At 43.9% G+C, this 71851-nt stretch overlaps 3 protein-coding genes across 3 annotated transcripts; 2 read left to right on the top strand and 1 right to left on the bottom strand.

Annotated features, from left to right (window-relative positions):
* Positions 1 to 4999: 4999 nt before the first annotated feature.
* LOC102264985 (zinc finger protein 154-like) lies at positions 5000 to 9250 on the top strand. Its single transcript, XM_070386937.1, has 3 exons — positions 5000 to 5267; positions 6560 to 6686; positions 7792 to 9250. The coding sequence occupies exons 1-3, from the start codon at positions 5235 to 5237 to the stop codon at positions 9114 to 9116; spliced, it is 1485 nt and encodes a 494-aa protein (XP_070243038.1). The 5' UTR covers positions 5000 to 5234; the 3' UTR covers positions 9117 to 9250.
* Positions 9251 to 32495: 23245 nt separating this feature from the next.
* LOC102265265 (zinc finger protein 154) lies at positions 32496 to 68282 on the bottom strand. Its single transcript, XM_070386939.1, has 5 exons — positions 66554 to 68282; positions 47978 to 48068; positions 41980 to 42307; positions 35888 to 36014; positions 32496 to 35405 (listed from the first exon to the last, which is right to left on the bottom strand). The coding sequence occupies exons 3-5, from the start codon at positions 42010 to 42012 to the stop codon at positions 34105 to 34107; spliced, it is 1461 nt and encodes a 486-aa protein (XP_070243040.1). The 5' UTR covers positions 42013 to 42307; positions 47978 to 48068; positions 66554 to 68282; the 3' UTR covers positions 32496 to 34104.
* On the top strand, positions 58806 to 60455 carry LOC102265544 (histone H3.3C). Its single transcript, XM_070388004.1, has 2 exons — positions 58806 to 58833; positions 59126 to 60455. Exons 1-2 carry the CDS (start codon positions 58806 to 58808, stop codon positions 59530 to 59532), a joined length of 435 nt encoding a protein of 144 aa, XP_070244105.1. The 3' UTR covers positions 59533 to 60455.
* Positions 68283 to 71851: the final 3569 nt, after the last annotated feature.

The raw sequence follows: 71851 nt of genomic DNA, 5'->3' as shown, positions 1-71851 counted from the left end.
TTACAGGCTGGGTCACAAAAACCACGTCATTGGACTAAGAGATCTTCCATCAACTTGTTGTTTTCCTGTCTGAGCAGCAATGGCCTTAGGGTGTACAGCCCAGAGAAGCTATAGGAATCCCTAAGACCATTAGATATTTTCTGACGAGGCCCTCAGCTACACAAGACATACAATTCTGAGGGTTCTGAGAATTTGTGCAGCTGCTCATCCTTCACAGCCATGGCCCCTGGAGCACTGTGGATGCCCCTTTAAAAGACGAGCATTCCAACCAATCTGCTGTAGTCTCCCATGCTCTCTGAATGACTATAATTCCCCCTGTAATCTTTCAACCAGTGACACGCACTCCCAGATATACAGAATTGTGGCCATCAGGGCACATGGCTCCCCTCTAGGACCCAGGGAACAGACTTCCCTCACCAGTGCTGAGCAGTATCTCCTGTGGAGAAGACAGAATTTCATGCTTTTTCCAGAAGTACTTGAGGTTGTCACACTCTCCCTCCTTAGGATATACTCTGTCACAAAAAATTCTAGCATTCTGGCTCAAAGCAAGGCAAAGCAGGCCCAAACTGCCATGAGAACTGCTACCATTCCAGCTCCCACCACCCCCATGAGGTACACAAGGGTTAGCGTCCCATGAAATCTGCTTCTTGTATTTGGGCAGAATCTACTTGTTTTCAAACTACCCCATAAAGTGAATAGAACACTCGAGATTAAAGGTGACTGAAACCATAAGGCCTTTGTTATAACAGAAAACCAGAACATTGGCGGCAGGCTGCTCCTGGGTCAGTGCTTTGGAGGCTGGATATTCCAACATGAAAGCCATGTGAAACCAACAATATCCCCCCCGCCAAAAGGTACTCCATCTTTTCAGGTCACCAGCAGAACTCAGATGGAGTCCTTTGGATCACAGCTGTGTCAAGTCCCTGTCCAAACTAATCAGAAAAGAAAGTATTCCAGCCTCTCAGGAAGTCCCCAAGGGAATGGGGGAACACTGCAATTTCCTGTTCCCAACACACTGGGGTGGGTGAATGATGCCCAGTCTGGGCACCTGCTAGGTGGTAGAGATGATACCACAGAAACCTGGGTAGGTTAACTGGGACTTCCCTGGGGGTCCAGCAGTTAGACTCCACACTTCCACAGCAGGGAGAAGGTATTCGATCCCTGGTTGGGGAACTGAGATCCCTCTGGCCTCATGGTGTGGCCAAAAAAAAAAAAAGGGCTGGGTTGGTTAAGGTGTGCTATGCACCTCCCACATCCCTGAATTTTATGTTGATGTAAGAGGTTCAGTTCAGGCAGATGATGCCTTCAAGAGGCATGTCCTTGAGTGTTGTTTTACTGAAGGAGGAAATACAACATTTTCTGCACATCTGAGTTGATTCCCCTGTGTGAGTTTTGTAAGCAAGCAGGTAAGTCCTTTGGCTTATGGCTTCCTCACATTTAACACACTCATAAGGTCCAATCCAATGTGAACTCTCTGGTGTCAAGTGAGGTTAGAGCTTTGGCTGAAGGTTCTCACACTGGTCACACTTAAGTCTTTCTCCAATGTGAACTCTTACAGTCATTGATGCTTCCCCTAAAGGATTTTCCACATTCACTGCATTCATAAGGCCTGTCTCCAGTGCAAATCCTCTGGTGTTTCAGGAGGTTAGATCTTTGACTAAACAATTCTCTCATATGTAAAGCCTTTCTCCAGTATAGTTTTCAGATATAGAACAAGGCTGCTGTTTTGACTAAAAGATTTCCCACATTCACTGCACTTAAAAGGCTTTTTCTCCAGTGTGAACTCTGGTGTTTCATGAGGTTGGATCTTTATAAACAATTTCTCATATTCCCCACACTCATAAGGCCCTTCTCCAGTGTGAACTTTCCAGTGGTTACTGAGGCTGTAGATTTGGCTAAAAGGTCACCCACGCTGGTTGTACTCTTAACACTTTTTCACCAGTGTCTAATGAGGCTTGGCTAAATGATCTCCCACATTCACTGCACATGTGATATCTTTCTCTGGCGAGAACTCTCTGGTGATGAACAAGTGTGGAGGAAATCACACACATACACACACACACAGGGCCACATCGGAATTGCGCTCTCAGAAGAGTGAACAAGTAGTGTTTGTGAGATCAGCTTCTTTAATGTTGGTAGGGAGGGATATCTCCTGATTCCATGGGAGGGTGCTGTTGGCTTACCTGAATATCTCCAGGGCAGGCAGGGAATTGAAACTGCCTGAGAAGGGATGAGCAGGAACTCCACTTAATCCCTGTGAGAAAGAAGACTGTTGAGTTAGGAGACCTTGTGTGCAAGAGCAGAGTGAGGAGAACCAGCACTCAGGCCGTTGAGGTCCTCATGGTTTCACAACACAGCACTGTAATACCAGCCTTAATTTTAGGCCTTATATCACAACCTGGCAAAAACATCCTGAGTACGCTTTGCCAATTCAGACATGATTGAGTGGTTCCAGGGACTTCTCATGACTCCCTGAGCTGCAGCAGCCCCAAATCTTTCTATGGAGTCCTCACTACGCGGGGCAGTTCCTTGCCTTAGACTTTGCCATTCAGAACACATCTGGTCTCAGACACATGTGGCCCTCTCCACTCTTGGGCTGCACTCCCAGCCATCACAACTTTCTTCTACCCACATTGAAAATTGAATCCCATTTAATGGAACACACCAGGCCTCATGACTCTCATAAATAACCAGGTTCACCCTAGACTTTAGTCTCCAGGCTGAAAAAAGCACCCCAGATCCCAAGTCCTCACAGAATCCTGGTAAGTGTTTGAAATGGTGAATAAGCACCAGCCCCATTCTGAGTGATATCTTGCTTCAATAACCTTTTGTTTCTGCATTCACACATCCATCTAATGCCTATTCTCCCCTTGGAAGCTTGGCCACCTGCCACACTATCCTGTCCGCAACACATTCCTTTCAAGGCCACTTACCTGCCTCAGTGTGTTTGTAAAGCCCCAAACCAGGCACTCATACAGAAACACCTAGTGCACAGTCTCCACCATCCCCTGTCTGACCCCCTAACAGTTTTACCTCTGTAATCTGAACTTTGTTGCTGTTGTTTTTCAGTCACTAAGTCCTGCCTGACTCTTCGCGACCCCATGAATTGCAGCACGCCAGGCTTCCTTTTCCTTCACTATTTCCCAGCATTTGCTCAAACTCATGAGTTGGTGATGCCATCCAATCATCTCATCCTCTGTCGCCCACTTCTCTTCCCATGACAGAACAGAAGGTAGTCTGGAGTATTTTGTCCCTCACCAAATGTACATAGACTGGAAAACTGAAAACTGACTTTATGCTTTGGGGTCAATGTATTTGAATTGAAATAAGATAAAGGTTATTAGCTCCTGCTAACTGCAGATGGTGATTGCAGCCATGAAATTAAAAGACGATTACTCCTTGGAAGTAAAGTTATGACCAACCTAGATAGCATATTCAAAAGCAGAGACATTACTTTGCCAACAAAGGTCCGTCTAGTCAAGGCTATGGTTTTTCCAGTGGTCATGTATGGATGTGAGAGTTGGACTGTGAAGAAAGCTGAGCACCAAAGACTTGATGCTTTTGAACTGTGGTGTTACAGAAGACTCTTGAGAGTCCCTTGGACTGCGAGGAGATCCAACCAGTCCATTCTGAAGGAGATCAGCCCTGGGTGTTCTCTGGAAGGAATGATGCTAAAGCTGAAATTCCAGTACTTTGGCCACCTCATGCAAATAGTTGACTCATTGGAAAAGACTCTGATGCTGGGAGGGTTTGGGGGCAGGAGGAGAAGGGGACAACAGAGGATGAGATGGCTGGATGGCATCACCGACTAGATGGACATGAGTTTGAGTGAACTCCGGGAGTTGGTGATGGACAGGGAAGCCTGGTGTGCTGCGATTCATGGGGTCGCAAAAAGTCGGACAGGCCTGGGTGACTGAACTGAACTGAACTGAACAGTGGACATGTTTTATGTCTGAAAGACTCTACAAATAATCTTTTTATTTTTATCTGTAGCCTTGATGGGGGTTCAGTTCAGTTCAGTTGCTCAGTTATGTCCAACTCTTTGCGAGCCCATGAATCGCAGCACGCCAGGCCTTCCTGTCCATCACCAACTCCCAGAGTCCACCCAAACCCATGTCCATCTAGTCGATGATACCATCCAGCCATCTCATCCTCTGTCATCCCCTTCTCCTCCTGCCCTCAATCTTTCCCAGCATCAAGGTCTTTTCAAATGAGTCAGCTCCTCGCATCAGGTGGCCAAAGTATTGCAGTTTCAGCTTCAACATCAGTCCTTCCAATGAACACCCAGGACTGATCTCCTTTCGGGTGGACTGGTTAGATCTCCTTGCAGTCCAAGGGACTCTCAAGAGTCTTCTCCAACCCCACAGTTAAAAAACATCAATTCTTTGGTGCTCAGCTTTCTTTATAGTCCAACTGTCACATCCATACGTGACCACTGGAAAAACCATAGCCTTGACTAGACGGACCTTATTGGCAAAGTAATATCTCTGCTTTTTAATATGCTGTCTAGGTTGCTCATAACTTTCCTTCCACGGAGTAAGCGTCTTTTAATTTCATGGCTGCAATCACCATCTGCAGTGATGTTGGAGCCCAGAAAAATAAAGTCAGGCACTGTTTCCATTGTTTCCCCATCTATGACGGAGGGGAGGGGGTGGTGGTTGAGGCCAAAAAATAGTATTTGGCCTCTGGGAGCATGCTGAGCTTCACCGAGTCTGAAACACGTCTCCAAACACTGGTGTGACCAGCTGCAGAGAACACTTGGCAGAAATACGGTCATGATCCCTTTAAACAGGGGGCGAAGCTCACCTGGATGTGCCACTTTCCAAACTCCCCTCCTGGCCAACCTCGCAAGACGCCCAGACCCAGCTCTCTGTGGATCCATGGGGACTACATTACCCAGAATGTTCAGAGTCGAGCGGCAACTATGTTACCCAATGAGAGCTTAGAACGAGGAGGCCGCGTAACGTGAGGGAGGGACTTCCTGCTTCCTCCGCTCGGGGCCATGTTAGCTGTTCGCGGTTTTGTTTACCCGGTGTGAAAGGTTCGGGAATTCTGGGCCAATCCTGAGGTGACGGAATTTAGGAAGTCCGAGAAAGAGCTTCTGGCCCGGCTGCACAGAGGCAAGTCTCAGGCTCGACGCCGCCGCCCGGGGTGCCCCATCCCAGGCCTCGGATCGGGACCGCCTCGCCCGTGTGCTCTCTCCTCTCCTGGCCCCGCTCCGCCCCCAGAGTCCGATGGCAGCGGCAGCCCCGAAGAACCCGCTTCAGGTAAACGCTGGTTCTCCGAGCCCTGACCCCACCAGACACTAAAAACCCAGGGTTTAGGACGGTGAGGCGGTCGTGGGTGGGACCCTGTTTCTGATGGCGTGATGGCGCGTGGGCGAGGGTGACAGGCACCTGTTAAAGGGCGAACCGAGCACTGCGGCACCGAGATTGAATGGGTACCAGCGTCCCAGCCTTCAGGGCCAGGCACGGGTATCGGGAGGCCTGAGCCCATCGAACCCCGCCATAGACTCATCCCTCAAGAGTTGGCGTTTTCCACATTTCCTACGGCTACAGAGGCACTTTTTGGAACCAGCACGCCAAGTGCTGTTGGGAGGGTGTCCCATTTCTTCACTGGCCCTGACCACCAGCCACATGTTCTCTGGATTGTGGTTTCTTGAGATCTTTTGCTGCCTTGTTCCCAGTTTGGGATCTGGAAGCCCTGGAGAAACCCCACGGCCAGGGTTATATGGAGGGATTTTTGTTTTTGACAGCCATCATAAACAGGTGTGAAAGGTCTTCAGTCTTCATTGTGCGTGCAGGATTTTAGTTGTGGCATGAGGAATCTTTAGTCGCAGCACGAGGAATCTTTAGTCGCAGCATGCAAACTCTTACCCCAGGTCCACTGCTTTGGGAGCTTGGAGTCTTAGCCTCTGCACCACCAGGGAAGTCCCACGTTGTATTTTCTGATGTGAACCATGAGGGAGTAAAACAGGATTCAGGTATATTCCTCTTGTTTTGTTTTGAGCAGGTGTGGTAATGGGAGCTCTATTAACTGAGATGAGGAAGTTGGCAATAATAATATTCTCCAGAGATATTAGAAACTTCTGAGATGTTTCTGGCATTAATTGAGCAGCTAAATACCCAAGTCTAGAAGTCTGGAGTGTGGGACAGTGAGGAGGTGGTGATTGTAGGCATGTCGCTGTTTGATCCAGTCTCACAGATAATGCATACCTGAAAAGGGAATATCCTTGATGACACCAGGGTCCTGGAATTGAGACTTATGTGACCTTGGCCACATAAGTGGAATATCCTGGCACGAGTGTGTGGATCCCTCCATGCCAGGTCCACAACTTTGATACCCACCTACCCACCTCTTCCTATAGATGACTGGTTCCAGTGATAAGTGGGACCATTTGAAGACAGTGGCATTAGTAGTTTCTTCTGGTTTCTTCTCTGAGTTGGAGAGTTTGGGAAGAAGATGGGCATGTGGATGATGTGTGTGTGGGGGGGGGGCAGTGGATAGTTGTCGTTGAGAAGGGGGCTATTTATGATTTCCTCTGTCCCCATCTTGCCAGGGCAGTGTGACCTTTGAGGATGTGGCTGTGTACTTCTCCTGGGAGGAATGGAGTCTCCTTGATGATGCTCAGAGACGCCTGTACCACAATGTGATGCTGGAGAACTTGGCACTTATAATCTCCTTGGGTATGACTGTCAAACTCATCTCTGTTCCTTGAACTGCCTCTGCCCTTTTTTTTCCCAGGAGCATTCTATCCTCACGTCAGGACCCTGGACACTGCTCCTTTCCCCAGTTCCCTGAGTTGGTGCTAAGGTTGGGTGGGCTGAGATTTGCGCACTGTGCTCTCCTTCCTTTAGCATACCCAACACTAGCCTTCCTGTCGACTTGCACTCTTATTATTTTTTTAGTTCTTTTCATTATTCTTTTCCATCATGGTTTATCATGGATTTTTAATTTCTTTGGTTATTGTGTCATCAGAGTGCCGTGTATTTGATTGCTGAGAGAGTGGAATCAGGTTGGAGAGCCCACAGAATTTCACAGGATGTATATGAATCAAGCGAGATGGCTCAGATGGAGCCTGGCCCTGCATCGTAGCACATAAAGGACGTGATGACAGTGCTGTATTCAGACTGCAACAGAAACCCATTGTGTTGACTAAAATTTGATCCCAGTGGCCACACTTGATTTGTGTTTTCCTTCCTCCCCTTTCGTGACACTTCGCTGGTTCATTTGCTTTGTCGCTTGTACTCTTACTTCCAACCTGTGGTTAACCTCACATTTCTGGACTTTTCTCACCACTGCGTCTGCAGTGCTTTCCACAGTGGCCTCTGTGTATTGTTTCATGAGGTGTGCACACATTCTTAAATAGTCCTGCAACACCAGGTGTCCTGATACAGTTGTATTTTCTTGGGTCTTGACACAGCTTTTTAAAAATTATTTAATTTTTATTCTTTTGAATGTGTGTGTGACACAGCCTTTTTCTACAGTGTTCATGTGTCACCAGCAGACAAGTTCCTTTTGAAGGTTTGTTGTTGAGGAATGAATTGCAGACCCTGTGTCTCTGCTTTGTGTCCACCACATGGTTGTGCCCTTCACCTCATAAGGTCACTCCATTCTCTGATCTTGATAGCCCAGTAGTTCTAAGCAGCCCCATCCTCAACCAGAACCAACTCTTTGTTCCTGCAAACAATCGCATGGACAGGTTCTTGGGTTTATTACACTGAACTTGTGTAGCAGCTACCCCTTCCCACCTAAGTCAGTGCGCACTTCACCAGCATTACTTGCTTTCAGGTTGTTGGCATGGAGCAGAGGATGAAGAGGCATCTTCTGAACAGAACATTTCTGTACATGGAATGTCACAGGTCAGGATTCCCAAGGCAGGCATGTTCTCCCAGAAGGCCCATTTTTGTGACCTGGACTTGGGAGACGTTTTGCACTTGACTGAGCATCAGAGGCAGAAACTGTATGATATTGGGGCATGGGAGAAACACTTGTATTTCAGTGTAAAGTATCAGCACCGCAAGCAGCACACTGGAGAGAAATACCTCAGAAGCAAGATGGGCAAAGCCTCATTTATGACCAACTACAGACTTTTTATGTTGGGGAAGTCACTTTCTTGTGGGGAGTCCACACAGACCAGGGATAAGTCAAACAGGAGAACTGAGTGTGGAGCAGCCTTTCACAGGGGGAAAACTCATTACAGCCCTGGAGAATGCACTGAAGACTTCAGTTGCAGACATATACTTTCTCAGCATCAGAGAGTCCTCACTAGAGAAAAATGCTACACATGTAATGAATGTGGGAAATCTTTTAGCAAAAGCTACAGCCTCAATGACCATTGGAGAGTTCACACAGGAGAAAAGCCTTATGAGTGTGGGGAATGTGGGAAATCCTTTAGACAGAGCTCTAGCCTTATTCAGCATCGGAGAGTTCACACTGGAGCAAGACCTCATGAGTGTGATGAATGTGGAAAATTATTTAGCAACAAATCCAACCTTATTAAACATCGGAGAATTCATACTGGAGAAAGGCCGTATGAGTGTAGTGAATGTGGGAAGTCCTTTAGCGAAAGCTCTGCACTCCTTCAACACCGGAGTGTTCACACTGGAGAAAGGCCTTATGAGTGCAGTGAATGTGGAAAATTCTTTACGTACCACTCCAGTCTCATAAAACACCAGAGAGTTCACTCTGGATCAAGGCCCTATGAGTGCAATGAATGTGGAAAGTCCTTTACCCAAAACTCCAGCCTCATTGAACACCATAGAGTTCATAGTGGAGAAAGGCCTTACAAGTGCAGTGAATGTGGGAAATCTTTTAGCCAAAGCTCTGCACTTCTGCAGCATCGGAGAGTTCACACTGGAGAAAGGCCTTATGAGTGCAATGAATGTGGGAAATTCTTTACTTACAGCTCCAGTCTCTTAAAACACCAGAGAGTTCACACGGGATCAAGGCCTTATGAGTGTAGCGAATGTGGGAAATCTTTTACTCAAAACTCCAGCCTCATTAAACACAAGAGAATTCATACTGGAGAAAGGCCTTATGAGTGTAGTGAATGTGGGAAATCTTTTAGCCATAGCTCTAGCCTTATTAAACACCGAAGAGTTCACACTTGTTAAAGGCCTGATAAGTGCAGTGAATTGGGGCAATCATTTACCCATAGGTCCAGCTTCAGCGACCACTAGAATGTTTACATCGGAGACATGCTTTGTGTGTATTTGTATGTGGGAAATTAATCTTTAGGCTCCTAAAACAGCATAATGTCACATTGGATGAACGCCTTTTGAGTATGGCAGACATGGAAAATCGTGTAGCTGAAGCCTGGCTTCAGTACACTCCAGAGAATTCAGTGGAGAAAGGCCTTATAAGTTCAGCAAATGTGAGAAAGCCTTCAGCTGAAGAATGTATTTCACTGAATACCACAATTTCAAATGGGAGCACTATCTTCAATGTGCAGGTATATATGATTTCTTTGTTGAGTGCAACAACACTGGAGGAAATCCCTTATGAAGATGCCGTTTGCCTGTTTTAAACCTCATTCATCCAGACATCCACTTAACTTCAGGTATGTGGGAACTGTGTTGCGCTTTTTAACCTCTCCAGAACCCTTGCCAGATGGATGTCACTGCCAGTTCTGTAGCAGAAATCATATCACCCCTAACCACAGGCACATTTCTACTGTGTGCCACATTCACCCAGCCTAGTGTGTTCAGGGAAGGAAACCCCAGTTCTGACCCATTTATGGGATGATTCATGAGCAGCTTGAGCACTTAAGTCTTTCCCAGTTTTTTTCCCTCCTTCATGAATTAAAGCATGGACCTTACCCACTTTTGGCCTAAAGGACTCTGCTGGTGATTTGAAAAGATGGACTACACTTTTCAGGGATATTATTGGTCTCATGAGACTCTAGTGATGGGATTTTCTAGCTTCCAAGACATCAACCCAGGAAACAGTCAGTTTCCCCTTGCTCTTGTTTGTAGAATGGTAAAGGTCTTACTGTTTAAGCCACCATTTATCTTAGGAGTTCCTTCACTGTATGGGGTGGTTTGTTGTTAATTGGGTTTGCTAGCCTGAAGAGATGAAATACTCTGATGAGGATCCCAAATTGTGTGCCTCAATGGAGACAGTATGATGGCAGAATATGCCTCTCCAATTGTGGCCTAGGTTGCTGCTCAAAGCCTTCAAGGAAAAGGACCACCTTCAAGGACCACCTTCGTGGTCCTAATTTATAAGTTGTATGCCATGATATTTTTCAGGTTCAGAGTTCAAACTGAGGAGGGGGCCGTTGCTGATTGCTGTGACTACTCTCAGTGCTTCTGAGAGCGACATACACTTGTTCTCTTGTTCACAGGTGATATTGCACCTTGCTCAGCACTGTTGAGGGAAATCTGTTCCCCAGGTCCTGCAGTGGAGCCCCGTGCCTGATGTCCTGAATTCTGTAGAGTAACAGCAGTGATTTTAAGATTATATAAACACTGGATTAATAGTGGAGGAGACTGCAGCATACTGATTAGAATGTGCCCCTTTCAAAAGGTCACTCAAAATGTTTAACCACTATGGCTTTGGAGGATAAGCAGGTGTGGAAATTCTCAGAACTTTTGAAACTTTTTATCTGTACAACTTAGGGCCTTGTCAAGGAAAATAAAATAAAGGTTTTGTGGATTCCTCTGGCCTTTCTGGGCTGTTCATCTAAGGCCATTGTTGTGCAGACAGAACAAGGATAGAGAGGAGAGAGCTCCTTAGTCAGCTCTGTGAGATTTGTGACCCATCCAGTATCCATGTTGAATGAAGTTTCCACCTCAAAAATTGCTCACCTGTTTTTGCTGCCACTGAGGCAAGTCCTGAACCTGTCCATTGAGTCAGTATGGTTGCCAAACCTGATGTTCTAAATGAGGAAATCCTGTTCCTATTTAAACTATACAATTTGGTGATTTTTTACATTTATGTAAACCCATGAAACCATCAAACAATCATGATAGTTTCTGTCACCCCATACTTACCTTGAATCTCTTTGTCCTCCAAGCAGCCATTAATTTGCTTTTCATTATAACAGATGCGTTTGCATTTTCTAGAATTTTATATGATTGAAGTCATAAAGTGTTTAGTCTTTTTTCCTCCCCCCTTTGGGTACCTTTACATGACATGTTTATTTTGCAGTTCATCAGTGGTGCTTATATGAGTAGTTCTTTTTATATTATTGAGAATTATGTTCTATCACTATGCCTCAATTTATTTATTCATCTGTTTATGGGTATTTTAATTATTTCTGGTTTTGGCTGTTACAAATAAAAGCCGTATAGAAGTTGGATACAGTTCTTCATATTGAATCGTTTCCTTTTTCTCATGCTGATACCTCAAAATGCAATACCTGAACCAGAGTGTAGGTAAATATGTAACTTTTCCAGAAACACAAACTGTCTTTTAAAATGATTGCTCCCTTTTGTATTCCCACCTTTAGTGCGAGTTCCAATTCTCTCATATCCTTGCTAAAGTGAATATGATTTGCTTTTAAACATTTGACTCTTTGAGTAAATGTATATAGTATTAGAGCACTTTGATTTTAGTTTCATTTCCCTTATATTTCATGATGTTGAGCATAGTTGGTGTATAGGAGATACAGAAGAAGGGTCAACACGTTAAACAGTTCAAAAGACTCAATAAGCCAAATCTGGATCATGGCAAATTCTAACAACAAATGGCAAGTGAATAATATGATTAAAAGAAAATGGGAAGTGGGGGATTTCCCTGGCCATCCAGTGGCTAAGACTCGGCACTCCCACTGCCGGGGGTATGTGTTCAATCCTGGTTGGGGAACTAAGATTCCCGCAAGCTGCATGGCCTGGCCAAAAGAAAGCCTCTAAGGAAATTCCAGTAGATACTTCTACTCTAGGAGAACTTACCCTACCCACTGCCCACTAAGAGTAACTGAACTAATCAGTTTACCCTGAATACAACAGTTTACAGCCAAAGTTCTCGGCATTTTTTTTTCTGAAAGGTGAGTGGTACATAGAGGTTAAAAAACTTGGAAGACACACCTACTTGTTGCCTAAGATAAATTTTGTATCCAGACTGCAGTCTACATTAAGTAATGATGGCAGTATGGTAATTACACAATTTAGCACTTATAAATATTTTGATTTTATGCAACAAATTAATGGAATTATATAAGGATCTTTACGTTTTAGAAACACCTCCTAAAGAGGTTATGTGTGAAATGACATGGTGTCTGTGATTATAAATAAACCACTAACTGCATGGGGATAGATAAAATAAGAGCCATAAAAGGATAAATAGGGAATTCCCTGTCAATCCAGTGGTTAGGACTGCACGCTTCCACTGCATAGGGCTTGGGTTTGATCCCTGGTTGTGGAACTACGATCCTGCAAGCTGTGTAGTATAGGATAAATAATGACAGATGTTACTTCCCAGTAGTCTTCTGTTTTTGGGTATATTTGAAAGCAGCCATTACAAAGGGTAGAGTATGTGCTGTTAATTTTGTGTGGTGAGGATAAATGTAAAAGGCCAGGAAGAAACTGAGTTTTGAAACTATGAATGTAAACATCAAAATGGATATTTTAAGCAAACTCGTCACTTCCTAATCTTGTTTTTATTTTAATAGCTATCATTTTTCGTGTTTATGTGGCCATATTATTCCATTTTATTTTATCTGGTGTTCTTTGGAAGGAATGATGCTACAGCTGAAACTCCAGTACTTTGGCCACCTCATGCGAAGAGTTGACTCATTGGAAAAGACTCTGATGCTGGGAGGGATTGGGGGCAGGAGGAGAAGGGGACGACAGAGGATGAGATGGCTGGATGGCATCACCGACTTGATGGACGTGGGTTTGGGTGAACTCCGGGAGTTGGTGATGGACAGGGAGGCCTGGCGTGCTGCAATTCATGGGGTCGCAAAGAGTTGGACACGACTGAGCAACTGAACTGATACACAAAATCCTACACAGATTACGAGGTCATTTGTAACTTTAAAATAGAAAAAATAGCATTAACATAGAAAATTAGAACAGGAAGAGGCCTTGGATATCACCATTCCCACTTTCCTTCTTCAGCAGATAAGTAAATTAGGGCCCAGAAAGGGGAAGTGCGTGACTTGGAGAGCTAGTTAATAGCAGACTTGGAATTAAACCCAGGCTTAGTAACCCCTTGGTCCAATGTTTTGTGTTTTTTCATTTCACAGTTTTAACTGTTTTATTTAAAGTTTTTATTTTTTAGAGCAATTTTAGGTTCATAACAAAATTAAGAGGAAAGTGTCTGCCGCTGCACATGCATCACCTCCATTGTCAACATCCCCCGCCAGAGTGGGCCTTCTGTTACAACTGATGAGCCTACACTGATTCATTCCTGTCCCCCAGTGTTTGTATAGTTCGTATGAGGGTTTACTGTGTGTGATGTATATTCTGAGTTTCAATATATTTGAACAAATTTATAATTTGAGTTTGAATACATTTATAATTGGTGGCTCAGTAGTAAAGAATCTGCCTGCCAATACAGGAGACGTGGATTCATTCCATGGGTTGGGAAGATCCCCTAGAGGAGGAAATGGCAACCCACTCTAGTCAGTATTCTTGGCGGGGAAATCCCATGGACAGAGGCGCTTGGCGGGGTGTGGGGTTGCAAAGGACTGGACACAACTTCGTTTCTGAACAACAGCCAGTGCATCACTATAGGACCACATAGAGTGGTTTCACTGCCCTGAAATCCCTCTATTCTGTGTGTTCGTCCCTCCCCACATTGCCTGGGAACCGGTGATCTTATTTTACATCTCCATAGTTTAGCCTTTCCCAGAATGCCGTATAGTTGGAGTCACACAGTATACGGCTTTTTCAGATGACTGTTTTCACTTACTAACGTGCTTTTTAAGTTTCCTCCGTAAAACAAATGAAAAAGATTCCTCCATCATGGCTTGATAGTGCGTTTCTTTTTAAAACTGAGTGATGTTCCATTGTCTCGATATACCACCATTTATCCAAACACTTCTGAAGGAGACATCTTGGTTGCGTCCAGGTTTTGGCAATTATGAATAAAGCTAATGTAAACAGTCGTGTACAGGTGTTTGTGTGAACATAAGTTTTAGACTCCTTCGGGTAGATACTGAGGAGCCCTATTGCTGGTAAGAGTCTGTTTGTTTTCTAAGAAACTGCCAAGTGTCTTCCAAGGTGGACATACTGTTCTTCCCAGCAGTGAATGAATGAGTTCCTTTTGTTCCACACCCTCACCAGCATTTGGTGTTTCAGTGTCATAGACTTTGGATTTTAATAGATGTGTAATGGTACTCATTGTGAAGAATTTTTGCATCAATGCTCATGAATGATATTGGTCTGAAATTTTCTTCTGGTATCTTGTGTTTGGGTATTATGGTAACACTAGTCTCTGAGAATGAGTTAGGAATTATCCCTTCTGTTTCTGTCCTCTGAAAGAGATTGTAGAGAATTTGTATAATTTCTTCCTTAAACATTTACTGGAATACACCAGTGAACCCATTTTAGTATGTTGTATTCTGTTTTAGGAAGTTATTAATTACTAATTCAGTTTTCTCTGTTGCTTTATCTTTTCCTATTCCTGTTACCCATAATTTACAGCTTTTGTAGTTGTTCTACAGTTGAGTATCCTGTTTTGTCCCACCCCCAGTTCTGGTGGTTTCTATTGAGATACCCTCAAGTCAGAATCTTTTCTTCACTATGTCCAGTCTACAAATAAGCTTATCTAAAGCATTTACTTTTGTTACAGAATTTTTTATCTTTATCATTTCTTCTTGGTTCTGTGGTAGAATTTCCATCTCAGTTATTTGTCTACTTTATCCAGAAGAGTGCTAAACATATTAATTGTTTTAAATTCCTGGTCTCATAATTCCACATGTCTGACTTGTCTTGAGTCTGATTCTGATACTTGCTCTATTCAGACTTTTCTTTTTTCTCTGCAAACTTTGAAAAAAAAATTCCTTATGCCTTACACTTTTTTTCTTAATAGCTATCATGTACTCAGTAAATGGAACTACAATCAACAGGTGATTTTAAGGTGTGGGGAGAGGGGAAGTGTTCTGTAGTCCTATGATTAGTTATCAGTATATCTTTTTGCATTATAACTTCTTCATTAACCTATGGAATCCTTAGGAGTGATTTCTATTTTTTTTTTTTTATTTTAGGAATGATTTCTTAAAAGTTCCCAAACACAGGAAGTTTTGTTTGTGGTTTAAAGTTTTAAGTTAAAAAACTAATTTAAATTGACACACAGGTCTCAGCGTATTTGCCTTTCTGCATTGCGTGGAACAAGGTGTCTGGAGTTGGGCGTTTTCCTTTTCCCAGGTCACTTAGGCTCTGATAAAACCTAAGGCTCTGCTTTAAAAGTTTCTCCTGGAGCACACTTTGTGTAAAAAACGAAATGCTTTGAACTAGTTGAATATGGTTCCTTTAACTCTCTCCTGGCCAAGATCATTCTCGGAGATAAAAATGTCAATAAAAGTGTGGGTTTTTTCCCCATGATTTGGTTCCCCTGAGTTTTTGTTTCTCAGACTTGGCCCCTCTGAGCCTCCAGGAATTTGTCAATTACAGTTCCAGTTTCCCTATCCTGGCATTGGTTCACACAGTGGTTTCAGCTTGTTGGTTTCTGAGTCAGTGAGTCATGATTCTGTTTCGCTGTCAGTCCTCCAATTGGGAGACAGTGGCTTGCCCTGTGACCACACTTAGAAATCTGAGAAGAATTGTTTATTCTTTCAGTCTATTTAGCCTTTTGCTTGTTAGAATGGAGTGGAGAAATCCAGCTTGTTATATGCTTGACCAGAAACCAGAGGTTCCCTCTTTCCCTTTTTTTTTTTTTTCCTATCTTTTTTTGGTTGTTGTTCTTTCTGAACATATTAAATTTCTGTTACAGCAACACTGCTACAATCTGAATGTGTTCCCTTCACATTTACTTGTTGAAATCCTAACCCACAAAGGTGATGGTATTAGGAGGTTGGGCTTTTTGGAGGTGCTTTAATCATGAGAATGGACCCCTTGTGAATGGGTTAGTGCCTCATAAGAGGCTCCAGAGAGATCCCTAACCCCTTCCACCTTGTGGGGATAGATTAAGAAATCAACAGCCATGAAGTGAACCCTACCCTGACCATGCTGAGCATCCTGAGCTCTGATTTCCAGCCTCCAGTGCTGTGAGAAATAATTATCTGTTGTTTATAAACCAGCCAGTCAGTGATATTTTGGTATGACAGCCAGAACAGACTAAGACACATTCTGTCTTTTGTTATTTTCAAATATATACAAAAATGGAAAAGACTATTATGAAACCAAACACTTCCCCAGTCTTCCGATTTGTCATTCAATGAGCATTCTTGTTTCACCCATCTTCATGTACACTGGTGGATTGTTTAACGTATGATCTCAGACATTACACCATTTAATGCATAACTTCTTGAGAATTCATTTTTAAAATGTGAGGGCTATTTATAAACCCAATAGCCATAACACAAAAAATATTTTAAATATATTACTGCTGCTGCTCTGCTAAGTCACTTCAGTTGTGTCCAACTCGGTGAGACCCCATAGACGGCAGCCCACCAGGCTCCCCCATCCCTGGGATTCTCCAGGCAAGAACACTGGAGTGGGTTGCCATTTCCTTCTCCAATGCGTGAAAGTGAAGTCGCTCAGTTGTGTTGGACTCTTAGCGACCCATGGACTGCAGCCTACCAGGCTCCTCCTCCATGGGATTTTCCAGGCAAGAGTACTGGAGTGGAGTGCTGCTCAGTTTTCTCAGTTATCTCAAAAGTATGTATGTGTTTTCCTAAATCAGATTAATTGCAGTTAAGATCGAGAATGGATCCTTATGTCTTTCAGTAGCTGTCTCATAAGTCTTCCACCTACCTTTTTTTCTTATTTTTGTTGAAGTCGCTGAGTTGTTTGTCATATGCTAGATGTGGCTTATTGAATGATGTTTAAGTGGTCACCCTTCCTTACCTCATATTTCCTATACTGTAGATACCACTGAGTGAGGTTTCCTCCTAGTAAACAGATTTTGATGGTGGCTTTTGGAAAAATAGAAACAAAATCTCCCATGCCAAAGATCCTGTCCATAATGGTATTAGGGACAGAAAACACTTTGGTTAGTATTTGCAATGTGTGTCTTTCTAATCTCACCAAGTAAGAAATTCTGACATTATCTCCCTGGAGATAGCATTAGATCCCACAGGTTAAGGGCTCAGTCCCAGGACACTGCCCCAACTTCAGTTCAGTTCAGTCGCTCAGTCATGCCTGACTCTTTTCGACCCCATGGACTGCAGCATGCCAGGCTTCCCTGCCCATCACCAATTTCCGGAGCTTGCTCAAACTCAAGTCCATCGAGTCGGTGATGCCATCCAATCATCTCATCCTCTAACGTCCCCTTCTCCTCCTGCCTTCAGTCTTTCCCAGCATCAGGGTCTTTTCCGTGAGCCTCAACTTCAGGTACCTTTCAAAAGTCCAGAGTGTTAACTCTGCTTCTGATCGACTGGTTATAATTCTGAGGTTTCCATGTCCCTCTTCTGGGGTGTTATTTTGTTAGAGGGGCTCACAATTCAGGGAAGCACGTACTTAAATTTAAAAGGCAGATGAAGAAGTCTACAGGGTGAAGTCTAGCAGGGTCTGGGGCATAGGCACAGCCCTCCTGTCCACGCTGGGCACAGCATTTTACAGACTCGGAAACTCCGTAAATCTCGTTCAGGCATGTGTACAGCCTTTTCATCCAGAGATGAGGGTCTCCTCACACTCCCTTCCTGGAGGTCAGTGGGTGGGGCTATGCAGGGGCCCCACCCTAAATCACCTCTTGAAGCTTTAATTCACTTGTGCTCAAAGTTCAGTTCAGTTCAGTCGCTCAGTCGTGTACGACTCTTTGCGACCCCATGAATCGCAGCACGCCAGGCCTCCCTGTCCATCACCAACTCCCGGAGTTCACCCAGACTCACGTTCATAGAGTCAGTGAAGCCATCCAGCCATCTCATCCTCTGTCGTCCCCTTCTCCTCCTGCCCCCAATCCCTCCCAGCATCAGAGTCTTTTCCAATGAGTCAACTCTTCGCATGAGGTGGCCAAAGTACTGGAGTTTCAGCTGTAGCATCATTCCTTCCAAAGAAATCCCAGGGCTGAGCTCCTTCAGAATGGACTGGTTGGATCTCCTTGCAGTCCAAGGGACTCTCAAGAGTCTTCTCCAACACCACAGTTCAAAAGCATCAATTCTTCGGTGCTCAGCTTTCTTCACAGTCCAACTCTCACATCCATACATGACCACAGGAAAAACCATAGCCTTGACTAGACGGACCTTTGTTGGCAAAGTAATGTCTCTGCTTTTCAATGTGCTATCTAGGTTGGTCATAACTTTGCTTCCCAGGAGTAAGCGTCTTTTAATGTCATGGCTGCAGTCACCATCTGCAGTGATTTTGGAGCCCCCAAAATAAAGTCTGACACTGTTTCCCCATCTATTTCCCATGAAGTGATGGGACCAGATGCCACCATCTTCGTTTTCTGAATGTTGAGCTTTAAGCCAACTTTTTCACTCTCCACTTTCACTTTCATCAAGAGGCTTTTTAGTTCCTCTTGACTTCCTGCCATAAGCGTGGTGTCATCTGCATATCTGAGGTTATTGATATTTCTCCCGGTAATCTTGATTCCAGCTTGTGCTTCTTCCAGTCCAGCGTTTCTCATGATGTACTGTGCATATAAGTTAAATAAGCAGGGTGACAATATACAGCCTTGACGTACTCCTTTTCCTATTTGGAACCAGTCTGTTCCATGTCTAGTTCTAACTGTTGCTTCCTGACCTGCATACAGATTTCTCAAGAGGTCAGGTCTGGAATTCCCATCTCTTTCAGAATTTTCCACAGTTTATTGTGATCCACACAGTCAAAGGCTTTGGCATAGTCAATAAAGCAGAAATAAATGTTTTTCTGGAACTCTCTTGCTTTTTCCATGATCCAGCGGATGTTGGCAATTTGATCTCTGGTTCCTCTGCCTTTTCTAAAACCAGCTTGAATATCTGGAAGTTCACGGTTCACATATTGCTGAAGCCTAGCTTGGAGAATTTTGAGCCTTACTTTACTAGCGTGTGAAATGAGAGCAATTGTGCAGTAGTTTGAGCATTCTTTGGCATTGCCTTTCTTTGGGATTGGAATGAAAACTGACCTTTTCCAGTCCTGTAGCCACTGCTGAGTTTCCCAAATTTGCTGGCATATTGAGTGCAGCACTTTCACAGCATCATCTTTCAGGATTTGGAATAGCTCAACTGGAATTCCATCACCTCCACTAGGTTTATTCGTAGTGATGCTTTCTAAGGCCCACTTGACTTCACATTCCAGGATGTCTGGCTCTAGGTCAGTGATCACACCATCGTGATTATCTGGGTCGTGAAGATCTTTTTTGTACAGTTCTGTGTATTCTTGCCATCTCTTCTTAATATCTTCTGCTTCTGTTAGGTCCATACCATTTCTGTCCTTTATCGAGCCCATCTTTTCCTGAAATGTTCCCTTAGTGTCTCTAATTTTCTTGAAGAGATCTCTAGTCTTTCCCATTCTGTTGTTTTCCTCTATTTCTTTGCATTGATCACTGAGGAAGGCTTTCTTATCTCTCCTTGCTATCCTTTGGAACTCTGCATTCAGATGCTTATATCTTCCCTTTTCTCCTTTGCTTTTCGCTTCTCTTCTTTTCACAGCTATTTGTAAGGCCTCCCCAGACAGCCATTTTGCTTTTTTGCATTTCTTTTCCATGGGGATGGTCTTGATCCCTGTCTCCTGTACAGTGTCATGAACCTCATTCCATAGTTCATCAGGCACTCTATCAGATCTAGCCCCTTAAATCTATCTCTCACTTCCACTGTATAATCATGAGGGGTTTGATTTAGGTCATACCTGAATGGGCTAGTGGCTTTCCCTACTTTCTTCAATTTAAGGGAGCCTCGTATTAGTGACAAAAGGTAATCCTATCTATCAGGAAGTTCCAAGGATTTTAGGACCTCTGCCAGGATCTGTGAGCAAAAACCAAATAAATTTCTCATTATACCATATTATTGGATCAGTATTAAACCAGAGTGTGATGTACATCACAAGCAAACTCTAAGAAATTGCAAAGACAGGAAAAAAAAAAAATCCCCTCACTCTCTTATGTACACAGGCACATAGAACCCATTATATACTTGTTTTCAAGATAGGTATAACAAGTAAGAGGACTTGATGGCACCATGAAAGATGAAATAAAATGAGTTGCTCATGTCAGTGAGTTTTTAAATGGAGCCTAGGGACCATTAAAGAATTGATTCTTATGCATGTCCTCACCCCGTGAACTGTGAACTTTTGGACAGGGTCAAACCACAAGTATTTTCAAGAGCTCTGCAAAAGTACCTTGCTCCAGGAACAGACTTTTGCTTAGTGATATTTAGCGACCAAACACGTTTAGCCAAGACTAGCCTTCTGCCGCCAACGCCAATCAAAATACTTGGAATTATGTAGACGTCCCCCTTTTTGCCTTTAAAAACTCCTGACTTTCACTTGCTTCAAATGAAACCTATTTGAGTTAGGTTGCTCTGCAAATCTGGTGTGCCTTGAACAGCAATTCTTTGATCACAAGTAAATGCTTCGCCTTGAGTTCTGCCTGTGTTTTCATGTTGACATGGCACCCAGTGTGTCCCAAGTGTCCCTGGTAAGCGGGGTGGCCGTCTGTCGCCCTCGCTTATTGGCTTTATCTAGAGGAAAGACAAGCTACTTTCATCCCTGTGACAGGAGTTGGTTTTTTTCATATTGGAGCGAGGCACCCACCAAAGTTAGTCCCTTACCCTCCCATAGAAACCTGGAGAGAGGCAAGCTAGCGGGCTCCCTCGATGTTTACATTTCAAAAAACTGGCTCTCAAGATGTTTCCATTTTAAAGAAATGGTTCCTAGTTTCTTAAGAAACTCATGAAAATGAAAAACAAAAAAGCCCAACGGACAAAAGTCCCATCTAGTCTTCAAAGTGATCCCTTTTAAAGAGATGAGGAAGTGCTTAGATTTAGCTCTAAGCTAAATTCTCTGACAAAAGGCAGGGAGAATCCCCACATTTTCTACAGGGAGAATTAAGCTCCTTCTATTTAATTTGTTTTTCACACACCCAGAAACACGGAGTATATTTGACATTCTAGCCACTGATGGATCTGCCTAAGAAAAGCCCTGAGAGTCTGTGTGGTATTTGGGAGCCTATTCATACCAAAGTGTAGAGAGAGGGCCATTGGGTAATCAGATTTTTACTTCTTTTTTGTCCTGAAAATTGAAAGCATTGCAGGGCTCACTTAGGGAACCACGATGTTACAAGTGTAAAACTTCCTCACTAGGGAGTCTATCTAAACCCTGTCCCTCTTTGTCCTGTTTGTATCCCTCTCATCCACTCTTTTGCTTTCCTCTACAGTGCTCTGAGTTGGCTGAAGTACTTCAGTGTGTCTTGAATTTGCAGTTTCTTGTGGAGGAGACACATTCTCAGAGAATGGATGTTGAGTCTGGTTGTTCAAATCTCTGGCATTGTCAGCCTTCTCAGATTCCAGGTGGGAAAAGAAAAGTCTGTTAGATCATTCTTCTCCTGCGCACATACAGTCACTCTCACCTTTTAACTGGCCCAAGAGATGCAAACTATGATTTGAAAAAGTCTGCTAGACCTCACTTGAAATATATTTGTAGGTTAACAAAACTCAGTTGAAAAGAAAACTTTTGAAAAGGACGTGTTGATGATATCGGGGGGGGGGGGGGAAGTGTCCTAACATAGGATGAAAGAAAGATAACCATTAATCTTTAAAAATTATTTATTTATTTATTTATTTTTACCATTAATCTTCTAATGCTTTACGAAGATTAGGCTCTTTATTTTTTTATTTATCCTTTATTGACTTACAGTTTACAGTGTTTTTTGGGCAGGCTCTTTATATTGCTACATAAATTCTTAGTGAAAGATATTTTTGAAGGAAAAATTGTTAGAATGTGATTTTGAATAATAGCCTTGACTTTCAGGTTACCAGATAAGAAGAAGTAGGAAACTCAACAAAATTTGCTTTCAGGAGTCTTTAAACATTTGTTTATGTATGCAGATGTTTACAAATTATGTATTTTTAAAGTTTCTCATTATATTGACTTTCTGAACAAATTAAATTGATTTAATAATTTTATTTGACAAATGGAATTACCTTTTGCTGATTTTATCACCATGTTTAAAAGTATGTAATCACAGTATTGTAGTTTAATAAGACTTAAGATTTAGTTTCTAATGATTTCAGATTTATAAATTACATACATTGAATTTATGGGTCAACTAAGTTATTATTTCCACAAATTATTCTATTTCCTTAGTTCAGTGTCTGAACATGAAGCATCCTTCATTCTGTCCCAGCCCCTCTATCTTTCCTGAATGTTCACTCAGCTTCCCAATACCAGCTTTTCTCTCTCACTGGAATACTCTGCCCAACACTCAATATATAGGAAGTTTTTCTCAAGGTATCTTTTCTTGAGCCTTCAGACTAGGTCAAGTCCACTACTTATATTTTGTCGTAGTCACTGAAACTTGACTTTCCAACATTTACAGTGCTTTAGATTATGTAATAATTGGTAAGACTGTGCACTGGCTCAACTGTCTTTTTGTTTTTTAAACCAAAGCTAAGATGCCACCGACTATAAAACAGACCGTTCTTGTACAGTGTGTGCATGCTCGGTCGAGTCTGACTGTGACCCCACAGACTCCTCTGTCCATGGAGTTTCCCAGGCAAGAATACTGCAGTGGGTTGTCATTTCCTTCTCCAGGGGATCTTCCCAACCCAGGGATCAAACCTGAGTCTCCTGTGGCTCCTGCATTGGCAGGAGAATTCTTTACAGAAAGCCACATAACCTGGGAAGCCCAGGTTATGCTTTTAAATGCTCAAATGAATCCCTGCCTTTTCCTTCTTAAATTACAGCATCTACAACTGCTATCATTTATAATTTTTATTCACCTTATGAAGAAGAAAATATTTTGAATTGCTGACCCTGGTTTTCCACACTGCCTATGACCCTCTCCAGCAGACCCAGAAACTCCCTTAGTCCGAGTCAGGGAGATGGTGTTTTGTTTTGAATTGTAGTTAAAAATATGTATCACATAACATTATTTTGCTGTTTATAAGTGGCATGAAGTACGTTTACATTCTCCTTGTGTTAAAACTATTAAATCAATCTTTAAAACAGCCCTAGTGGGAATTCCCTGGTGGTTCAGTGGTTAGGTTTCAACATTTTCCCCACCAGGGGCCAGGTTCAATCCCTGGTCGGGGAACTAAGATCACACAAGCTGTGTAGCTCAGCATAAAAATATAAAATAAAACGCCCTGGTATCACAACTCAGAGTCACAGTTGGCACAAAGAGAGCACCCATCTTCATTCAGTGGTGGCATTTGTGGGGTTCAGTCATGTTTATCCATCTTCCTTTTCAGTGGGGAGGAGGGAGTGTGTGACATTCAGAAGTGGCTAGATGGTAGTGTAAATTCAAAACGACCTGCATGTCAAATCGACCACACACATTCAGAAGTCTTTCAAAGTCAGTCCCTTAGAGTCTGACCTTAGAGTCAGTCAGTCCCGTGTGCTGGAGTCCCAGTATCTATAACTAATCTTCATGTTTTTCTAACCTTCACTTCGGAGAAGGCAATGGCACCCCACTCCAGTACTCTTACCTGGAAAATCCCATGAACGGAGGAGCCTGGTGGGCTACAGTCCAGGGGGTCGCTAAGAGTCAGACACGACTGAGCGACTTCACTTTCACTTTGCACTTTCATGCATTGGAGAAGGAAATGGCCACCCACTCCAGTGTTCTTGCCTGGAGAATCCCAGGGACGGGGGAGCCTGGTGGGCTTTCGTCTCTGGGGTCGCACAGAGTCGGACACGACTGAAGCGACTTAGCGTAGCGTAGCGTAACCTTCACTTTCCCTCTCTTTGCTTGATGGTCCAGTGACTAAGATTCCATGCTCCCACTGCAGGAGCCCCAGGTTCCAGGTTCAATCCCTTGTCGGGGAACTAGATCCCACATGCCACAAGTAAGACCCGACACGGCCAAGTAAATAAATAAAAAGAAATACGTGAAAAAAAAAATCTTCTATTTAAAAAAGTGAATTCTGATGCTTACAGACAACTCACTGGCGTGGAATTATTCGTAGAAGAGTGGCAGAGGAGAAGGCTCTGAGTCTCTCTCTCTGGCTCTTGTTTGTGGGGAGTGGAGTTAGGCAAGGACCCGCAGTGGCAGGGGGGGCGGGGCGTTCTGGACTCTCTATTCTAATTTTACTGTGAACCTAAACTCCTCTTTAAAAAATGCAATACAGAATCGACCTTTTGTGAACACTTCTTTCAACATACATGCTTTCAGTATGTTCACCTAGCATCCCCATATCGCTCCCAACACTGCTCTCTCTTGCCATTGACACCAGTGACTTATTTGGTGAATATTACAGTGCTCACTTGCCATCTACCATTGTACTGGACTTCCTAACAGCCGTAGGGAAGGAAAAATTCTCTCCCCTCTTAGTGTCTATGGCTGGGCCCAAAGTTGAAACTGACAAAAGGCAGATTAACAGGAGTAGGGCATGCATATTTTATTAAATGCTTATGTGTCCATGGGAGAATTCATGAAAGAATGAAGACCCAAGTATACCAAGAACAGGAAGCTTCTACACCTTTTAGTCAAAGGATCAATTTGTGAAAAATTGAGAAGGAAAAGGGATTTGGGCTGTGGGTATTTCATGGTGAAGAAATAGAAGATAAGGATGAGATTAACAAGGTCTGTTAAACTGAGCGCAGACTGCTCAGTCCCCAGTTCTCCCTTTGACAACCCTGTTTCCTATCTCTGGTGTTTAAAATGTCTTCCTCTGGGGAAAGGGAGGGTGCATTTCACATGGGAGCTTTAGAGTCAGAGCGTCTTCCTCACACCTGCTGCATCGTAACTGCCTGGAATTCAAAATAGTTGCTGTGCCGGGGCTTTCCTGGTGGTCCAGGCAAGAGAGTCCGCCCGCCAACGCAGGGGACGTGGGGTGGGTCCCTGGTCTGGGAAGATCCCACTTGCTGTGGAGCAGCGGAGCCCATGTGCTGCAGCTACTGAGCCTGTGCTCTAGAACCAGTGAGCCTGAGCCCATGCTCTGAAACAGGATAAACCACCGCAGTGAGAAGACTGTGACCCCAATGAAGAGCAGCCATGCTCACCGCAATGGGAGAAAGCCCACGCACAGCAACGAAGATCCAGCACAGCCTTCAATATAAATAAATTAATCTTTAAAAACTAACAACCAAAAAAAAATTGATGTACCGAAGTGTGGGGGAGACTTTGGGGTGAAGTGTCCTGGTTTCCTTCAGAGCAGTAGGGGAAAGGGGCTCGCCAGCCTTGGTTTCTTGGGCTCCTGATGCCAGAGGCTTCTTTCACTGCTGCCTTTCTTGATGCTCCTCCATAGCACTGCTTGCCAGCGTAATCTCCTCCACCTCAACGTTAAAACTGGAAGTGTTCCACCCTGGATCCTAAAGTCCATAACCAAAGTGATTTAAAAAATAGCCTTAGTGATCTAGTTTGTTTTAAGGCATTATAACCCCCAGATCTTATCTCCTTCCAGAATTAGCTATATGACCATCTGCTTGGTTTTCTGACTTGGATGCCTCATAGAAACGACATATTAAAAGTGGTGCAGCACGAAAACCCTGTTCTTTCTCACCCTGGATGGGCCACAGACTGTGCCGTGTCTGAATGGATTCCACCACTCTTCACCCAGTGACTGTTCTAGACCCTGGAAGCGTTCCCTCATCCTGTATTTCCACATGACACGGACAACCCATTGCCCAGTCCTGTCCCTTCTTCCTTCCATTTATATCTCCAAGCACTTCTAGTTCCTCAGCTACCCCTGGTGTTGTTCAGCCACTAAGTTGTGTCCGGCTCTTGGCTGACAGTATTGAGTGTAGCACTTAATATAGCAGCATCCTTTAGGATTTTCAGTAGCTCACCTGGAATTCCGTCCCCTCCACTGGATTTGTTCCTAGTAATTCTTCCTAAGGCCCACTTGACTTCACAGCTACCCCTGCCACCAACTAGTTTATTTAACCACTCATTCCTTGAAGGAATCCATGTTGTTTCCAGTTTGGCACTCTGATGAACAAGAGATGCTAAGGCCATGCAAGTTCAAGATTTTGGGGGAGATAAATGTTATTTGTTGGGGAGAGATTGGGGGAGCTCCTCCAGACCACCCTCTTATTTGATGCCTCACTCCCTAGAAGAACTCACATGATCCCACAAAGCTGACTTCCTGCAGGTGAAACTGCTACCCCATGGCCCATGGCCCAAGGCCCTGCAAGCCTCAACTATACAAGAACCCTCATCAGGTATTCCAAGGGCTTCCTGGAAGCCAGGCAAGGCCAGAGTTTCCTTTGGAATGTGCAGGTTTTGAACACTGTGGGCCTGCTGAGTCAATCATTTACTACATGGTCTATTTTAATTTGACTGGAGTTGAGTTTCTGGATTGTATGGTACTTGGAAAGTTTTTTGTTGTTTGTGTTTGTAAACCACCACTGTTTTCCACAGTGGCTGTACCACTTTACATCACCGCTAGGATGAATGATTGATTTTCCCTTGACCTCCTCACCATTTTGCTACTGTTCTGTATTTTCTTTGAGGCGTTCTGAGGGATCTGCCTAGGTATATCCCTATGATTTCCATTTGCATTCCTAGGAAATGCCTCATAGCTTTCCATATGCATATTTGCCATTTAATGGTATCTCCTTCTCTTGGGTAAAATATATTATGTGTATTTTGTCTATTTTATATTTGGATTTTTTAAAAGATAACACCATGATGTTTTGAGAATTTTTCATATTTGTATCTGACACGTGGTTTGCACATTTTCTCTCCTGGCCTCTGTGCTTGGTCCGTTCATCCTCTTCACAAGGTGCTTCAGAGTGTAGGTTTTAAATTTTGACAACTTTCAGTGTCTCCATTTCTTTTCATGGATCACACTTCCGGTGTCAAATTTTAAAATCACTGTACCTGACCCTGGGCTTCTCCGGTGGCTCAGTGGTAAAGAATCTGCCTGTGATGCAGGAGTCACAGGAGACACAGGTTCTATCCCTGGGTCAGGAAGATCCCCTGAAGGAGGAAATGGCAACCCACTCCAGTAGTTTTGCCTGGAGAATCCTATGGACAGAGAAGCCTGGTGGGTTACATTCTATAGGGTTGCAAAGAGTTGGACATGACTGAAGTGACTTAGCACGCATGCACAACTGACTCTAGATCCCCAGTTTTTCTCTTGGGATTTTTTTTTTTCCTCTAAAGTGGAAAACTACAACTAGAGCTACAACTGGAGAAACCTTGTGTGCAGCAAGGGAACCAGCACAACCAAAAAAAGGCCTCTGCTCAAAATGATGGAATTCAGACATTCATCCAGGAAATCCCCGGTGGTTCAGTGGTTAGGATGCGGTGTTTTACTGCTGAAGACCCAGATTCAATTCCTGCTTGGGAAACTAAGATCCTGCAAGCCACGTGGCTCTGCCAAAGTAAACAAACCTCACCTTCCCACAAACGAAACCATTAATCCATTGTTGTCTATGCATCCTTATATGCTTTTTTTTTTTTTTTAATAAGGATCTATTTATTTATTTTTATTTTACTTTTTGGCTGTGATGGATCTTTGTTACCCTTCATGCTAGAGTGCAGGCTTCTCAATGCCGTGGCTTCTCTTGTTGCAGAGCATGAGCTCCGGCCAAGGGGGCTTCAGTATTTGCAGCACATCTGGTCAGTAGTTGGTGCCTCATTGTGCTTAGTTGCCCTGTGGTGTCTTCCTGGACCAGGAGTCCAACGTGTCCTCCGCACTGGCAGGCAGATTCTACCACTAGACGACCAGGGAAGCCCCCTTGGAAGCTTTTAGCTGTACATTGCCTGCTGCAGAGTTTATTTAAGCCCTTTGGGGAGCCTGGGAACTCTCTGGTCTCACTCTGGGCAGCCCGCCTGAGGGTCCAGGCTCAGAGGTGGGCCTGGAGGAGGCCAGGGATCCCCGTTGCCCACGGTGCGCTCCCGCTGCCCCAGGATCTGGGTCTGTCCCATTGACGTTCCTGCCGGTTGTCGGGCGCCACCTGAAACCTCTTTTATATCGTCCTTTCCCTCTGCAGCCGCGGCCCCCAACCTTCGTGGCACCAGGGACTGGTTCTATGGAAGAGAATTTCCCATGGACAATGGGGAAGGGGGTGGTTCAGGCGGTAATGAGACAGGAGGTGGGTGGGTCCCAGGTGAGCACTGGAGATTCACTCCCTGTGGACTGAAACTCCAAGTTGAGAATAGCAGGACAATTTAGGGAGGAGGCTGGGCCCTGCCCAGACCACACATTTCTCAGGAGACCTGTCTGACCACATGTGCACAGAAAGTCTCCTCGGAGGTCAAAGGGGAGTGATGTTAACTAATGCCAGGTTACCCACGGGCCTCTTCGCTGGAACCCATCTTGGCTAAGACGAGTGCGCACATCCAGGAGAATCCTGAGATGCACCAAATACGGCCTGTGAACCAGGCAAATCAAAATGACCCGCCGAAGGAAACCCGGGAGAAATGCCCCGACTAAGTAAGTAAAACTGCCGCGAGGGTTCGACTCAGTGACTCCCTTTCCCTCAGTCGGCCGGAGTGTTTATCCACGCGCCCTGTACTCTCTCCTCTTTAGTAAATACTCACTACTTTCTGTCTTTGCTGGCATTCTTCTCTGCAAAGCGGAAGGGTTGGGACACTTGTCACCGACCACCGGTCTAGGTAGTATCTGGTGCTTTCACCGTGGCGGCCGCCCTGTCTCTGGCTCGGAACTGAAGCCTGGGAGGCCGCCGGGGCAGGCGGAATCGGCTGGTTGTTGCTGGGCGGTGGGCCTCCTCCTCTCTCCGGAGGCTGTGCCGGCAGGTTCTGGGGGCGGAGGCCGAGACCGGCCCCTCAGTCCAGGCCTGGGTGTGGGGCTGCCTGGCCGATCGACCAGCCTCCACCGGAGCCCCTCCGGCCGGCGCGGGGAGCGGGAGAGGGTCTCCCGGGACCAGAGCTGGGAATCAGGCCAGGCCTGGCTGGGAGGCCGGGGCGAGCCGGGCTGCAGATTCACCTGGTCCCGGCCTGTGGACTCCGTCCCCCGCAGCCACGACTCCGGGCTCTGGGTCTCCTGGGCCCCGTGTCTCCGGGGAGGCAGTGACCCCCCCCCCCCCCGCCCCCCGGAGCCCAGTGGGCTGTTTGGTTCGCTCCTGAGACGGTGCTGCGTACGCGGGTTTCAAACCCTGTGAGCGCTGAGCTGGGCCTCTTTGCATCTGTTTTGGCATCCGCTGGGGATGTGCCGGTGAGGGGGGTCCTCTGCCCACAAAATTTGTCTTGATATTTGGTGAGGGGGCTGCTGGTGCATTGATGAGGAACGCAACTCACTGCGTGGGCACTAGGGCGTGCCCCCTCCCCTGGCGGTGTGTCCCCACCTACCTGAGTCCTTGAAGGGACCGCGTCTTACCTGTGGCCTGGAGACGCCTCTGCACTGCCCTGAGACTCTCCCCCCAAGTACTGAGAGTGTACTCTGGCCTCAGACATGTTCCAGTGGTGTTTCCTCTCCTTTCATCCCCTGAATCTCATGCCTGCCCTTTCATCACATCTAGACTGGAGTGTGCTCTTACCCGTTTTTAGTTTATACGACTTATAACCCAACCCCCTGCACTATTTACTACACGAAACTACTCTTTCTCCTTGGAAATTTTCATCCTATTAATTTCTTTTCTTCATTCTCTGTCTTTCTGACTCCCCGCACCCCGCCCCCCCACCTCAGGGTCCACACTTTATTGTCAGAAAGGAGGCCCTACAGAGCAGGGCCAATGCATGTGATCTAAAGAGGTCACTGTGGAGAAAAACCAAGATCATGCTGGCAGAAGAGATCACCGAAGGACACAGTCCAGGGGAGGTCAGCCAGCCAGGAACACAGCAGGCACGGTGAGCCAAGGCCAAGGTGGCCAGGGCACACAGTGGCCAGGTCATGGGGCGAGGGAGGCCAGTGCCCACCCCTCCTGCTTCCTGTAGCTCTCCAGGTGTGCAGGGGCCCAGCCTCGTGGGAGGAGGAAGCACAGGAAGCCAAGTGAGCCCAGTGAGGACACCCCATGGGCTGGAGCTGCTCCCTGGAAGCGTGGAGTGGACCTGGGCACGCGGCGCTGGGAGCGGCCAGCCTGGCCTCCCCAAGCCTCTCAGCAGCAGCAGGGACACAGTCGCACGGAGGGGACTGCAGGACGCAGGCAGCTGGAGCCCAAGGTGTGAGGTCAGAATCCCTCCTCACCTATTAACCACAAAGGCCTCCTCGCTTTTTGTCTCCTGTGTACCACACGCTTGGACTAATGCGTGGCACACAGTGGTGACTAGTGTGCGTGTGTGCAAAGTCACTTCAGTCGTGTCTGACTCTTTGCAAATTCATGGATTGTGTAGCGCACCAGTCTCCTCTGTCCCTGGGATTCTCCAGGCAAGAATACTGCAGTGGGTTGCCCTGCCCTCCTACAGGGGCTCTTCATGACACGACCCAGGGATGGAACCTACGTCTCTCACGTCTCCTTTGTTGTCAGGTGGGTGCTGTACCCCCAGTGCCACCTGGAAGCCAGGCGATTCTAACAGATGCATTCAAAAGCAGCAAAGGCATTCTCTAATGTTCCAACTGGCTCGTTTGAACATTAGAGAATGTTCTCTAATTTGGCTGGTTTTAAGTTGGCTTTTTTCCCCCTGTTGTGGAAGTTAGTAAGTTTTGAGTGGGGACTTCCCGGTCGTCCACTGGCTAAGACGTCATGCTCCCAATGCAGAGGGCCAGGGTTTGACATTTGGTCAGGGAACTGAGATCCCATATACTGCAACTAAAGATCCTGCACGCCACAGCGAAGATCGAAGATTACCCCTGTGCTGCAACTGACACCTGGTGCAGCTCAAGCAAGTTAAGTCCCCAGGCCACTTCAAAGCAGAAGTGTTTTCTTCCCGAATCCCCTTCCTCCCCATTTAAGTACTTTGCTGGAGTTTAAGCTCTGTCTTATTTCTGTATCCTTCCCAAATTGTTGTGATGTACAAGGGATTATTTCTTAATTTCGTTGTCAAACTTCCAACTGTCCCAAACAAGTGACTAACCTCAACAGAGTCCATAAGCAGTTCTTTCGTTCCTAGGCGGGACTCACCTCATTACTACAGTGACCTCAAAAGTCTTGCCCAAACCAGCACTCAACTCTCTTTCCCTTGGTGTTTCACTTAGTATGCCTGGCAAAAATTTACAAGTTTTGACTTTTTACTGTGATAATGTTGTGCAGGGACATCATCCAAGTCTTAATTCACATTGTAATTAGTGATTATTTATAGCGAAGTAACTTGTAGGTACTTTTTAATACCACACGAAAATACCAGGTTTTCTCTCTCCCTACTCCTTTAAAGAGCTAGTAATATTGAATTGGCACAAAAATTTGTCTAGGTTTTGCTATTAAGATGTTATGCAGAAAACTGACTGCACTTTTTGGCCGACTCACCATGTGCTGTAGGTCCCAGCCACTGGTAGCAGTGATGGATGCTCTCAGCTGGGATGCCCCAGGCACTCACTGGAAGACCTTGTAACTTCACTGAGTCCTACTGCCATTCCCCCTGCACCGCAGTGCTTGTGGTTCTTACTATAACCGTAGGAAGAACGTCAACAAAATCTGATCCGAAACTTGAGGAACAAGACATTACTGAGCGACTGTGGAGGGTGTCCTGGGGGCATGCCACAGTGAGGTGGTGAGGGAAAGGAAGGGAACACAGACTTGAAGCTCTGCCTTTATTAGTTTCCAAGGGTGGTGGTCTCTAGGGTTTCATGGTTTTCACTTGTCCTGAGTAGGTTTACAGAGCTCAAGAGTGTATTAGGGTGCAGGAGACTGGAAGGAAGGGTTTCTTACACTGGGGCACATACAAGTACTTGAATGTTTTCCAGGCTATGCTGAGTGCAGGATCGCAAAACGGACAAATCATCAGCAACTTCCAGAACAGCCAGCTTACAAGCACGGGGCCTGGGTGCAGCCAGTATGTTTAAACAGCTTCAGAGAGACCAAACGAACCACATCTAGAATGTGGTAAATTCTACTGGAATGATGGATGAAACTTATGAAACATAGAAGCTTCTAAAGATGTATTTTGCAAGCAGCTTGGGATACCTCAGTACTGTATTTTGTGTATAAGTTACTTGGAGCAATGAAGATTCTTTATCTTAGAGTGGTCCTGAGATGTTAGGTGTTACAATCCACTATTATAGTGGGCCTAGTGAGCTAGATGAAGGCCGAGTGAAAGCTTCAGAAAGCTGAAGCTCCCGTCACCCATTCCTTTCCAGCGGTTATAACATAAGGCTTTATTTGTAACAGCCAAAACTGGGAACAAGCCAATGTGCAATTAGGTGGGTAAACAAACGGGTACCTCTATAGAGGAATACTCTGCTGAGAAATGAAGGTACTTACATAAGCAACACTGTGAACTGCACAGGGAAGAAAGCACAATATCAGTTAAAAAGTAAACAGTTTAATGATTCCAACTATATAAAATTTTATAAAACAAGCTAATTTACTGTGAAAGAGTAAAATCAATAGCAACTATAAAGGACAGAAGGGAGAGTTTTTAAAAGGGTACAAGTGAGTTTCCTGGTAGCCTAGAGGCTAGAAACCTGGGCTTCACTGCCACAGCCCCAGATCAACCTCTGGTTGACTTGAGATATCCCAGAAGCTATGCAGTGTGGCTAAAAAAAAAAAAAATGAAAGGGAACAAGCAAACTATTTGTTGTAGATATGTTTTTTAATAGTTTTATGGGTGTACAAGTAAACAGTATCATATTGTACAATTTTAATCAATTATATTTCAATAAAACTTTGTAGAAATTTGTTTTATATAGAAATTTTCCTAGTCTTTTTTTTTTTTCCCATAACCAGAGCTTTAGAAACCTGCCTTTCCCTGGCAGGCCCTCCATCAAGGAAAAAAATATACTGGTAAAGACTGTTTTTGAGTCAGCAGGAAACTGGTCACAAAAGCTATATCCCTGGGCTCCAGCTTCATCCCCATCTGTCGTTGTCTGTGCAGCATGATGCTTAGGGTGAAAAGGCCAGAGGTTATGAGAATAAGCAAAGCTTTATTTGCTCTGACAATGACCGCAACTGAAGGAAGAATACATAAGCGGAGTGTACTCACGCATCTAACACACCAGTCACTGGGACATTTGTGGAGGTGCCTTTACAGCAGGCACGTCCTTTCATTGCCACAGCCTCCTCCAGTGCACATAACCACATCCAGCATTTCTGTGTGAAGTTTCTGGCTTCACCCTTGAAATCGTTCAGTAACACCAGAAAACCCAGCTCGAGACCTGAAGGCACATGATTTCTGCAGTACCTGGAGCTTCTCCACAACAGTGCTCAGCATTGTGTGTAATACTGGGGAAAAGGGAACTGATTTCTATACTTCTCACAGAAGCACCAGAGGTGCTTCTTACAGGTGACCTCTGGGTCCCCAAATTCCTTGCATCCAAGCCATAAATTAGGGCCCTTTACTAAAAGCCCTCTCTCTTTCCCAGGAGACTTTTGGCAGCTATGCAAGCTGGACCTCTAGGGGAAGATGGTAAGCCTATTGCTGTCAATGTTACCCACACTTCGCTAAAATTGGATTGAGCCCTAATTTGTCAGAGGGGAAGGAATATGAAGTACCCCTGAAAATTATTCATACTGTTCTATAGAGAATGGGACAGAGATGAGACATCTCCCTCCCCTGATCAAACTGCCAGGACTGATAAAAAGTGTTGGAACCTGGAAACTACTGGCTGGTAGGGGTGAGGCTTCTGCTACAGAAACCAGAAGGGATGTAACTGAGGAAACAGAGCCAGCAGTGAAATATGCAGAAAGGCTCCTAAAAGCTTCCCACCAACCTACAAACGCAAAGGGAATGTTTCTGCTGTGTATGTTCAGCTGTATAATGCTCAACTTCTAGGAGATGGCCCCTTCACCAAGAAACCCATGTTCCCTGTTGGGCTTAGACCTTTAAGATGGTTTCCCCAAATGTGCTGCATAATTTTCTAGTTGAATATAGACACTGGCTGTGACTGGTGTTCTCACAGTCATTGCATTCGTGAGGTTATCTGGTGTGCAGTTTTCTGTGTTGAATGATGTGGGAGCTTTGACTAAAGGATTTCCCACATTCCCCACATTCGTAAGGCTTTTCTCCTGTGTGAACTCTCCGGTGCTGAATGAGATTGGACTTTTGGCTGAAGGATTTCTCACATTCATCACACTTGTAAGGTCTGGCTCCAGTGTGAATTCTCTGGTGTTGATTGAGGGTGGAACTGTGGCTAAAGGATTTCCCACATTCCCCACACTCATAAGGCCTCTCTCCAGTGTGAATGCGCAGGTGCTGCACAAGTTTGCATTTGTAACTGAAAGATTTTCCACATTCAGTGCATTTATAAGGCCTTGCCCCACTGTGGATCTTCTGGTGTTGAATGAGATTGGAGCTTTGGCTAAAGGAATTCCCGCACTCACCACACTTATAAGGCCTGGCTCCAGTGTGAACTCTCTGGTGTTTAATGAGAGTAGAGCTATAGCTGAAGGATTTCCCACACTCACCACACTCATAAGGCCTCACTTTACTGTGAATCTGTAGGTGCTGCACAAGTCTTAGTTTGTAGCTAAAGGCTTTCCCACATTCATTGCACTTATAAGGCCGTGCTGCAGTGTGACTTCTGTGGTGTTGAATGAGTCTGTAGCTTTGGCTAAAGGACTTCCCACATTCGCTGCACTCATAAGGCCTTGCTCCTGTGTTATCAGGTCTCTGGCAATTGATAAGGAGGGAACTTTGGTTAAAAGGTTTCTCACAGTCATCACAGTCCTGATAGTTTTTTCTAGTGAGAATCTGCTGATTCTGAAAAAGTGTGTATTCACAGCTAAACAGTTTCTCATACTCACTGCACTTGTACTGACTTTTTCCACCAAGAAAGGGCTCTGCACACTGAAAGCTGCTCTGTGGCTTTGTCCCTTTGAGTGTGGCCTGATGCTGGAGGAGGTTCAGCATAGCCAGGAAATCCTTGCCCACTTCCTCACAAGTGAAGGGCTTTGCTGATATGTGAAATCTGTAACTTCTCACACATGCCTTGTCTGTGTCCCTTCTGGATGGCTTCTCATTGCTGGGCTCTGGGTGGAGGCCAGGGCTGAACCTTGGTTGCTTCTCACACTCCTCACCGGGCTGTGAGTTTTGCTCAGGATGCAGGCCTTGGTGCTCAGGCAGCTGTAGATCGTCTCTCCTGGCCCTGACACACCCCTCACAGGGCTGAGTCTTCTCAATGGATGGGTATGGAACTACAGTCTTGCCCCGTGATGTTTGTTCTACAGGAACACTCTCCACAGAAAATGCCACTGCCTCCTCCATTCCATACCAACAACCTGAAAGCACAGACGTGCGGGTGAGATGCCTGTCGTCTGTGGTGGAGGGGGCAGCCTCTACACAATTCTGTGTGAGACTCAGCACAGCCCATTAGATTGTTCTCAATATGAGGTTGATGTGCAGTATTGAGGCTCTGAAAGTCTTAAGAATTAGGAAGGCCTCATAAGATAAAGAATGTAAAGGGGAGAGGTGCAGAAAAGAAAGAAACATCCAGTTCAAGTTCTCTGCCAACACCCTTCATGAGAGCCTTGGCTGAGTGACATTTCAGCGCTATGTGAGAGTTTCATGAACAGCAGCCTGGGACACTGGTTGGATTTTTTGGCAGCACAATTAGAGGTGGCAGGCTCATGAAGAGGTAGCTTAGCCCAGCCCTGTTGACCCTAGTGCCTACCAGCCAGGCAACTGGGGAAAGGAGGCAGCACCTGTGTCTGAAGTGAGCAGAGTTGAGTACAAGGTACTGGGGTAGGTGTGAGGGCCTTACCCAGTGAGGTCACAAGCGCAAAGTTCTCCAGCATCACATCGTGGTACAGGCATCTCTGATTCTCATCCAGGAGACCCCACTCCTCCCAGGAGAAGTACACAACCACATCTTCAAAGGTCACACTGCCCTGCCATGATGGGGGAAAGATGAAATCACAAACTCTCCCAAAGACCACAACCCATCACTGACACATCGACCTATGCCCACCCTCTCTCCAACTCGGGAGATGAAACCAGACCCACTGTCTGCAAATGGCCCCACTGCCAGGCAATGTCCCTAACTTGTGGGCAAACCAGGTACGTCTCACACTGGGGCCCTGAGACTTACTCCTTCTGCAAATGCACATCCTTAATATGGTACATCCCTCACATCTCTAGACACCACAGCCACATGTCCCAGGCCACCATCTGACCACCCCACAGCTTAAGTGCCTCTTTGGTGTCCCTATAAATTATGGTAGTTCAATCATCTCCTACTTTACCCCAGGGGGGAGGATGGGATCATGTCCTATGGTTATAGAGATGACCAAACACAGGAGACCTAATGTTGGTCAGATGAGATCAACAGCAACGTATTAATCATCTACTCAGTCTGGGAGATGAGGAGACCACACACTCACAGAGCCAGAGTGGAGCTACATGAATGGAAAGAGTGAACAATGATCCTCCAGGGGCAGGCAGGGAACTGAAACCACCTGAGAAGGGATGAGCAGAAAGTCCATTTAATCCCTGTGAGAAAGAAGACTGTTGGGTTAGGAGACCTTATGTGTAGGAGCAGAGTGAGAAGAACCAGCACTCAGGCCATTTGAAGTCCTCATGGTTTCACAACACAGCACTTAAATAACACTGGCTTTAATCTTTAATTTTAGGCTTACACCACAACCTGGCAAAAAACATCCAGAGTATACTTTGACAATTCAAACAGGATTCAAATACTCCCAGGGACTTCTCATGACTTCCTGAGCTGCAGCAGCCCCAGATCTTTCTCTGGAGACCTCATTACTTAGGGGCAGGTCCTTGCCTCAGACTCTGCATTCAGAACATGTCTGCTCTCAGACACACGTGGCCCTCTCCACTTCTGGGCTGCACTCTCAGCCATCACAACTTTCTTCTGTTCACCCAAGCCACATTCAAAGCTCAGCCCCATGTAGTGGACCACCCCAGGCCTTGTGACTCTTACAAATGACCACGTTTGCCCAGGACCTGGTGCCACTAATAGCACTCTCTCTTCAGGTCCCATGAATCACTGTATCCAGTCCTCAGCTGTAAAAGGCAGGTGGGCCAATAGCTACCATCCAAGTGCAAGGCCTCGCTGGGGGTGTCTAACCCCTGCCAGCCAGGCCCCATCCTTGGGGAACCCAGAGGGCACCTCCCAGGTACAATCACATGGGCTCAACCTGCACTTGTCAGTCCAATGCTGAGAATGTGGAATCATCAGCTCCCACTACCTCTCCACGTGCACATCTCTCATCTGCAGGCACAGCTGTCCCAACTGTCTCTCTGACTCATCACACAGCTTAAGAGGCCTCGATAAAGAGAACCCCCTACTGCTACAGCCCTGTGCAAGACCCAACCACCTGAAAGTGAAGTCACTCAGTCGTGTCTGACTCTTTGTGACCCCACAGACTGTAGCCTACCAGGCTTCTCTGTCCATGGGATTTTCCAGACAAGAATACTGGAGTGGGTTGCCATTTCCTTCTCCAGGGGATCTCCCCAACTCAGGGATCGAACCCAGGTCTCCCTCATTGTAGGCAGATGCTTTTACCGTCTGAGCCAGGGAAGTCCAACCATCTGAGGCAGCCTAAAATCCAGGCCCCCCGCCTTGTCTGCCTCTGATCTGTGCTTCAGTCTCAGGCACCCAGAACCATGCATGGATCTTAAAATATACCATAGCCCTCTTCCCAATTTGTTTGCACTTTCCCCTTTGGGGTTTCCTGGTGGCTCAATGGTAAAGAACCTGCCCGCCAATGCAGGAGACATGGGTTTGATCCCTGGTCTTGTAAGATCCCCTGGAGAAGGGAATGACTACCAACTGTAAATACTGCCTGGGAAATCCCAAGGATAAAGGAACCTTGTGGTCTACAGTGGATGGGGTTGCAATGAGTCAGACACAACCGAGCATGCATGCACTGATGTACCCTACTATCACAGCCCTTCTCTTTCCTACTACCATTATTGAAACATTTGCAGTCTCAATCTTTGGCTTATTAAGGATTAAAAATTCACTGGTACTTTCCATGTGAGTTCCCACAGTCTTCCCATACCCGAGTCCTAACTTCCTCTTACTACAAAGACACTAGTAGTTCGTGCTAATAACCTCACTTTAACTTAATTACCTCTTTAAAAATCCCACCTCCAGATACAGTCCCATTCTGAGGTCCTGGGGGTTAACACTTCAACTTAAAAACTTCAGGGAATGTAATTCTTCTCATTACATGGACACAAATGTTCCCATTCACCTCTAAACTCATCTAGCAGTGTGAGTGAAATACATCAGGCTCCATGAAAGATCACCACAAAGTTCTTGTGAGTCAAGAAAATGCTGAACAAGAGCAGCTCCAGTCTCAGGGTCCCTTTGCCCCAATTATTCCTGGGCCTCTGCATTCACCACAGTCCACTCTTCCCTTGGGAGTCTTGGCCACTTGTTAGACTGTCCCTTCCTCCCACAAATGCCATCTCCTCCAACCAGGTGCCCCAGAAAGAGATGCAGAATGACCTGTTCTTTCTGACCTGAGAGTAACATTACCAAGGGTGAGAATTCCCTTTCCTAAATGTGACACTGAGCTCCTTCCACTCAGTGGTCACCACCTATGTGGCTCTAATGCTGAACTGTTTCAGATTTCTACATTTTTATAACCTCCAACTAACTGGATACCTCCATTCTATATTTTCTGAAACACATCAGGCTCTTAAACATGGCCCAAAACAAAACTCCCGCTATCCTCACTGGAAATGTTCCCACTCCCTTCACTGACTGCTCCAGCCCTGTGAATGGAGACCCCCATGTTCAGCTGTAAAGACAAAAACCTTAGGAGTCATCTGTGAAGAGGCCTTACAAATAAATAGCTGAGAAAACAAGCAAAAGACAAAGGAGAAAAGACAGATTTACCCTACTGAATGCAGAACTCCAGAGAAACAGCAAGGAGAGATAAGAAAACCTTCAATGAAACAGAGGAAAACAACAGAATGGGGAAGACTAGACAGAACTCTTCAACAAAATTAGATATACCAAGGGAACAATTCATGCAAAGATGGGCACAATAAAGGACAGAAAATGCTATGGATCAAACAAAAGCAGAAGAGACTAAGACGTGGCAAGAATACACAGAAGGACTATGTAAGAAAGATCTTAATGACCCAGATAACCACGATGGTGTGATCATTCACCTCGAGCCAGACATCCTGGAAGGCAAAGTCAAGTGGACCTTTGAGAGAAGCATCACTACGAACAAAGCTAGTGGGGGTGATGGCATTCCAGCTGGGCTGTTTCAAATCCTAAAAATGATGCTGTGAAAGTGCTGCACTCAATATTCCAGTAAATTTGTTTGGAAAACTCAGCAGTGGCCACAGGACTGGAAAAGGTCAGTTTTCATTCCAATACCAAAGAAAGGTACTTCCAAAGAACATTCGAATACTGTACAATTTGCACTCACTGCAGTATGTAAACTGAGAGCTTCCAGATGTACAAGTTGGATTTAGAAAAGGCAGGGGAACCAGAGATCAAATTGCCAACATCTGCTGGATCATAAAAAAGGCAAGGGAATTTAAAAAAAAAATCTACTTCTGCTTCATGGACTACGCTAACACCTTTGTGTGAATCACAACAAACTGGAAAATTCTTCAAGAGATGGGAATACCAGACCACCTTACCTGCCTCCGGAGAAATCTGTATTCAGGTCAAGAAGGAACAGTTTAAACCGGACATGGAACAACAGACTGCTTCAAAACTGGGAAAGGGGGACTTCCCTGGTAATCCAGAGGTTAAGAATCTGCCTTGCAATGCAAAGGATGCAGTCTGACCCCTGGTCAGGGAACTAAGATCCCATATGCTGACATGCCTTGGAGTAACTAAGCCTGAGCCGATTCACTACAACAGCAAAGACCAGATGCAGCCAAATGAAATTAAACAACAACAACAACAAAAAAACTGGGGAAGGAGTCAAGGCTGTATATTGTCACCCTGCTTATTTAACTTATATACAGAATACATCATGTGAAGTGTTGGGCTGGATGAAGCACAACCTGGAATCAAGCTTGCCAGGAGAAATATCAATAACCTCAGATATACAGATGATACCATCCTGACGGCAAAAAGCAAAGAGGAACTGAAGAGCCTCTTGATGAAAATGAAAGAAGAGAGTGAAAAAGCTGGCTTAAAACTCAACATTCAAGAAACAAAGATCATAGCATCTGGTCCCATCACTTTATGGCAAATAGATCGGAAAACAATGGAAACAGAGATTTTGTTTTCTTAGGTTCAAAATCAATGCAGACAGTGACTGCAGGCATGAAATCAAAAGATGCTTGCTTCCTCCTTGGAAGAAAAGCTATGAAAAACTATGAAAAACCTAGGCAGTATATGTAAAACCTAGGCAGTATATGTAAAAGGAGAGACATCGGTTTGCCAACAGACAGAGCTAAAGCTATGGTTTTTCCAGTAGTCATTTGAGAACTGGACCATAAAGAAGGCTGAGTGCCAAAGAATTGATGCTTTCAAACTTTGGTGTTGGAGAAGACTCGCGAGTCGCTTGGACTGCAAGGAGATCAAACCAGTCCATCCCTGGTTTGAAGGAATCAGGAAATCAGCCCTGAATATTCAATGGAAGGACTGATGCTGAAGCTGAAGCTCCAACACTTTGGCCTCTTCTGTGAAGAGTCAACTCATTAGAAAAGACCCCAAGGCTGGGAAAGGCAACAGAAGAGGGTGACAGAGAGGAGATGGTTGGACAGCATCACCAACTCCATGGACATGACTTTGAGGAAGCTCCAGGAGACAGTGAAGGACAGGGAAACATTGTGTGCTGCAGTCACGGGGTTGCAAAGAGTCGGACATAATTCAGCAAGTGAACAAAGATCCAACAACTTCACCTCCACAATTGTGTCTTACACACATCCCACCTAAACTAGTGTGGCAGCCTCCTCTCACCCTCCCACCTAAAATGGAACATGCTGGGCAGCGTAAGGAAAGGGCACCTCCATCTTATGGTCCAAATCTCCCCTTATTCCTACCACCTCCAAAATCAACACCCATATTCCAGGTCTGAGTCCTACCTCCCTGCTCTGTTCTCATCAGAAGGAGACTGACATTTCCCTGAATACTGCCAGGCCGGCTTCACCTTCAAGCATCTTGGACATACTGGTAGGTATGCCCGAGACCACTTCAGTTTACTGATCTCTGGAATTAGGAACACTTCCATATAGTAACCTCCAGCCTTGTCCTGATGCTTCTCCAGGGCCCTGACACCACATGGATAGGGCTGCCATCAGTGAGCCCTGGGAACCCTGCCTTACTGTGAAGGTTCCAAAGGTGCTTCAGCTGTTGTGGGAACGATGAGGTAGACGAAGTGGAGGCGGGCGACCAGGGTGGAGCTTCATGGGCTCTGCTCTGCTCACCCCGGAGCAGAGAGCCCTCCAGCTGCCTAAACCCTGGGAGACTCAGTCCTCAGCCACAGGACTCAGTCTCCCTGTACTTCACTGTTATCAACCCTCTTAAGCTTGTTTTTCATCTAAAGACCTCCTGGGAAACTTCACGTTTCTCCTTTGCTGAAATTCTCCAATAGTCCCCAGGGATTTCAGAATGAAGAAATAACCCCTGAGCCTGCCAATCCAGGTGCCATTTAATTTTAATTCACTGTTCCCTAAAGAAACAGGTTTCCTGAATGCTCCCAGCTCAGTCCAACCTCCAAGCCGCTATACTTGTGGCGCCCTCTGCCCATCACCCTCTCCCACACGCCATCACTGTCGGTCAGATACAGGGCCCGACCTATGACCACCTCAACATCCTGGATCCCAAGGCTGCAAGTATGTGAGCAGGTGCCCCACACTCTGGGCTTCAGTGTCTGCTGGGGTGAGGGCCCAGAGGACGAGGGTTACCTGATGCGGGTCCCTCAATGTCGCCGCCGCCATCGGACTCCGAGGTGGAGCAGCCTAGCGCTTCAGATCTGTCCCTGTGAAGCAGGCGCAATGGTTTTTCTTGCTCACGTCTCCTTCTCAGTCTGGGTCACCTTGGAACAGACCCAGTGTTCTGGAACCTCTGAGTAGGAAACAGATCGCCACTAGGAGGATGCTGGAAGTCCTGTCCCAACACGATGGTACACACAGAAATGCCCCTCTCCTGGACCTTCATTGGTTCCACGCTGATGTGCCTGTGTTGGCTCGGGGTCCTCTGGGCACTGTGGTTCTCACAGCAGTGAATAAAACACTGAATTAAATAAATAAAACAGTGATTTAAGCAGTGAATTAAAACTCTGCCTGCATGTATAGACTCTGCCCGTAGTGCAGGAGATACAGAAGATGTGAGCTCGATCCCTAGGTTGGGAAGATCCCCTGGAGAAGGAAATGGCTTTCTTGCCTGGGAAATCCCACGGACAGAGAAGCTTGGTGGGCTACAGTCCATGAGGTCACAAACGAGTCAGACACGACTTAGTGACTAAATAACAACAGTATTTTAGCTACTAACTGAATGTATTTTTTAAATTAATTTTCTACTTTTGCTTGTGTAGGTCTTGGTTGTTGTGTACGGGCTTTCCCTAGCTGCAGAGAGCGGGGACCACTCTCTAGCTGCTCTGCACGGGCTTCTCATTGCAGGGGCTTCTCTTGTTGCTGTGCATGGGCTTAGTGGCTCTAACAGCGTGTGGGATCTTCCTGAAGCAGAGACTGAACTTACATCCCGTGCACTGGCAGGTGGGTTCTTACCCACTGTGCCACCAGGGAAGTTCCGTCTGCCTTTTTAATAAGTGGTAATGCTGTCTCAGTGATTCAACCTCGCTTCAAGAAACAAGAAGAAATATCTCAAAACTGCCAAACCTTACACCTAAAGTGACTAGAGAAAGAACAGTCCCCCTCAAGTTAGTATAAAAAAAGGAATTTTAGGGGCTTCCCAGGTGGCTCAGTGGTAAAGAACCTGCTTGCCAATTCAAAAGACACGGGAAGACCCCACATGCTGCAGAGCAACAAAGCCTGTGTTCCACAGCTGCTGAGCCTGTACGCTCAGGAGCCCGGAAGCCGCAACTACTGAGCCCACGTGCTGCAACTACTGAAGCCTGCATGCCCAGAGCTCACGCTCCAACAGAAGAAAGCACAGCAATGAGGAGCCCACACACTGCAACTAGAGAGCAGCCCCTGCTTGCCACAACTAGGGAAAAAGTTCGTGCAGCAACAAAGACCCAGTACAGACAAAAATTTTTTAAATTAGACAAAGGAATCATGAAGACCAAGGCAGAAATGTGAGAAATAGCAACAAAGAAAACAACAGCAAAGATCAATAAAACTAAAAGTTGATTGTCTGAGAAGATAAACAAAATTGATAAACCTTTCCATATTTACCATAAAAGAGGTGGTAGGGGGAAGAGGACTCAAATCAATAAAATTTGACATGAAAAAAGAGAAATTAAAACTGACACTGTAGGAATACAAAGGATCATAAAAACTACTGCAAGCAACTCTATGAGGATAAAATGGACAGCATGAAGAAATGGACGAATTCTTGGAAAGGTATAACTTTCCAAGATTGAATCAGAAAGAATTAGAGAATATGAACAGATCAAACGACATGTAATTCAATAGAAGGTATAATTAAAAATCTTCCAACAAAGTCCAGGATCAGGTGGCTTCACAGGTAAATTCTATCAAACTCTTAACAAAAACTGCAGAGAGGGGAATATGCCCATACTTGTCCTATGAAAGTCATCACTCTGACACCAAAACCAGAAAAGAATACCACATATAAAAAATTATAGACCAATGTCACTGATGAACATAAATGCAAAAATCTTCAACAAAATATGAGCAAACAGAATCCAACAACACATTAAAAGGATCATACAGCTTGACTGAGTGGGATTTATCCCAGGGATGCAAGGAAAAACTGGGATGCAATTAAAGAATATACACAAATCAATCAATGTATACACTATATTAATAAATTAAAAATCAGATGATCATCTCAGTAGATGCAGAAAAAGATTCTAACAAAATTCAACACCCAGTCATGGGTTTAAAAAAAAACTTTTCCAGAAAATAAGCACAAAAGGAATCTACCTCAACATAATAAAGGCTGTATAAAGCAAACCCACAGCAAACATCATTTTCAATGGTGAAAAGCCGAAAGCACTTCTGCTAAGAGTAGGAACAAGGTAATGATGTCCACGCTCACCACTACTACTCAGCACAGACTTGGAAGTCCTAGACACAGCACTCAAAAAAAGCAAAGAAATACTAATTGGAAAAAAGGAAGTAAAAGTGTCATTGTTTGCAAACGATGTACTAGACACAGAAAACCCTACAGATGAAACCAGAAAACTACTAGAGCTCATCAATGAATCTTAAAGTTGCAGGATACAAAAGTAATGCACAGAAAGCTCTTGCATTCCTATGCACTAACAACAAAACAGCAGAAAGAGAAATTAAGGAAATAACCTCATTTACCATAGGAAGAAAAAGAATAAAATACCTAGGGATAAACATACCTAAGGAGGTAAAAGACCTATACTCAGAAATCTATAAAATACTGATGAAAGAAATCAAAGATGACACAAAGAGATGGAGAGAGATATCAAGTTCTTGGATGGGAAGAGTCAATATTGTGAAAATTACTAAAGTACACAAAGCAATCCACAGATTCAATGCAATCCCTATCACATGACCACCAGCATTTTTCACAAAATTAGAACAAAAAAATTTACCATTTGTATGGAAAGCAAGAAGACTCCCAAGAGCTACAGCAAACTACAAAGAAAAATGGAGCTGTAAGGATCAGGCTCCCCGCCCTCAGACTGTACTACAAAGCTATAGTAACCAAGACACCACGGCACTGGAACAAAAAAAATACAGATCGATGGTACATGACAGAAAGCCCAGGGACAGACCCACACGTCTATGGGCCATCTAGTCTATGACAAGGGAGGCAAGAACACATACCGGAGAAAAGAAGTCTCTTCTATAAGTAGGGCCGGGAAAACTGGACAGAATGAAATTAAAACACTACCTTTAAAAAAAAAAAAAAAACAACAAAAAAACACTACCTAACACGATACTCAAAAATAAACTTAAAATGGATTAAAGATCTAAAATGTAATACTAGCTTCTAAAAGACTCTTAGAGGAAAACTTAGGGAAAACACTCTTTGACATAAATCACAGCAAGACCTTTTTTGAAGCACCTCACACAGTAATGAAAATAAAAACAAAAATAAATAAATGGGATCTAATTAAATTTACAAGCTTTTCCACAGTAAAGGAAACCACAAACAAGAAAAGATATCCCTCAGAATGGGATAAAATACTTGCAAACAAAGCAGCAAAGGACTAGTCTCCAAATACACAAATAGGGACTTCCCTGATGGGCCAGTGGTTAAGAATCTGCCTTGAAATGGAGGGGACGTGGGTTCAATCCTCAGTCGGGGAACTAAGACCCCACATGCTGCAGAGCAACTAAGCCCAGTGCCACAAGCACTAAGCCCACGTGCCACAAGCACTAAGCCCACGTGCCACAAGCACTAAGCCCACGTGCCACATCAAAAGATCCAGCACGATGCAATGAAGACTCCATGTGCCGCAACTGGGGCCTCACATGAAGACATAAAAAGTTAAAACAAACTAAAACATATAAACAGCTCATGCAGCTCAATATCAAAAGTCAAACAAATGGGCAGAAGAACTAAATAGACATTTCTTGAAAGAAAACATACAGATGGCCAAGAGGCACATGGAAAAATACTCCACATCACTAATTATTAGTGAAATGAAAATCAAAACTACAATGAGGTATCACCTCACATCAATCACAAAGGCCTTCATCAAGAAATCCTCAAGCAGTAAGTGCTGGAGAGAATGTGATGAAAAGGGAACCCTCCTGCACTGTTAGTGGGAGTGTAAATTGATATAGTCACTATGGAGAACAGTATGGAGGTTCCTTGAAAAACTAAAAATAGAACTACCATTATGACCAAGCAATCCTGGGCATATGCTCTGAAAAAAACCTTAATTCAAAAAGATATATATATGTGTGTATAAGATAATGTTCATTGAAGCACTATTTACAATATTCAGGACATGGAAACAACCTACAGATGTCCATCAACAGATGAATGGATAAAGGTGTTATGTGTACTGGAGAAGGAAAATACGCACACAATAGAGTACTCAGCCATAAAAAGGAACAAAACTGGGTCACCTGTAGAGATGTAGGTGGACCTACAGTCTGCTGAGTGAAGTCAGAAGGAGAAAGACAATCATCCTAAGTATGTGGAATCTAGAAAATGGTACAGGTGAACCTACTGCTGCTGCTGCTAAGTCGCTTCAGTCGTGTCCGACTCTGTGTGACCCCATAGACGGCAGCCCACCAGGCTCCCCCGTCCCTGGGATTCTCCAGGCAAGAACACTGGAGTGGGTTGCCATTTCCTTCTCCAATGCATGAAAGTGAAAAGTGAAAGTGAAGTCCCTCAGTCGTGTCCGACTCTCAGCGACCCCATGGACTGCAGCCCACCAGGCTCCTCCATCCATGGGATTTTCCAGGCAAGAGGACTGGAGTGGGGTGCCATTGCCTTCTCCTACTGCCAGGGCACAAATAAGAGATGCAGACACAGAGAATGGACGAATGGACATGAGGGGAGGGGAAGGGGAGAGATCGGATGAATTGGGAGATTACATTTGACATCAATACACTACGTGTATAAAACAGAGAGCTAGTGGGAACCTGTGACACACCACAGAGAGCTCAGCTCGGTGCTCCATGATGACTTGCGGGGTGGGGGGATGTATGTATTCGTATGGCTGACTCACTTTGTTGTACAGCAGAAACCATCATGACACTGTAAAGTAATCACCCTCCAATTACCAAAAAAAGACAATGCAGTAGATTCAGGGCTCTTTCCTTAATGATTAGAAAACTGGGGTTATTAAAAAAGTTCAAAGCGGCATTGGATTTCAACCATCAAACTCCCCAAATCTGAAAAAGTCATATGTTATTTAACTTCAGAGCAACATCTCTGAATAATTATTTACAAAACAGTTTTTGCTAGGGAACTGTTGACCAAATCCACCCGCCCTGGCCAGGCGCGCTTGCCTGAGTTGTCTCACAAAAGGAAGTCTCAAAAAAGAACATGTACTGCAGGACAAAACTAACCCGAAAACTAACTGGGAGACTCAGGGAAGGGCAAAAGAGGGAGGAGATGACCAACCCTCCAAAGACCTTCTCACTGGAACCCACCTCAGCTGAGAGATGTTCGTGTCACCAGGAAGGCCCCCAAGTCAGGCTATGGGCCAGGTGAGATGACTGGCAGGAGCCACACCAGAAGCTAACCCCATCACCAGAACACCTGAGACTGTGAGCCATGTGGCAGAGCAGTCCCCCTGGGTTTCCTCGCCCTCCTGCTCTCAGTCAGGGTGCCCCTTCCCAATAAAGTCTCCTGCACATGTGTCTTCTCAGACAATTCATTTCTGAATGTCAGACAAGAGCCCACTCTTAGGCCATGGAAAGGGTCTCCCTTCCTTCAACAGATTCTTGTGTAGCCTACAACTACTGAATGGCTTCAACTGTTATTCAACAGTGAATGTAAAATTCCCAACAGATTAACTGGAATAGTTCACGAGATTATAAACATAAAAGGAAAGTTTATATTAAATACATGACTGAATATCCTAGGGGGAACTTTCTGAGCCCACATCTTTGGAAAAAGATGTTCTCCCTACCCAGCAGACAAAGCAGAACATAGACACAGCGGTCAATGCTAATCAGCACAAAGTGACAAAATGTTGAGAAACATAAAGACACAAGAAAGGTGTTCATCTGCCAGTGGCCTGGGTTTACAACCAGAGTCATCCAAAGGACAAAGACAGAAGTGAATAAGTAAGAAAAAGCCAAACATGCTTACCAGGATCAGGACGGTACACGTGGCTCTGACTTCATAGGCAGGTCCAGAAGGAAGTCTACTGCTGAGAATGGATTGGACTTACTGCTTGTACCTGTAAAGAACAAAGACAATGGAGGCATCAGCCCAGACGACAAGGCCCAAACACACCACGTCAGTATCACAGACGCCGACAATACTCCCTCTCAGTCCACCTGGAAAGCCCCAGGAAGATGTACATACACACCCACACCCCATATTGCTGTTTTTGCTCCTCACCACGCTAACAGGAATGTCAATCTACACCAGGAGTTTCAGGATCCAGTCTAGGAAACAGGAGAAGTCAGAGTAGTCAGTGGATGGAGCTAAGACTTTGATCCCAAAGAGGTGTGCATACAAAGCTTAATGGCCTAGAAACTACTCAGGAGGCAAGTCATGCTGGGAGAAAGTCCCATATTCTTTCTATGTAAATAGAAGATGTGTTTACATCCAGCTTCATTCAATCCAAAAGCTGCCACCACATGATCCTTTTAGAGAAAGGACCAACTTGTTAGCAAAGACCAAGTGATCCAAAGAGGTCTCATCTCATGCCCAAATTGGAATTACAAAGTTATAGTGAGGAATTTCCAAGGATCCCAACCCAGTCTGAGTGAAGATAATAGCCAAATTAAAGTTAGTAGAAACTACTCCATCAATTTAGAAAGTATGTTAGAGACTGATTTTATTTGAATCAGAGGAATCCGGTGACAAAGATAGTGGGTAATTCTAATACCAGAAAATTAACTTGGTCACATAACAAATCACTTTAATTTAATAATAAGAGCAATCTTTTGTAATAACAAAGCTATTTGGTATAGACTGTTTCCTAGTAACAAAGAATAATCAACCTGGTATCTATCACTGAGAGACTAAATAAATCATGCTGCATCCTCTTAATAAGCATTAGGTAGTCGTGGACATGATCAATAAATTTTCTCTACTGCTGAGCCTTCAGATCATAATTTACATTCCAGAAAAAGAATGCCATATTCAGAATATCTTAAGACAAATATCTTAATAAAAATATCTAATACATATTCTTACCTACTCTTACAAGTAAGAATATCAACAGTAAAAATATGTACATTCTTACTATATATTTAAGAATATCATATAGCAATACTACAAAGAACATTTATTAGTAAAGAGGAGAAGTGAGCACCAGGATTTAAGGCAGAAAAGGATAGGCTAATTCTACCACCCACCAAAAAAATATGTCCTTTTCATCATAGGGGACTGGAATACAGAAGTAGGAAGTCAAGGGATGCATGGCAAGTCTGGCCTCGGAGTATAAAATGAAGCAGGGCAAAGGCTAACAGAGTTTTGCCCAGAGAACGCACTGGTCATCACAAACACCCTCTTCCAACAACACAAGAGAAGATTCTACACAGGGACATCACCAGATGGTCAATACCAAAATCATACTGATTATATTCTTTGCAGGAGAAGATGGAGAAGCTCTATACAGTCAGCAAAAACAAGACCGGGAGCTGACTGTGGCTCAGATCATGAACTCCTTATTGCCAAACTCAGACTTAAATCGAAGAAAGTAGGGAAAACCACTAGACCATTTACGTATGACCTAAATAAAATCCCTTACGATTATACAGTGGAAGTGACAAATAGATTCAAGGGATTAGATCTGATAGACGGAGTACCTGAAGAACTATGGACGGAGGTTCGTGATATTGTATAGGAGGCAGTGATCAAGACCATCTCCAAGAAAAAGAAATGCAAAAAGGCAAAATGGTTGTCTGATGAGGCCTTACAAATAGCTGAGAAAAGAGAAGCAAAAGGCAAAGGAGGAGAGGAAAGATATACGCAACTGAATGCAGAGTTCCAAAGAACAGCAAGGACAGATAAGAAAGCCTTCCTCAGCAATCAATGCAAAGCAACAGAGGAAAACAACAGAATGGGAGAGACTAGAGATCTCTCAAGAAAATTAGAGATACCAAGGGAACATTTCAGCAAAGATGGGCACAATAAAGGACATAAATGGTATGGACCTAACAGAAGCAGAAGATATTAAGAGATGGCAAGAAAACACAGAAGAATTGGACAGAAAAGATCTTCATGACCCAGATAATCACGAGGGTGTGATCACTCACCTAGAGCCAGACATCCTGGAATGCAAAGCCAAGTGGGCCTTAGGCAGCATCAGTATGAACAAAGCTAGTAGAAGTGATGGAATTCCAGTTGAGCTATTTCAAATCCTAAAAGATGATACTGTGAAAGTGCTGTACTCAATATGCCAGCAAATTTAGAAAATTCAGCAGCGGCCACAGGACTGGAAAAGGTCAATTTTCATGCCAATCCCAAAGAAAGTTAATGCCAGAGAATGTTCAAACTACTGCACAATTGCACTTAGCTCACACACTAGCAAAGTAATGCTCAAAATTCTCCAAGCCAGGCTTCAACGGTACATGAAATGAGAACTTCTTGATGTTCAAGCTGGATTTAGAAAAGGTAGAGGAACCAAAAATCAAATTGCCAACATCTGTTGGATCACAGAAAAAACAAAAGAGTTCCAGAAAAACATCTACCTCTGCTTTATCGACTATGCCAAACCCTCTGACCATGTTGTACAAATGCAGTCTGGTTGATAATCAGGACTCCCGATTACAAAGCTGCTAACCCCTAGGAAAATATAAACACCAGTCTTTGGTTATACAAGAAGGCCTAGACAAGAAGAACCATTTTTCTGAATTGGTTCCGTTGCTGCTTTGTCTCTGAAATCAGTATCTTGCAAGTAAGGGACTGCCTTTTACAGTTCTTGTAAGGCCCATGACATACAGCACTCTATGGAAAGATTATCAGTGCTACGATGGACGAGAATTCTGATCAAGAAATCACCACAGAAGTCAGGAAGGATTATACTACTTAAGATGCTCTTGTTATAGAAAAAGCTGTGAAAGCTATAAAGTCTGAAACAATAAATTCCTACTGGAGAAAAATGTGTCCAGATGACTTCATAGGATTTAAAACAAAGGCAGTCAAGAAAATCATGAGAGAGACTGTATGTATGGTGGCCGGGGGAGGGGAGCAGGTAAGAAGGTGAAGGGTTTCACGATATGGATCTTGGAGAAATTCAAGAGCTAACTGACCCCATACCAGAGGAATGAACAGAAGACAACTTGATGGAGATGAGTGCTTCTGAACCCGTGCTAGAGGAATATGATGCACCAGTGCCAGAAAACAAAATGACCTTAGACAATCCAGCAGGAGGGTTCTGACTACTCAAGACTGCTTTTGACTTCTTTTGTAAGATGGAGACTTATATGATATGGGCACTGAAACTAGAGCAAACACAAACAGTAGAAGAAGAATTGGTGCCATACAGAAACAGTTTTTGAGAAATGAAAAAATTTAAAAAGTCAGGCAGAAGCTGGCTGATCCACGTTGATGTATGGCAGAAATGAACACAATATTGTAAACCAATCATCCTCCAGTTACAAATAAATTTAAAAAAGAAAACGAAATGAAGAAAACAGAATAAACCCTTTAGTCATAATACCTGCTACAAAAAAGGGCAATTCAGACATTTTCAATGTTAGGAGTTGCCATGTCTTTATAAATAGTTCCCATTCTTGAACTGGAATGGTCCGCAACAAAAACTAGCAACCACAACATAAGCAAAGTAACTACTTAAATAGGATGTCATGATAAAATGTTTTCTGAATAAATGATCACATGAAGGAATACATCTCTGTTAGCCAATGCAGCCATAAATAAAAACGTTAATGAGGTAAAACTGGTCATGATGACAATAAAACAATATCAAACTAAAAAGTTCTTATTAAGCTTAATTCATTTGAACATATTTTGACAAAAAGTCTCAAATCCATTGCAGCAAATCTTATTAATTAAACCAGAAATCTATTACCATTTTTTAATCCTATGCTTTAATTTGTACATGCTCACCCTTTATTTAAGGATAACCATGAATAAAACATGAAAATCAGTAAAAACTCTTATAACCAACCATTCATTAGCGTATAGGCTAGGCTACCATGGACCAATCATATTGCTGCTTCATTATTAACACATGAATATGCGTAAATAGGAGTTTTTTCACTTTATCTTATTTTTAATTAAGGTAGAGTTGACTTACAACATTATATAAGTTTCAGGTGTACAACATAGAGATCGCCACTTTTAAAGTTTCCACTTGATTTACAGCTATAACACATCGACTACACTCTGTACAACATATGCCGTAGCTTATCTCACACCCAGTAGTTTGTACCTCTCGTGTGCTACTGCTATCAGGCCCTTTCCCTCCCTAGTAACCACGAGTTGGTTCTCTACATCGTGAATGTTTCTTTTTGTTATCGCCACCAGTTTGTTTTGTTTAGACTCCACATAAAAGTGACATCATACAGTATTTGTCTTTCTCTCTGAATGATTTCACTAAGCATAATACCCTCCAAGTCCGCCCACGTTGCATATGGAAAAATTTCATTCCTTTGATGGCTGCGTAGTATTTTATTCCATTAAATATATGCACACAGTATATATAATAAATATATAAAAGATATATGCATTTATAGATAGATATCCCACATCTTTATTCATTCATCTGTTGATCATCATAGGTTCCTCCCATATATTTCTTGGCTATTGTAAATAATGCTGCTATGAACACTGGGGTGCATGTATCTTTTCAAATCAATGGGTTTTTGTTTTTTTTTTAATAAATACCCAGGGGTGGAAATGCTGAATCCTAAGCCTTTGCTTGTGTGGATCACAATCAACTGTGGAAAATTCTGAAAGACATGGGAATACCAGACCACCTGATCTGCCTCTTGAGAAATTTGTATGCAGGTCAGGAAGCAACAGTTAGAACTGGACATGAACAACAGACTGGTTCCAAATAGGAAAAGGAGTACGTCAAGGCTGTATATTGTCACCCTGTTTGTTTAACTTATATGCAGAGTACATCATGAGAAACGCTGGACTGGAAGAAACACAAGCTGGAATCAAGATTGCCAGGAGAAATATCAATAACCTCAGATATGCAGATGACACCACCCTTATGGCAGAAAGTGAAGAGGAACTCAAAAGCCTCTTGATGAAAGTGAAAGTGGAGAGTGAAAAAGTTGGCTTAAAGCTCAACATTCAGAAAACGAAGATCATGGCATCTGGTCCCATCCCTTCATGGGAAATAGATGGGGAAACAGTGGAAACAGTGTCAGACTTTATTTTTTGGGGCTCCAAAATCACTGCAGATGGTGACTGCAGCCATGAAATTAAAAGACGCTTACTCCTTGGAAGGAAAGTTATGACCAACCTAGATAGCATATTCAAAAGCAGAGACATTACTTTGCCAACAAAGGTCCGTCTACTCAAGGCTATGGTTTTCCCTGTGGTCATGTATGGATGTGAGAGTTGGACTGTGAAGAAGGCTGAGCACCGAAGAATTGATGCTTTTGAACTGTGGTGTTGGAGAAGACTCTTGAGAGTTCCTTGGACTGCAAGGAGATCCAACCAGTCCATTCTGAAGGAGATCAGCCCTGGGATTTCTTTGGAAGGAATGATGCTAAAGCTGAAACTCCAGTACTTTGGCCACCTCATGTGAAGAGTTGACTCATCGGAAAAGACTCTGATGCTGGGAGGGATTGGGGGCAAGAGGAGAAGGGGGGCAAGAGGAGAAGGGGATGACAGAGGATGAGATGGCTGGGTGGCATCACTGACTCGATGGACGTGAGACTGAGTGAACTCTGGGAGTTGGTGATAGACAGGGAGGCCTGGCGTGCTGCGATTCATGGGGTCGCAAAGAGTTGGACACGTTTGAGTGACTGATCTGATCTGATCTGATGGTAGTTCTAGTATTAGTTCTTTTAAGGAACCTCCATATTCCTATTCACAGTGGCTGTACCAATTTACATTTCCGCTAACAGAGTAGGAGGGCTCTCTCTCTTTTTTCACATCCTTGTTATTTGTGGTATTTTTGATGACAGCCATCTGACAGCTGTGAAGTGATATCACTGTGGTTTTGTTTGCATTTCTCTAATTAACAATGTTGAGCATCTTTTCATGTGCCTGGTGGCTATGCATAAATATGGTACAACACTATAAATGTATTTTCTTTTCTTTATGATTTTCTCAAGAGCATTTTCCTTTCTCTACCTGTAAGTATAAAATACATATAAAATAAAATATATATGCTGGTCAACAGTAGACTATTAGTAATTATGTTTGGGAGAATCAAAAGTTATACGCAAATCTGTGATTGTGTAGGGGATTGACACGCATAACTCCTGCAGTTTAAGGGTCAACTGTATCTACAAAGTAAAAATCTGTAAAACTCCTTTACATTTATTATTACTACTACTATGAAAAAAAATCCTCAAAACCTCATTTTGGAAAAAGGCAAAGGACCGAATCATCACACTGTGAAAGGAGAAATAAAACAAGATATTTTTGTATCTTTTTCTATCTGAACTTCTACTCTAACTTTCTTATTTGTAAAAAACATATTCCACCTAATAAAGGAAACGGGAGGGTAGAACCATCACCTATATTGATGGTACAGGCAAGAATCATCAGCGGCAGGACTTCCCTGCTTGAGCCTCAGGTTCAATCCCTAGTCAAGGAACTAGATCCTACATGCCACAAGACCCAGTGAAGCCAAATAAATAAATATTAAAAAAAAAAAAAAACTAGAGACTTCCCTGGCGGTCCAGTAGTTAAAATATGCCTTCTTTCAAAAAAGAAAAAAGAAAAGGACTACCTTCCCAAACAGGGAACCTAGGTTTGAGGAAACTAAGAACCCACATGCCACAGGGGAAGTAAGCCCAGGCGCTGCATCTACTGAGCCCTTGCACCACAACTAAAGGAAAGTCTGTGATGAACAGCCTGCACGCTGCAACTAAGGCCTGTCACAGCCAAAACTAGAGAAATAACATAAATATTAAAAATAAAATACCCAGGAAAATTTGAATACTGTTTGGTACTGCATAATACGGAGAAACTGTTTATAGTTACATATGATAAAGATTAGAGAAGGCAGTGGCACCCCACTCCAGTACTCTTGCCTGAAAAATCCCCCGGACAGAGTAGGGATCGCGAAGAGTCGGACATGACTGAGCAACTTTACTTTCAATTTTCACTCTGCTGCATTGGAGAAGGAAATGGCAATCCATTCCGGTTTTCTTGCCTGGAGAATCCCAGGGACAGAGAAGCCTGGTAGGCTGCCGTCTCGGGTCGCACAGAGTCGGACACAACTGAAGTGACTTAGCAGCAGCAGCAGCATGATAAAGATACTATAATTAAACAAACAAAAAAAAGTCCTAGCCTATTACATACACTTACGTGTTATCTCATGGCTTGTAGGATCTTAGCTCCCTGACCAGGAACTGAACCCACACCCTCAGCAGTGAAATCATGGAGTCCTAACCCCCGGGCCACCAGGGAATTCCCTTATTTGAACTTTTATAGATGTAATGATATGGCTTTTGGAGTTTGCCTTAAGATAAGCAATTGCTGAGGGAAATAGAGCAGGATTATAAATGAAATGATTTTGGCTGTGAGTCAGTTCATTTGTTGCTATATGATGACTTCTTGTGGGTTTTTTTCTTTTTTCCTATTACCATGTCCACTTTTCCAGGAGTTTTTAAGATTCCGTATTGCACTCACCTCACACACTAGTAAAGTAATGCTCAAAATTCTCCAAGCCAGGCTTCAGCAATACGTGAACTCTGAACTTCCAGATGTTCAAGCTGGTTTTAGAAAAGGCAGAGGAACCAGAAATCAAATTGCCAACATCCGCTGGATCATGGAAAAAGCAAGAGAGTTCCAGAAAAACATCTATTTCTGCTTTATTGACTATGCCAAAGCCTTTGACTGTGTGGATTACAATCAACTGTGGGAAATTCTGAAAGAGATGGGAATACCAGACCACCTGACCTGCCTCTTGAGAAACCTGTATGCAGGTCAGGAAGCAACAGTTAGAACTGGACATGGAACAACAGACTGGTTCCAAATAGGGAAAGGAGTACGTCAAGGCTGTATATTGTCACCCTGCTTATTTAACTTATATGCAGAGTACATCATGAGAAACGCTGGACTGGAAGAAGCACAAGCTGGAATCAAGATTGCTGGGAGAAATATCAATAGCCTCAGATATGCAGATGACACCACCTTTATGGCAGAAAGTGAAGAGGAACTCAAAAGCCTCTTGATGAAAGTGAAAGTGGAGAGTGAAAAAGTTAAAGCTCAATATTCAGAAAACGAAGATCATGGCATCTGGTCCCATCCCTTCATGGGAAATAGATGGGGAAAACAGTGGAAACAGTGTCAGACTTTATTTTTTGGGGCTCCAAAATCACTGCGGATGGTGACTGCAGCCATGAAATTAAAAGACGCTTACTCCTTGGAAGGAAAGTTACGACCAACCTAGACAGCATATTCAAAAGCAGAGACATTACTTTGCCAACAAAGGTCCATCTAGTCAAGGATATGATTTTTCCAGTGGTCATGTATGGATGAGAGAGTTGGACTGTGAAGAAAGCTGAGCGCTGAAGAATTGATGCTTTTGAACTGTGGTGTTGGAGAGTCCCTTGGACTGCAAGGAGATCCAACCAGTCCATTCTAAAGGAGATCAGTCCTGGGTGTTCTTTGGAAGGACTGATGCTGAAGCTGAAACTCCAATACCTTGGCCACCTCATTTGTAGAGTTGATTTATTGGAAAAGACTCTGATGGTGGGAGGGATTCGGGGCAGGAGGAGAAGGGGACGACAGAGGATGAGATGGTTGGATGGCATCACTGACTTGATGGACATGAGTTTGAGTGAACTCCGGGAGTTGGTGATGGACAGGGAGGCCTGGCGTGCTGCAATTCATGAGGTCACAAAGAGTCGGACCTGACTGAGCAACTGAACTGAATCTTACTTACAAAATTTTTATATTAATAATCAAACATGTTGAGCTTGTTTTCCATTTGCTATATACTACCCTTTTATTCTGAAGTGTATCATAGCTCAAAACCTGTCATGTTGATACCAGTATGCGGGGAGCCAGCAGGAGGCACTCTGCCCATGGCAAAGGTCATGAGGAAGGAGGCTCGACATACGCAAAGGCGGGATCGAGCCTCAGGAGTCCCCCTGGAAATCCTCGAGCATCTACCCCCATAACCAGAGCCTGCCTACTTTACTACTTTGTGCTCTCACCTACACCTCTGACTTTACGGGGGGCTGTCCCCCACCACCTCTTTCAGAGAAGGAATTAACTTAGAGCTCCAGTTAATAATAATTCCTGGGCGTGACAGGAGTGTTTCAACCTAAAAACTCCTCTGAAGGTTCTCTAGCCTGCCTGACAGGCTTGTCTGGCCACATGTGATTGCTCACAGCCTCCCAACCGTGAGAGGCTCGAGATGCTTTAAACCTTCTAAAAACAGGTTCTTTAGAGAAGTTAGAAAACCATTAGTATAAGTATAGTGGGCTGATTAGAAATTGTGTTGGTGAAGGGTTTTTCATTTGTTGAGCCAATGTTTACTGCTAAGTCTCCACATCCCCTGCCCTTACACACATTAATGAATATATAGAAGAAATAAGTATTAACGTTTGATATAAATCACGTTAGACCTTAGGCTAAGTAAATTCTTTCCTTAATTAAAACCCACTACACCCTCACCCTATAGGAATGTAACTTTATTTGGGTGGCGTCTGTTTTAAGAATAATCAGCCTTGGAGAAATAAGTGTTCTGGTTGACTGACCGCTGTCACAAGGAGAGGGTCATAAATTGTCAGCAGGCCCCCCTGGCCAGAAGATGATGCAACACCCCTAAGACCTCTGTATACATTTGTGTGAAGCACCTGACTTTAATAAAAGTCAGGACTGCTGTCCCCGCGTGACTTATGTATAATATCTCAGTGTATAAAAACAGACTTTGGAAAATAAAGAATTGGGATCAGTTCCTCGAAAGACTGGTCTCCCCATGTCTCTCTCTCTCTCAAACTCTGGCTGAGTCTCCATCTGGAGCGCGGAGCCCGTCATGCTTACTAATTATGCCTGGGCTTCTAAGATCTGACCGGGGAGGCCTCAGTGTCTCCTCTCCTTTGGGAGAACGGAAGGACGCCTGTGGCCTGCGTAAGTGATGCAAGCTTCTTGTCTTGAAGTTTTATTGGTCTCCCGCATAAACCAAGCTACTCAGCCTCTTTTCTCCACTGAATTTTCCTGCTGAGCTATCCTCATTCTATTACTCTTTATATCTCTAATTAATATCTAAATAAGTCGCCAACGCCGTCCCCGCTTCGAATACCCTGTGTGACTCTTTGTGACCCTATAGACTGTAGCTGGGCAGGCTCCTCTGTCCACGAGATTCTCCAGGCAAGAATACTGGAGTGGGCTGCCATGCTCTCCTCCAGGGGATCTTCCTGACCCATGGATCGAACCCGCACCTCCTGTATCTCCTGCACTGCAGGCAGATTCTTAACCTACTACCTGGGAGGCCCCAGTATTATTTTACTGTTCATCAGTTTTCCTTAGCAAAGTTAAAAATACTAAATCCTTCAACCTCAGGAGAGGTAAGACAGAGAAGCATAGTCCGTCGTGCCAGTAGACGTGCAAAGTAGGGATGAGAAGACCCAACTGCGTGGAGTATTTCAGAGTTCTCACCAAGCTTTCACTTGTGTTACCATCAGCTCAGACTGTTATCGAAGCCTCCTACACTGTTGGTGGGAATGTGTATGTTAGCCAAAACGTTGGTCTGGGTTTTCTGTAAGATATTACAGCAAAACCCCAATGAACTTTTTGCCAACCTGATGAGACTGGCACAGCCACTTTGGGAAACAGTATGGAGGTTCCTTACAACATGGCCCAGCAATCCCAGTCCTGGGCAAGTACCTGGAGAAAACCACTGTTCTAAAGGACACATGTACCCCAAATACCTGTCATGGTATTTCCAGGTCATGTGACTAGCACCGCAATGGAGGGGACACTGGTTCGACCCCTGGTCTGGGAAGATCGCACATGCCATGGAACAACTAAGCCTGTGCACCACAACAAGAGGAGCCCCTGGTGTTCGCAGCCGCCGCCGCGCCGCCATCACTCTCCAAAGCCAGTGCCGCCTCCAGCTCGCCGAGCTCCAGCCGAAGGAGAAGGAGGGTAAGTAAGGAGGTCTCTATACCATAGCTTGTACAAAGCAGACTGCCCGCAAATTGACAGGTGGTAAAACACCGAGGAAGCAACTTGCTACAAAAGCCACTCGGAAGAGTGCGCCCTCTACTGGAGGGGTGAAGAAACCTCATTGTTACAGGCCTGGTACTGTGGCCCTCGATGAAATTAGACGTTATCAGAAGTCCACTGAACTTCTGATTCGCAAACTTCCCTTCCAGCGTCTGGTGCGGGAAATTGCTCAGGACTTCAAAACAGATCTGCGCTTCCAGCGTGCAGCTATTGGTGCTTTGCAGGAGGCAAATGAGGCCTATCTGGTTGGCCTTTTTGAAGACACCAACCTGTGTGCTATCCATGCCAAACATGTAACAATTATGCCAAAAGACATCCAGCTAGCACGCCGCATACGTGGAGAACATGCTTAAGAATCCACTATAACGGGAAACATTTCATTCTTTAAAAAAAAAAAAAAAAATTCTCTTCTTCCTGTTATTAGTAGTTCTGAACGTTTTTTTTCCATGGGGTCAAAAGGTACCTAAATATATGATTGCAAGTGGAAAATAGGGGACAGAAATCAGGTATTGGCAGTTTTTCCATTTTCATTTGTGTGTGAATTTTTAATATAAATGTGGGGACATAAAGCATTAATGAAAGTCAAAATGTTTCAGTCAACAAGTTTCAGCAGTTCAACTTTATAACAATTATAAATAAACCTGTTGAATTTTTCTGGACAATGCCAGCATTTGGATTTTTTTAAAACAAGTAAATTTCTTATTGACTGCAAAAAAACAAAAGAGAGAGAGAGAGAAGCCACTGCAACAAGAAGTCTGTGAACTGCAACTAGAGAAAGCCCGCAGCAATGAAGGTCTAGCATAGTGAAAAAGAATAAAAATGTCAACTGCGGCAATAGCTTCGGAGAGGAAATTTAAACAAAATCTTCAAGTTACCATTGGATTTAGGACTTTGTTAGTGACAATGAGCTGTGAGGCTAATACACGAAACTTGAAAAAGTAGAGCTATATTGTCGACGTAATCAGGAGAGAGAAAAAAACAATGCTCTTTAAGAGTTCAGTTCTAGGGCTTTCCTGGTGGTCCAGTGGCTAAGACTACACGCTTCCAATGCAGAGAGTCCGGGTTCAATCCTGATCTGGAAACTGGATACCACATGTTGGGAACTGAGAGTTTTCATGCCCAAACTAAGACCAGACACAGAAAAATAAATTAAATATTAAAAATAAATAAAACAAAAGTTCAGTTGTAAAAGATGACAGAAACAGTAGAACAAGAAACGCACTGGATCACTAAGAGAGAAAAAACTATTTTTAGAAGGAATAAGTGTTTATAAAGTTAGTTCAAAAAGAGACTGAAAGAGAGAGCAGTAACAGGTCACCAGTCATGAGATTTGATCAAGAACCAGTCTGCAGACAAATTGAGACATGAGGGCATGGCTCTTAGCTGGCATTTGAGTTAAACTGATTTGTTTTAGGTCAGGAAGCAGAAACTGTTTTCACATGGTGAGCTCTGCTCTTTCTGTGGGTGGCAGGAGCTGAATATCAACAGAGAAGGGAGTCACACCGGGGAACTTAATGAAGTAACAATTAAGATTTGCTGGCCCTGCTGAAAGTTTAATAAAGAGACTGAGCCAAGAACTGCAATCTGGAGAGGAAAACACCAGGAAATGGAAAAGCTGCTGGTCCAGGGCCAACGTGTGCACAGGGGCTCAGGTGAACGGGGTTCTGGAAGTTTTAAATGACGGACGTGAGCTCTCTTACCTCAAAGTACTGAAATATTTATAATTACTAAGACAGTTCAGGGGAAGATGTCCTAGATTTTCTGAATGTTCCTCAGCTAAGTGAAGGTGGTAAGGCTAAAAAGGAAATCTCCATGTGGAATCTTTTTAGCCAACTGGGAACAGTGACATCTTAGAGCAGTGATGATCAACCCAAGACTTCACATCTCTAAAGAGCAGAGAACCTATCTGAGACCCTAGCCAGTGATTTTGAAAATTTTCTTTCTAAGCCAGCATATGCTACAGGCAGTGAGTGACGAGCGCATGAAACTGTGCCTACAGTCACTGGGGTAGGATCCAATTCCACTCCCCTAATTGGTGGTTGTGGTATAAGGAGAGTTTCAGTTACAAATAAGAATTACAACGTCTGCTGCAAACTGCTATGATACACCATGGAGATGATATTGCATCCATTTAAAATTGAACTGTAGTTTGTGTTCAAGAAAAATGAAATATCTCCAACAGCCCTAACACTGTGGATGTCAAATCTAAAGATTGTAAATTTGGGAAAACTACTTCTGTTTCACAAAACGTATTCTCCTTAAAGTTGTTTTGAAAACCCACTCCTGGACATATTAACAGGAGAAAACTGTAATTTGAAAAGATACATGCCACTTAAGAAAGTTCCTTAAGTGGCCTAGTGGTTAGGATTCTGGGCTTAACTGCTCTGGGCCCGGTTCAATTCCTGGAGGGAACTGAAATCCTGCAAGCTGGGGAGAGAGGAAGGGAGGATAGTAGGGAGGAAGGAAGAGAAAGCAAGCAAGAAAAATCCATGCACCCATGCACCCCAATGTTTACTGCAGCACTGTTTACAACAGCCAAGCACAGAAGCAACTTAAATATCCATCGACAGAGAAATGGATAAAGGTGTGGCATATACACACACATACACGCCACACACACACAGACATATACATATATATAATAGAAGATTACTCAACCATAAAAGAGAATGAAATAAGAGATTATCATACTAAGTGAAGCAAGACAAATATCATATGATATCACTAATATGCAGAATCTTAAAAAGATGATACAAATCTTTACAAAGAAACTTATTTACAAAATAGAAACAGGTTAGATTTTGAAAAGGATCATGGTTATCAAAGGGGAAAGGTGGTGGGTAGATAAATTGGGAGTTTGGGATTAACATATCTACTACTATAAATAAAGAGAAGGGAATGGCAACCCACTCCAGTATTCTTGCCTGGAAAATTCCATGGACAGAGCAGCCTGGTGGGCTACAGTCCATAGGGTCACAAAGAGTCAGACACAACTGAACACACACACACACACACACACACAAATAAATAAAACAGATAACCAACAAGGACCTACTGTATAGCACAAGAGCTCTACTCAACATTCTGTAATAACATATAAGGGATAAGAATCTGAAGAAGAATGGATACATATATGTGTATAACTGAGCCACTCTGCTGTACACCTGACAGTAATACAACATTTTTAATCAATTATACCTCAATCTAAAATAAAAATCTAAAGAATTGTTTAAAAAAAAAAAAGGAGACAACTAGCCCAAAACGGAGTCACTTGAACTGAGCTTTACTCACCAAACCAACACTACCTAAGTTCAGTTTCAGCCTTCCCCAGAAACCAAATCTTAAATCAGTCAACCTGGTATTTCCTGGTCAGCACTAGTGAGGTAATCTGCCTGACAGTTCCCTGACTAGGCCCCTGGCATTGGGAGCTCGGAAGCTTAGCCACTTGACTATGTGGTCTAACATCTTTTTTATTTTTAAGATTTGCTTATGTGGCTGCATCAGGCCCTAGTTGAGGTGTGTGGGCTGTTCACTGCAGCACGCAGGCCTCTCTGGTTGTGGCACGTGGGCATACTTGTCCTGGGGCATGCGGAATCTTAGTTCCCTTATCAGGGATCAAAGCTGCATCCCCTGCGTTGGAAGATGGATTCTTAACCACTAGACCACCAGTCCTAATGTCTTTTTATTAGAGTCCTTTCATGACAACTCTATTTAAAATAATAAAAGTCTCTGGGATTTGTCTTAATTTTCTATAGTATATACTGTAAAATGTACTCTGTCTAATGTACAATTTTGCATATTTTGACAGCACATATAATCATAAATACATCACTAAAATATACAGAACTTGGGAATTCCCTGGCAGTCCAGTGGTTAGGACTCTGTGCTTTCTCAGCTGTGACTCGGGTTTAATGTGTAGTCAGGGAACTAAGACCCGAGAGCTGCTCAGTGTGCCCAGAACAAAAAAAAAGGAACAAGGGAAAAGCAGTAAGTATATACAAAGGAATTCCCATAAGGTTATCAGCTGATTTTCCAGCAGAAACTCTGCAAGGCAGAAAAGCTAAAAACCTCCAACCAAGAATACTCTACCCAGCAAGGCTCTCGTTCAGATTCGACCAAGAAGTCAAAAGCTTTACAGACAAGCAAAAGCTAAGAGAATTCAGCACCACCAAACCAGCTTTAGCACATATGCCAGAGGAACTTCTCTAGAAGGAAAAGGCCACAACTAGAAACAAGAAAATTACAAATGGGAAAGCTCACTGGTAAAAGCTCACATACAGTCAAGGCAGGAAATCATCCACACACAAATATGGTATCAAAACCAGCAATTATGAGAAGTGGAGAGTACAAATGTAGGCTATTGGAAACACATGTGACATGAAGAAACCAGCAATTTAAAACATATAAAAAATATATTTTTATGTTATATGTATGTACATATATACATATATAAAAACCTCATGGTAGGGACTTCCCTGGCAGCCCAGTGGTTAAGAATCTGCCTGGCAGTGCAAGGCACTCGGGTTCGATCCCTTGGTGGCAAACCAGAATCCCACATGCTGCAGAGTAATTAAGCCTGCGAGCAGCAACTACTGAAGCCTGCATGCTCCGAAGCCCAAGCGCCACAACTAGACTCTTTGCGCCACATCAAACGAGCCTTCATGACACAACAAAGATCACATACAAACAAACAAACAAAAAAGCCTCATGGTAACTGCAAAACAAACTTCCAGCTATAAAACAAATAAGTCAAGGATGTAAGCAGTGATCCCCCACCTTTCTGGCACCAGGGACTGGTTCCATGGAAGACAATTTTTCACAGACCAGGGGAGGCTGGTTTCGGGCTGACTGATGCACAGTACACTGATTGCGCACTTTATTTCTAATCTACTGATGCTGCACATCTGACAAGAGGTAGCAGTCCGCAGCCCACAGGCTGGGGACCCCGAGTACAGCGTAGGGAATATAGTCAATAATACTGTAGTAACTCTGTATGGTAACACACAGTAACAGAATGTTTCCTGTCATTTTGTAATGTATGTAAGTATCTAGTTACTATATTGTACAACTGAAACTAACGTAAGTCAATCACACAAATATGTTAAAAAAAAAAAAAAACCACCTAGATCTGTTTCACTCTCTGTTAGAGAGTGAATGTTTATGTCCCCCCAGAATTCATACCTGACACAGAACCTCCCAATTTTATGGTATTAGGAGCGAGAACCTTTGGGAGGAAATTAGATGAGACCATGAAGGTAGGCCCCACAAGGGAGAGACTGTCACCCTTATAAAAGACAGGAGAGCTTGCTCCTCTCTGCTCATCACCACATAAGGACACGGAACATGGCTTCTAGGAACCAGGAAGCAGGCCCTCACCAGACACAGAACCTGACCATGTGGGCACCCTGATCTTGGACTTCCAGCCTCCAGAAAAAAAACTCCTGGTGTTTATAAGTTATCTAGTTTACGGTACTTTGTTATAACCACCCATGCAGAAAAAGACACTTTCCTTCCCCACTGGAAAATCCAGTAACTCATAATAAAAACATATCCAGAATCCAGCCACTTCCAAGCTACCACTCTGTTCCATAAACCCTCAAGTGGACTACTGTAGGAGCCTCCACACTGGTTTTCCTTTCTCTTCCCTCAGTCTCACAATCTAGTCTCCACTGTGCAGCCATACGGAGACTGTTTAGAGGTAGGTAAGGGCTTCCCTGGAGGCTGTGTTAAAGAGTCCACCCGCCAGTGCAGGATCAGGGGTTCGATCCCTGGGTCAGGAGGATTCCACATGCTGCAGAGCAGCTAAGCCCACGGACCACAGCTACTGAGCCCGCTCGCCCCAGAGCCCACACTCTGCCACAAGAAGCCACTGCAATGAGAAGCACCACCCGACCCCCCAACATAAATAAATGAACGGAGCTGCTGCTGCTAAGTTGCTTCAGTCGTGTCCAACTCCGTGACCCCACAGACGGCAGCCCACCCGGCTCCCCTGTCCCTGGGATCCTCCAGGCAAGAACACTGGAGTGGGTTGGCATTTCCTTCTCCTATAAATGGAGCTAGGCAAGGTCATTCCCCCTCTTCTGATTCAAACTTCCTATCACCTCCAGAACAGATACCCAATTTCTTAGGCAGCCGTTCCAGTGCTGAATTCTGTTCTCTTGCTCCTTCTTCCCACCTAATGGAAAGATCTTAATGATCCCACCTCAGCTCTACCTCTAAGCACTTTCACATCCTGGTACTTGGATAACATTTCCACATCCACTTACATTAGGTGCCAGAAATGCAAACACTTCTATACCACCTTTGGTAGACTCAGGACCCTAGGTTTAGGTCCTTAAAGAATTCCACGGCAGGGACTTCCCTGGTGCTGCAGGGAATGAGAATCTGCCTGCAAGAGCAGTGGACACAGGTTCGATCCCCGGTCTGAGAAGATTCACAAGCTGCGAGAGTAACTAAGACAATGCACCACAGCTATTGAACCCATGCTCCACAAGAGAAATCACCACAATGAAAAACCCATACACCTCGGAAAGAGTAGCCCCCACTCAGGGCAGCTAGAGAAATGCCTGCGCAGCAAGGAAGACCCAGCACAGCCATAAATAAGCAATGTATAAAAAGAATCCCGGGTCACCACAATGCAGAGAATATATGGGTTGGGGAAGGGAACAATAGCAGTCTGGGACACACTACACATACCTACAGGTCCCGCAAACGTTTCTGCAGTCATGTTTTAAGACACAGGCTACAGATGAATGAATACAATGTCAGGTTTCACGGGGTTCAGGCCGCTATGCGCGCACGCCTGGCCCTTGGGCTGAATGCCTAACTTATGTGCCTCAGTGTCTCACCTTACTAGCTCTGTGTGCTTGAACAAAGATCCAACCTCCTGGTGCCCCAACGTCTTCATCCTCCTCCTCGGTCTGGTTATCCAAAGGCTGTTAAACAGCTTTTGGAAGACTTTTGAACACCTAACGTAGTTTGGTTTAAAATTTCCCACAGCTCTTAGAATTCCTGAGAATATATGCAGAGCCCTCAGCCTGCTATTCTAGGAGTAACTCCGCCTCAAACTTTGTTCCTCGCCAGGCACAACGGAGCCCAGATTTCCCGAATTCCCAGAGCTCAGTCGCAGCTCCAGGCCTTGGTACATCCCGGTTCCTCTGCCTGTATCCCTCTCCCTCATCTAATCACACCCCAGATAGTAAGATTAAACTGGAAAACTGAAATGTTTATTCTCAACCACTGTCAGAAACAAGAGCACGTGTACTAACGCCTCACCGTCCCGGACACCGGGGGCTGGGCTGCAGGGACGAGGGCACTCCGGGCGTTAGTGTCTGGTGGGGTGAGGGCGGGGAGGGCCCGAGGACAAGCGCTTACCTGCGGCGGGTCCCTCCGAGCGGCCGCAGCCATCCAGGCCTTTGGGCGGAGTGGGTCCGGGAGCGGGCCGGCGGGTCTTAAACCGGCCCTGGTGCGAATCATCTCTCGCGGTGCTGCGGCCGAACCTCAGACTCGCTTCTGTGCAGCGGGACTCCTCTGACGCTTTCTCGGTCCTGTCCCGTCGGCCCCGTCTCACGGCTCCGGAACTTCTATCCGGACGAACACACCCGAGCAGCCAAAATGACCGCCCGGAGGAGGACGCCGGAAGCCCCGCCTCTCGCTAGGAGACACGCACGGAAACGCCTCTGTTCTGAGCCTTCATTGGCTCAGCTAGGCTGCTCAGCAGAGTATTCTGGGTAATGTAGTTCTCACGCTTGGGGGTAATTCACCCCACCCCTTTGCACCCTGACAAGTTTAGACCCGAGGGGCGCTGGGAAATGGAGTTCACCCATCCAAGGACTTAGAAGCCTCTTGTTCGTTCTTAAAAGGGCAGATCTCAGGACTTCTAGGGGATGTTGTGTTGTCTGAAGACATTCACCCAAGTTTCTGTGAACTTCATCATGCTGCCTGAGGCTACCTGTACCGTTTCTGAAGTTCTCAGAGGACACAGAACCAAGTACACATATCATTCCTAGTCCTTCAGATACAAAATGTGTCCGCTGGTAGCAGAAGCTAATAAACATTTCATGCTGCTACTGCTGCTAAGTCACTTCAGTCGTGTCCAACTCTGTGCGACCCCATAGACGGCAGCCCACCAGGCTCCCCCGTCCCTGGGATTCTCCAGGCAAGAACACTGGAGTGGGTTGCCATTTCCTTCTCCAATGCATGAAAGTGAAAAGTGAAAGTGAAGTCCCTCAGTCGTGTCCGACCCTCAGCGACCCCATGGACTGCAGCCTACCAGGCTCCGCCATCCATGGGATTTTCCAGGCAAGAGTACTGGAGTGGGTTGCCATTGCCTTCTAGGATTCTTAATCACTAGACCACCAGGGAAGCCTTGTCTTTAATAAATTTAAATGGAGTATAATCTATAAAAATACTGAATCACTATGTTATATACCTGGATTAGTTCCAGGTGTAAAACAACTATACTTCAATAAAAATAAACTAATAATGAAAAATAAACATTACCATGTTGCAATTAAATCTATACACTATGAAGTGTTAGACTCAGTTTGATCAGTCTCTGTATGTTTGGTCAGGAAGAAGAGAAAAAACACTCCAGGTAGGTCAGCGGGAGTACAAAGGTGGATCTCTATAGTCACTTCAGAAAATACTTCTAACAGCATAGTAAGTTATTGTGTCCAATTTAGCAAGCATATAATATTTTTATCATTTAGTTTCTTTTTGGATAGTCTGACAATTTCTCAAAAATAGAACAATGAAAGACATGCAGATTTCATACAGATTAACAGGTGTGGTATTCACAGATGGAGCATGTATGAAAAAGGTGTTCTGAACCCCGAACTGCACAGAGTAACTGAAACTATGATCTCATCACTGGGAAGTCGTTATCATTTCCCCTGGATTACAGAAACTGCTCTGCATGAGGAACTATTACCTGAAAAAAGTTATAAAATTCAAATTACAGAAAGCTATTAATGACTATGTAGTGATTCAGAGATTGTGTCTGAAATGTCTCAGAGGAGTATCAGTAGATGGTTAAAAATGTGAAAATCTTAGAGAAGTTTTAGCAGTGATGTCTGAGAAGAGATACAATTAAGCTGAGCATGTGACCAGAATAATTATTCTGAAGACACTGCCTTCTCCTTTTAGGTGCTAATGGCTGTCAAATTTTGCTAAACATTACTTATATTAAAAATACTTATTTAATACTTAAAACTAAAAGGGTTAAAAATAATTTTTAATAAAATCGATTTGTTTTAATTGAATTTTTTAAGGAATCTTATCATTTCTCCTACATGAATACACAGTGACACATCATGTCTCTTCTGGAAAATCTCTCTCCTTTGGTGTTTCCATCAAAACCTGTCAGAAGTTACCACACACTGTCCTGGCTTCGTCTTACGCACACACCACACACAGGATCCTTGGCACAGAAGTTACCACACACTGTCCTGGCTCCGTCTTACGCACACACCACACACAGGATCCTTGGCACAGAAGTTACCACACACTGTCCTGGCTCCGTCTTACGCACACACACACACAGGATCCTTGGCACCCCTTCAGTTTTTCCAGTCTTCTAAAGCTTCCACAAGTCAGTCAACTTTTAGGACTTCTTCTTCTCCATTTGAAAGCAACTTCACCCAGCCAATATGCTTAGAAAATGCAAATAAATTTTTTGGAGATCAGCTTAAAGTTCAAATTAACAGTAAATTTTGTAACTTACTGTTAAAATTAAAAAAAAAGGAAAATAAATCCTCTGAGGCAAAAGGAGAGTTTCATCACCGATCATCCACTTTTTCTTAAGGCATTTACTTAAGAAAACTTGTCTTTTCTTCCTTTGCCCATTATGATATATTTTTAAAAGCTATATAAGCCTTTTGCCAGATTTGCATTCTGGATACCTTTTGCTCCAGGACCTGAGAGATTGTTCTTTTAAATTCAATCATTACATAAGAGCGTGCCCTTATCTTCCAGTTTCTATAGGAGAGGAGCCTGACTTCAGCAGGTGCCAGGCTCTAATTTATAAAACTACCTCCTGTCATAAAGGTATAAGAAATGTATTTTTCTTTAGATAAAGACACTTGGCAAACACCAATGGTCATTCCAATTACAAGGTAATTTAGCATGAATGATACAAAAAAAATGGTACTGTCAAATCCTCTTACTGGAGAACTAGTTCTCATTTATCTCAAGAACATGTATGTAACACATTGTACTGCATGGTCACATAAAAGGATGAGGTTCCTTACTGACTTCATGATCTCCTTACTAGACTGCCTGTAATGCATATCACATTCTGCCTCAATGCTTCTTCAACAGGAAAAAAAAAAAAAAAGTTTTCTCTCTCTTCTTTTTATGTGAAGAAGTCTTCTGGGTTAGCAGGACACTTTATTTAAAACTATGTTTCCACAACAGTTCCTACCTTAGAACACCACAACACTGAACAGTAAACAATCACGCTATACAGTTATAAACTGGGCTTTTGTATATGTGCAGGCCTTTGTGTGGAAATCTAAAGCACCACTGCCTGAGTATTCATCATGTAGAATACTGGGTAGATTCTAGGCTTATGTGATAGGTCTGTCCAAGTGAGGTCCCTGTCAGGAGGGCAGAAGTAACACCTACACACAAAGGCAGCATCAGTATCAATTCTTCACAGACTCAGAGAGTAAGCCCCCAAGTTAATATCATGAGAAGAGCAAAAGATTAGTCCACAAAATCAAAGTAAATAAGCGAAATAAAGACTTTACTCAAAATGATGCACTTAATTTCAAATAAACAACAGTAGAGATAATCAGATGTACTTAGAAGCAAACTACTGCTTAATCTAAGCACTGTATTGAACATGGAAAACCTGGAATTTAAGTCAACTTGTGCCAAACAATGGTAGTTGCAGTTCTATATGGATATTTGTCCCATGACTGAGATGTGTGGATAAACTGTGAGTAGATTTATATAATACAAATAATTTCAGGCTTAGGTTGAGAAGACAAAAATTTAAACGTGTTATAAAACACCAGAAGTGAGTTAGGAAAAAAGACTACGACTACCAGAGTTTTGATGGCTGTGGCTCTGACCCCTGAAGTTACTCCCCTGAGTACGTTATGTTACAAGATAAAAGAACTTTGCAGATGTAATTCAAGTAGCTAATTGTTTGACTTGAAAACAGAGATTATTCAGGTTGGCCTAATGTAATCACATGAGTTCTTAACGTAGAGAACTTGTTCTGGCTGAAACAGAAGTGGAAGTCAGGCAGATCTGAAGTGGGAGAAGAAATTCTCTACTTGACAATCTCCTGCTGTGGCTAGAATATAGAGGAATTCAGAGGGAAACTATGAGAAGGAATTAACTGTGCTTTGTGAGAGTGAAAGTGGAGCTAGAGCTCCAGATGAACAGAAATAAATGAACCCATTATTATATTTGGGAGACTTCAACATCCCTCTACCAGAAAGGGACAGCTCCAGCAGGCAGAAAATCAGTTAAGGACATATTTAAACTCAAAGCACCTTCAATCAATTTAATATAATTGATATCTACAAGACTACTTCATCAAAAAAGAGCAGATTGCATATTCTTCTCAAGCTCACATGGAATATGCACTACCACATTTTCTGGGCTATAAAATATACCTTAACAAACTTAAAAGAATAGAAATCACACAATGTCTGATCTCAGACAACAATGGAATTAAAGTAGAAATCAAAAAGATAAAGATAGCTGGAAAATCCCAAAATACATGGAGCTGAAAAAAACATAGTTTTAAATAATTCAAGGACACTTATGAGTCAGGAGAAATCTCAAGAGAAATTTCAAACTGCTTGAAACTAAATGAAAACAATTTACCAAAACTTGTGGGTTGCAGAGAAAGCAGTGCCTAGAGGAAAATTTACAGCATAAAAAGAATATACAAAATCATTAGTCTGAACTTCCATCCTAGAAAACTCTAAAAAGAAATGCAAATTAAATCCAAAACAGAAAAAGAAATAAAAATTAGAATAGAAACCAATGAAGTGGAAAACAGGAGAGCATGGGTGTTCGATTTTCTCAAATGTTTTTACAGCATTTATTAATTTCTTTAAATGATACAGGCTTATTCAGATTGTCTATTCTTACTTTCTAGTGAAGAACTGCATCAATAATTACTAACCTTCCAAAGAAGAAAGCACCAGGCCCAAAGAGATTCACTAGTGAATTTTACCAAATATTTAAGGAAGATATTATACCAGTTATCTACAATCCCTTCCAGATGAAAAGTGCAGAGGAAATACTCCCTGACTCATTCTACGAGGCCAATATCACTCTAATACCAAAACCAGACAATGACATTACAAGGAAACTACGGACCAATATCTCTCATGAGCACAGAAGCAAATCCAACAATGTGTAAAAAGAATTATTCACCACAACCAAATGGAATTACCCTAGGTATGCAAGGGTAGTTTAATATTTAGATACAAATTAACTTTGGCCACCTGATACAAAGAGCTGACTCATTAGAAAAGACCCTGATGCTGGGAAAGATTGAAGGTAGGCAAAGGGGACGACAGAGGACAAGATGATTGGATGGCATCACCGACTTAATGGACATGAGTTTGAGCAAGCTCTGGGAGATGGTGAAGGACAGGGAAGCCTGGCATGCTGCAGTCCATGGGGCTGCAAAGAGTCGGACAC

The sequence above is a fragment of the Bos mutus genome, chromosome 18 (assembly GCF_027580195.1).
Source record: "Bos mutus isolate GX-2022 chromosome 18, NWIPB_WYAK_1.1, whole genome shotgun sequence".
Classification (NCBI taxonomy): domain Eukaryota; kingdom Metazoa; phylum Chordata; class Mammalia; order Artiodactyla; family Bovidae; genus Bos; species Bos mutus.
Note: the sequence above shows the minus strand (reverse complement) of the source record. Positions and strands in the feature narration are given on the sequence as shown.

Excerpts from the sequence above, each read along its gene's own strand:
- LOC102264985 (XM_070386937.1), top strand. The coding sequence starts at position 5,235 with ATGGCAGCGGCAGCCCCGAAGAACCCGCTTCAG. Across the intron at positions 5,268-6,559 it reads CCCCGAAGAACCCGCTTCAG|GGCAGTGTGACCTTTGAGGA; the intron begins GTAAACGCTGGT and ends CCATCTTGCCAG. Across the intron at positions 6,687-7,791 it reads GGCACTTATAATCTCCTTGG|GTTGTTGGCATGGAGCAGAG; the intron begins GTATGACTGTCA and ends ACTTGCTTTCAG.
- LOC102265265 (XM_070386939.1), bottom strand. The coding sequence starts at position 42,012 with ATGGCGGCGGCGACATTGAGGGACCCGCATCAG. Across the intron at positions 36,015-41,979 it reads CATTGAGGGACCCGCATCAG|GGCAGTGTGACCTTTGAAGA; the intron begins GTAACCCTCGTC and ends CCATCATGGCAG. Across the intron at positions 35,406-35,887 it reads TGCGCTTGTGACCTCACTGG|GTTGTTGGTATGGAATGGAG; the intron begins GTAAGGCCCTCA and ends CTGTGCTTTCAG.
- LOC102265544 (XM_070388004.1), top strand. The coding sequence starts at position 58,806 with ATGGCCCAGCAATCCCAGTCCTGGGCAA. Across the intron at positions 58,834-59,125 it reads GCAATCCCAGTCCTGGGCAA|CTTGTACAAAGCAGACTGCC; the intron begins GTACCTGGAGAA and ends TCTATACCATAG.